Below are 72,089 nucleotides of genomic sequence, written 5' to 3'. Positions count from 1 at the left end.
GAACCAATAACTTTTACTGGGGTTCCTTACAGGAATATGGGTGAGGGGTTACTTATAGGAGCAGAAATGACTCAAAGACAGCTGTATGACCAAATAGACCCATTCTAGAACAAGTGACAGTTCATGAAAGCTGAGAGCCTGGAGCCCACTGCACAGCTCACTGGTAACTCAGGAGGTCAGAGAACATCTTTTCCAGGTAGCTCACTTGGTCTTAGCCTGGTCTGAGAGTGTCTCTCAGCACTCTTTACAGCTTAAGGTAATGTCTGTGAAGGTAGGAGAGACTTGGCCAGTGCTCTATTGCTGTGAAGAGACGCTATGACTATGGAAAACTCTTAAAAAGGAAAGCATTTAGCTGGGGCTTGCTTAAGTATCAGGAGGTCTGTCCATTATGAGTAAAAGGAGAAGCATTGCAGCATACCGGCAGACAAGGAGCTAAGAGTTCTACGTCAGGATCTGCAGGTGGCAGGGAGAGAGAAAGCCACTAGCCTGGCTTGGGCTTCTGAAACCCCAAAGCCCCCCCCCCACCCAGTGACACACTTCCTCCAACGAGGCCACACCCACTCCAACAAGGCCACACCACCTAATCCCTTTCAAGCAGTGCCACTCCCTAGTGTCCAAGCATTCAAATCTATGAGCCTATGAGGGCCATTCCTATTCAAAACACCACAAGTCAATTTCAGGGACTTTTTGAAAATCTTTGAGTTGTTCAGTGTTTTAACTAGCCCTGCAGGAGGGAATGTGTCATCTCCCCTTAGAATATACTGCTTTACCTTTTTTCTATCTTGTGTCCTTTAAAGAGCTTCCCTCCAAGTTGGGAGTATTTTAACTGAAGAAAACCATTAAACTACACTGGATGCCCTCTAGGATCAAATATTCAATATTTGTTAAGATAAACAGTTAAGAACAAGTGGTAGCCATTTAAATCATGGAGAGGTCCAACTTATGAGAAAACTGCACATTAAATAATGATTGTATTTACATTAACACATACCAGAATGTTCCAGAACCTACAAGGCTATAGAGAGATGGGCAGGCACAGACAGTGCTGGTATTCGATGCTTTTCTGTTGCTGTGATAAAACACTATGACCAAGGCAACTTATAGAAGACAGTTTATTTGGGCTTACAGTTCCAGAGGGTAAGGGTCCCCAGTGGTGAAGTAAAAGCAACAACCATGGCATCTGGAGCAGAAGCAGAGAGCTCCCACCTTGAACGGCAAGCACGAGGCAGAGAGGGCAACAGGTCAGAAACCCTCGGAGCATGCCTCTAGTTCCATACCTTCTCTGACTAGGTCACACCTCCTCAGCAAATGCCCAAGGACATGGGGACATCGTCAGTGTCTGGTTTGCATACTTATGCATGTGCACTGATACAGTTATTTGCTACAGCACTGTATTAACAAGGCCTGAAAGTAAACCTACCTTTAGGAACTCTAACTGGGAATCCACGGACCACGCCTGCCTAGGAGTCAGATAATCCATCTTCACTCTCCTTTCTGTTTCCCATTAGCAATTCTCCAGTCTCTGAGATGTAAGCCCACCTCTTACTCTCTGACTTCACTTCCTGCTGGGGACTTTGTCAAACCTTGTGGAAGAACCAGGTTTCCTTCCTGTAGACACTTCCAGAACCCCCTACTCTTCTAGCCCATGTCTATTCTTTAGCGCTAGTCCCCAATACCTAGAACACATTCTTCCTGGAACCCCCAGGGGCCACACCTGGCAGGGACAAAGAAGCACTGCCTACCAGGCAACCCACTGTCCCTGCAGTTTCCTCAGATTCAGAGAGGGCAACAGACACCAAGGAACAGAACAGCCACCCAACGATGACAAGACCAGATATCAGCACCTTTGATGACAATCATCACAAAACCAGAGATGCCTAAATGCCACTGCAAAAACATAGCCATCAGCACCAGGAATAATACGCCTCCACCAGAACCCAGCAACTCTCCCACAGTAAGCCCTGAGAAAAATAATATGGCTGGAACACAAGACAAGTACTTCAAAGTTGTTCTTACGGATATGCTCAGGGACCTCTAAGAGGATACAAATAAACCCCTTAATATGAGAACAACAGAAGGAAATAAATAAAACAGTTCAACATCTGGAAGTAGAAATCAAGTCACTAAAGAAAATCCAAATTGAGGAAAAACTGGAAAGAAAAAAAAATCGAGCAAAACCAACTCTCAGAGATAAGTCTTACGAACAGAGAACAAGACTTACAAGAAATAATCTCAGGCACTGAAAACAAGATAGAAGACAGGGATTTCCCTGCCAAAGAAAATGTTACAGCTAACAAAAAAAAAAAAAAATCAAGGCACAAAACATCCAGAAAATCCAAGACACTATGCAAAGACTAAATCTACGAATAATAGGAATAGAGGAAGAAGAAATCCAGGTCGAAGGAAGAGAAAATACTCCAACCAAATCATGGGAGAAAATTTGCCTGACCTAAAGGAGATGCCTATCACGGTATAAGAAGCATAATTAGCATCAAATAGATTAGACCAGAAAGAAATTCCCCACAATGCACGATCAAAGCACTAAATTCTCAGAACAAATTTTAAAAGCTGCAAGGGGAAAGACCAAATAGCATATAAAGGAAGACCCATTACAGTAACACCTAACTTCTCGGTGGAGACCCTAAGAGCCACAAGGGCCTCTGTGAATGTTCTGCAAGATCTAAAAGCTCAGAGATACCAGACCAGACTACTATACCTAGAAAAATTTTCAATCACAATAGATGGAGAGAGAAAACACTTCATAATCAAACCAAATTTAAGAAACATGTATTTACTAGCCCAGCTTTTCAGAAGACATCATTAAAAACAAAAAACAAAAAAACAAAAAACTTCAATCTGAAGAGATTAACCACACCCATGAAAACGCAGGGAATAAATAATCCCAGAACAGCAAATTAAAAGATGGGAAGAAAAACTCACCATAGCAACAAAATAACAGGAATCAACACTGGTCATTGATGACCTTCAGTACCAATAGTCCCAATTCCTGAATAAATACACAGATGAACAGATAGGATTATAAAACAGGATCCCTCCTTCTGCATCTAAGAAACATACCTTACCATTGAAGATGCATCAGGATAAAAAGAGTGTTTGTCTTAGGGTTTTAGTGCTGTGAACAGACACTAAAGGGCAGCATTTAATGGGGCTGGCGTACAGGTTCAGAGGTTCAGTCCATTGTCATCAAGGTGGGAGCAGGGCAGCATCCAGGCAGGCATGGTGCAGGAGGAGCTGAGAGTCCTACATCTTCATCTGAAGGCTGCTCATGGAAGACTGACTTCCAGGCAGCTAGGATGAGGGTCTTAAAGGCCCACGCCCACAGTGACACACCTAATAGTGCCACTCCCTGGGCACAGCATGTTTCTAACCAAATGGAACAGGAAGCAGGCAGACACACTCATTTTAATACCTGACAAGATAGACTTCAAGCCAACACTAATCAGAAGAGAGAAAAGGACATCGCATACTCGACAAAGGAAAAGTCCACCAAGAGGATATTGCAAGTCTAAACATATATTCACCAAAATACGGGCACCTGAGTTCATAAAGGAAACATTATTCTGGCTTAAATGACACAAGTGATAGTAGGAGACTCCAATCCCCACTCTCACTGATAGGTCATCCCCACAGAAACTAAACAGATAAATGTTAGAATTCAATGACATCATAAATGGGCTTAGCAGATATTTACAGGGTGTTTCATGCAGACACAAAATAATATACCTTCTTCTCAGCAACTCATAGAACTTTCTCCAAAATTGACCACATACTTAACACAAAGCAAGTCTCAATAGATACAAGAAAATTGAAATAACCCCCTGTATCCTATTTGGCCACCATAGATTAAAAATAGATATCAACAACAACAGAAACAACAAAAATCTTATAAACTCATGTTAATTGATTTATTCATTATTGAATGAAAAGTGAGTCAAGACAGAAAGAAAGGAAGGAATAAGGAAGGAAGGAAGAAAGAAAGAAAGAAAGGAAGGAAGGAAGGAAGAAAGAAAGAAAGAAAAAGAAAGAAAGAAAGAAAGAAAGAAAGAAAGAAAGAAAGAAAGAAAGAAAGAAAGAAAAGAGTTGACTTGGTCATAGTGTCTCTTCACAGCATAGAAAAGGAACTAAGACAGTCATAGTTACTAGCATATAGAAAATGTGCTAGACAGAAAATAGCAGCGAATTCCTCAAGCAGAAACCAGTCAAATACCATCTACCTACCACAGAGAAGCATGAAAATATAGAAAATTAATAAGAAAAACAAATGGATGTTTTTTACATCCATTGTGTTGATGGGTTTATAGATGCACATTAAACTCCAAACTTTTCAAGACATTAAATTCTTGCAAGTTGTTATGTCTTGACCATATCATAAAAAAGTGGTTTAAAACAGAAAGCAAAGTATTTGAAACTAATTTCCTCTCCCCAGTCAGGAATGAATGTGTCAATATTGAAGACCAAGGACTCAGACCTTTAGGAAATTGCAACGCCTTCCCCATATGGATCAGGCTCAGAAATGGCAAAACTTTCCTGTGGTCTGAGTGCAAATTTTGACCCTATGTACAAAGGACAAGCTTATGAACTATTAATCAATGTGCTAAACCCAGCAACTGTGGTCCCTTTCTCCCCGGTGCTTAAAGTCTGAGACTGCCAGCCTACAGCACCTCTGTCCTAGTTAGGGTTACTATTGTTATGAGGAAACACCATTACCAAAGCAACTTGAGGGAGAAAGCGTGTATATGACTTACACTTCCATATCATTGCTCATCATAGAAGGAAGTCAGGACAGGAGTTCAAGTAAGACTGGAGCCTGAAGGCAGGAGCTGATGCACAGGCCATGTATGGGTGCTGCTTACTGGCTTGCTCCCCTTAGTTTGCTCAGCCTCACTTCTTATAGAACCCAGGACCACCAGCCTCAGCCACAATAGGTTGGGTCCCTCCCACCCTTCCCATCCATCATTAATTTACACTATATGCTTTAGGCTTACCTACACAGCCTGATCTTATGGAGGCATTTTCTTAACTGAGGCTCCCTCCTCTTAGATACTTCAGCTTGTGGCAAGTTGACATACAACGATCTAATACAACCTTTAGAGAGACTAGCCAACCCCTCCCCTTGGAGTGTACCTAATAAACACAACCTGAGATTCTGTGTTCCTGTGCAGTTGGTTCATGGCCCACCTGAGCCCAGCTCTTCTGTATGCGTGTCTGTGTTTGTCCTTTCTTCATTCCATCACTGCCTCTATCTAGAGTTCCAGAACCCAAGCCACACACGATACAGTACCTCAGAGGAAATCAAAAGTGAATTTAAACTATTCAGGACTGAAAGCCGAGAGCAGCATTGGATGAGAAATCTCCATGATGGAATAATTCATTCGACTTCTAATGGCATCTCTGAGGTTTTCAACATTTTGACATCAGTTTTACACTTTGTAACCCATTCACCTCATGGATCTTTCTTCCTATTCTATGGCATTGCTTAGAACTTCAAATGCAACACTGTATACTAACCATTGTAGCAAACATTCCTGTCTCACCTGTCTTATTCGTGTCTTATTTCTAGTTCCAAGGAAATTGATTCTATTTCCCAAGTAAGATGCCCTCCTATTTTTTTTCTAGTAGATACTCTTCATCAAAGACATTTCTATTTCTGATCTGATAAGAGCTGTCTAAATTCAATCATCAGTTTCAAAATGAATGGGGGACAGCATACACATAATAATGGCAAATGTGTTCTTTCAAACAAGTTGGGGGGCAGGGTGGGGTGGGGTGGAGCGATGGCTTAGTGGTTAAGAGCAATGATTGCTCTTCCAGAGGTCCTGAGTTCAATTCCTAGCAACTACATGGTGGCTCACAACCATCTGTAATGGGATCTGGTACCCCCTACTGGTGTGTCTGAAGACAGTGACAGTATACTTATATATAAATTAGAGAGAGAGAGAGAGAGAGAGAGAGAGAGAGAGAGAGAAATAGACAGGCAGACACACATACACACACACACACACACACACACACACACACACAAGTTAGGGCTGGACGTAGTGCAGCAGCAAAATGCATGCCCAGCATCTGTGAGATCTTGAGTTACATCCTCAGAACCATGGAAATGAGGAAGAAGAATGGGAGGGAACTCTTGCATTGAAACATATAAAGCTTTGGCAACATAATAGAGAAGCCCTGGGAAACAGAACAAGGGACAGAATACAATGTATAAAAACAGGTTTATTTATACCAGAGTGTGATATCTCAGATCCACAGAGAAACCAATGATTAATTTATAAATGACATCAGGGCAGTTAGCTATCCCACAAAGGAAGAAAGTAAAATTTCTAACATTTTAAGGGCAAGGTCTAAGTTTATTAAAGAACAAAATGTACAAAGTAGGCATGAACTTGGTGGATTTAGGCTTAGCATGTCCAAGGACCTCCATTGAGTCCCAACAAGTACACAGCACCAAAAACAAAAGACAGAAGGGAAGCGTGCAATGTAGAACAGACTCCTTGAAATAGTAGAAAGAAATCTAGCATGGTTTTAGAAAACACAGCTTCGAAAGACACAAAATGTCAGGGGCTGTTTCTGACCACATCGCCTGCCTTTAGATCCCTTTCTCCTAATTGGGCTGCCTCATCTAGCCTTGACAGAAAAAGATATGCCTAGTCTTACTTCAACTTGATATGGCAAGGCTGGTTGACATCCATGGGAAGCCTCTCCTTTTCTGAGAAGTGGGGGCGGAGGGTGGATGCATGGGAGAGTGAGATGGTTTACATGTGCTTGGCCCAGGAAGTGGCACTATTAGGAGGTGTGGCCTTGTTGGAGGAAGTGTGTCACTGTGGGGGTGGGCTGTGAGACCCTCCTCCTAGCTGCCTGAGGCCCAGTTTGTTCCTGGCTTCCTTCAGATGAAGATGTAGAACTCTCAGCTCCTCCTGCACCATGCCTGCCTGGATGCTGCCCTGCTCCTGCCTTGATGATAATGGACTGAACCTCTGAACCTGTAAGCCAGCCCCAATGAAATGTTGTCATTTATAAGACTTGTCTTGGTCATGGTGTCTGTTCACAGCAGAAAAATCCTAACTAAGACAGAAGTTGGTATCTTCTGGGAAGTGTTAAGGCTGCGGCTGGACTTGGTAATGTGTAAGAGTCGCCCAGGTGGTACTGGTTTTGAAGGCATGGAGGGTTCAGGAAGAGCAGCTGAGGCTGGGCACTGTGAGAGGCCATGGAAGGCCGTTGGTGAAGGTGCAGCCTCAGTTGTAGTTGATGGCCCAGAACTGAAGGGGTCATGCAAAGGAGTTGAGGCTTGGCACCATGAAGAGTTACAGTGGAAGACAGCAGTGTTTTGAAGATGCCAGAACCATGGGATGACCACCAAGAACAGTAGCAGCAGCAGTGGAGTACAGGCATCTGAAGCCTAGAAGACAAGGTGTGTGCTACAAAGGGCAGAGCTGGAGAAGTGACCCAAGCCCTTGGAGGAGCCCAGAAGATTGTGGGTAGATCTCAGACATTAGACGATTAGAGTTTGAGTTTGCTTTTGATTGTGTCCGTGTCCTGATATTTTTCCCTCTTGAAAAAAAGTATTTTAGTGGCACCCACAATTAAGAGACTTTGAATTGAAAAAAGACTTTGAATTTTAAGAGAGATTGGATATTTTAAAAGAATGGAATTTTTTTCAAGAGAATTAAATCGTTTATTGAGTACACATGATAACAAATGATACACAAGCTTCATTCCCATCTGTTATTTTATCTGATACCGTTACTCAATTTTGTTATTGCATAGGGTGTTCCAACAACCACTTCATAACCAAATTGTGATCTTGCTTGGATGACCCTTTCAATGATGAAACTCATTAAGGTACAACAGTAACTGACAGTTTAGCAGCACCAAGGTTTTTGAAGACAATGGCTTCCTCACCCAAGCAACCATAAATAAATTCCAAATGGAATTTGGCACCACCCTGAAGGAATTCTAACTTCACACTGTTGAGGAAGTTTACCAAGATGGCTTCAGAGTAGACTAACTTTACACAGCACATTTAAAAAAAAGAAAAGACACATTTATTCAACGTCATGATCAGACTTTTACATTTAGCAATCAACAGCATGGGTGAGAAAGGTCTACAGTAAAACCCTTCATTGGAATGCTTTACACTTTCCACAGAACAGAAACTAAAATAACCTGTTATACAGTTAGTCACAGATACAGTCCTGGAGTTTTTGCCCACACACATGAGTACTGTCTAAAACATGTCTTCTTTGTAGCAGCTAGGCCCTGCCACCACTGTGCTTGGCTGAGTTCACAAATCTGTTGTAACCTGTAGCTTCCCTGTCACGTCTCTGGCTCTCCACTCCTGCTAAGCTTTGTTTCCTGGCTGTAATTAGAACTTCCTCTCACTGCCTTAGCTACTGCTGCTGCTGGAACCTCCATAGCCACCTTGGTTTCGTGGTTTAGCAAAGTCCTGGCCTCCGCCAACATAAGGGCCAGAGCCCCCGCCTCCGAAGTTTCCTCCTTTCATCGGTCCAAAATTTGAAGACTGGATGTTGTAATTGCCAAAATCATTGTAACTTCCACCACCTCCAAAATTGCTTCGGTCATTGCCAAATCCTTTATAGCCATCCCCACTGCCACCATATCAACCATCACCATGGCTGCCACCAAAACCACCTCCACGACCACATCAAAGTTTCTGGAACCACTTCGACCTCTCTGGCTGGACGAAGCACTGCCATCTCTTGTTTCGACAGAGTCTTTCTTACTTCACAGTTGTGGCCATTCACAGTAGAGTATTTCTGAATAACAATCTTATCCACAGATTGTTATCAAAGGTGACAAAAGCGAAGTCCCTCTTTTCCACTGCCTCTGTCAGTCGTAATTTCAGTCACTTCAGTTTTCCCATTCTGCTCAAGATAATCTCGTAGGCGATGTTCTTCAGTGTCTTCTTTAACACCGCCAACAAAGATCTTCTTCACAGTTAAGTGGGCACCTGATCTCTGAGAATCTTTCATGACCCAGCTCTCTTAGGTTCCACAGCTCTTCCACCCACCTTGTGTGGCCTTGCATTCATGGCAGCATCCACTTCCTCCACAGTGGCATATGTGACAAACCCAAAGCCCCTGGATCTCTTGGTGTTTGGATCTCTCATTACCACATGGTCGGTGAGTGTTCCCCATTGCTCAAAATGGCTCGTCAGACTCAGACTCTCGAGTGTTGCTTCGAAGCTCAGCCCTCCAACAAAGAGCTTCTGCAGCTGTTCCGGCTCCTTGGGAGACTCTGACTTAGACATGGTGGCAGGGTGATGAGAGCCTTCAGTGATGCTTCTTCAGCATCGTCAAAGAGCAGAAAGGAGGAATTGAAATTTTAATATGTAAGAATTTGTAAAGACTGTGGGGCTTTTAAAATTATTTCGATCTTGGGGATGAATAAGAAATTAAGGGTTGGGGCTTAATAGTGATGTGTCTGTGTATCAAGTTGACAAGGTTCAATTGTACTGGCTGGTTTTGTATTTCAACTTGACACAAGCTGGAGTCATCAGAGAGAAAGGAGCCTCCCTTGAGGAAATGCCTCCATGAGACCCAGTTGTAAGGCATTTTCTCAACTAGTGATCAAGCTGGGAGGGCCCAGCCCATTGTGGGTGATGCCTTCCCTGGGCTGGTGGTACTGGGTTCTATAAGAAAGCAAGCTGAGCAAGCCAGGGGAAGCAAGCCAGTAAGTAACATCCCTCCATGGCTTCTGCATCAGCTCCTGCTTCCTGACCTGCTTGAGCTCCAGTCCTGACTTCCTTTGGTGATGAACAGCAATGTGGAAGTGAAAGCTGAATAAACCCTTTCCTCCTCAACTTGCTTCTTGGTCATGATGTTTTATGCAGGAATAGAAACCCTGACTAAGACAAAGGGTAAGAGAATGGGCTGGGGAAAGAGGAGGGAGGGGAAGCTGTGATCGATTTGTCAAGGAGATAAATAAATAAAAAGAAAAAAGGATACAAAATGCAAAGTCCATAGTTTAAGACAAGGCATTGGTTGTGTCAAAATGAAACCTTCTGTATGACAAAAGACATAACAATCAAAATAGGCAAATTATTTACCTGAGAGAATATTTGCAATAACTTGCTTATGATTGAGACAGTCAACATGTACTAGCAAGAAGGAAAACATTCCTAATTTAAAAAGGTAACAGAAATTAAATAGAAAGTTGAAGGGAAATGTATAGGAAGCAAGCATGTGAAAAGATACTTAGCCACAAGTAATGGAAAGATGCGAATTAACACTATGAGAGACTGGGAAACAATGAAAAGCAACAGTAGCAACAGCGGGAAACGGTAACATTGAGGATCTGACAGTGTTTACTAATTTTTTCAGCGAGCGTGGCCTACAGTGCAGAACTCTACCTATCATACCTGTTATCAAGAAATAACGGCACAGATATATGCAGGATTCAAAAGATTTTACTCAGCACTGGTTGTGAAAGCAAAATGTGACCAGCGACACACTGCTAACAGCTGAACGAACCACCCATTCACAGGACAGTGTTCAGCAAATTGTACAAAACAAAAGAACAATACAAAAGAAGATTCTCTGCACCCACACCCGCGGATCCCGGCCCGCAGCAGCTCTCTGCTCCCAAACCCCGTGGGAGAGAGACCTCACCGCCTGGTCAGGTGGGCACTCCTGAGGCTGCAGAGCGGAGGAGACCACCAACACTGCCCACCCCTGCCCACATCCCTGGCCCAAGAGGCAACTGTATAAGGCCTCTGGGTTCCCGTGGGGGAGGGCCCAGGAGCGGCAGGACCCCTGCGCCTGAGACACCGCCGGAACCTGAAGGAAACAGAACGGATAAACAGTTCTCTGCACCCAAATCCCGTGGGAGGGAGAGCTGAACCTTCAGAGAGGCGGGCGCACCTGGGAGGCCAGAAGAGACTGCACTCTGCGCACGTCCAGACGCCAGAGGAAAACACCAAACGCCATCTGGAACCCTGGTGCACGGAGGCTCCCGGAAAGAGCGGCGCAGATCTTCCCGGTTGCTGCCGCTGCGGAGAGGACTTAGGCAGTACCCCACAGGTAGGACCAACTTTTCCCCTGCAAGAAACCTGCCTGGTGAACTCAAGACACAGGCCCACAGGAACAGCTGAAGACCTGTAGAGAGGAAAAACTACACGCCCGAAAGCAGAACACTCTGTCCCCATAACTGGCTGAAAGAAAACAGGAAAACAGGTCTACAGCACTCCTGACACACAGGCTTATAGGACAGTCTAGCCACTGTCAGAAATAGCAGAACAAAGTAACACTAGAGATAATCTGATGGCGAGAGGCAAGCGCAGGAACCCAAGCAACAGAAACCAAGACTACATGGCATCATCGGAGCCCAATTCTCCCACCAAAATAAACATGGAATATCCAAACACACCAGAAAAGAAAGATCTAGTTTCAAAATCGTATTTGATCATGATGCTGGAGGACTTCAAGAAAGACGTGGAGAACTCCCTTAGAGAACAAGTAGAAGCCTACAGAGAGGAATCGCAAAAATGCCTGAAAGAATTCCAGGAAAACATAAATAAACAAGTAGAAACCCATAGAGAGGAGACACAAAAATCCCTGAAAGAATTCCAGGAAAACACAATCAAACAGTTGAAGGAATTAAAAATGGAAATAGAAGCAATCAAGAAAGAACACATGGAAACAACCCTGGACATAGAAAATCAAAAGAAAAGACAAGGAGCTGTAGATACAAGCTTCACCAACAGAATACAAGAGATGGAAGAGAGAATCTCAGGAGCAGAAGATTCCATAGAAATCATTGACTCAACTGTCAAAGATAATGTAAAGCAGAACAAGCTACTGGTCCAAAACATACAGGAAATCCAGGACTCAATGAGAAGATCAAACCTAAGGATAATAGGTATAGAACAGAGTGAAGACTCCCAGCTCAAAGGACCAGTAAATATCTTCAACAAAATCATAGAAGAAAACTTCCATAACCTAAAAAAAGAGATACCCATAGGCATACAAGAAGCCTACAGAACTCCAAATAGATTGGACCAGAAAAGAAACACCTCCCATTACATAATAGTCAAAACACCAAACGCACAAAATAAAGAAAGAATATTAAAAGCAGTAAGGGAAAAAGGTCAAGTAACATATAAAAGCAGACCTATCAGAATCACACCAGACTTTTTGCCAGAAACTATGAAGGCCAGAAGATCCTGGACAGATGTCATACAGACCCTAAGAGAACACAAATGCCAGCCCAGGTTACTGTATCCTGCAAAACTCTCAATTAACATAGATGGAGAAACCAAGATATTCCATGACAAAACCAAATATACACAATATCTTTCTACAAATCCAGCACTACAAAGGATAATAAAGGGTAAAGCCCAACATAAGGAGGCAAGCTATACCCTAGAAGAAGCAAGAAACTAATCGTCTTGGCAACAAAACAAAGGGAAGAAAAGCACACAAACATAACCTCACATCCAAATATGAATATAACAGGAAGCAATAATCACTATTCCTTAATATCTCTCAACATCAATGGCCTCAACTCCCCAATAAAAAGACATAGATTAACAAACTGGATATGCAATGAGGACCCTGCATTCTGCTGCCTACAGGAAACACACCTTAGAGACAAAGACAGACACTACCTCAGAGTGAAAGGCTGGAAAACAACTTTCCAAGCAAAGGGTCAGAAGAAGCAAGCTGGAGTAGCCATTCTAATATCAAATAAAATCAATTTTCAACTAAAAGTCATCAAAAAAGATAAGGAAGGACACTTCATATTCATCAAAGGAAAAATCCACCAAGATGAACTCTCAATCCTCATCTTCGGTTGGTTTATATACAAGTGTGCAATTTCTAGGCTTGAAAGTAAAATGATGCTATCTGGTGCTGGATAGAGGAGCCTTATTTTTTATTATGGCAGCTTGCTATTTTTGTAACATGGTGATTTGGTTGAACACAATAAAGTACAGTAGTAACTGATCTCCCCTTCTTCCTGGATGAGTGAGGAGATGATTAAATGTTGATGTCAGCATCCTTGAGCATATTCAGATGAGCTTCTGCTTCTGTTGAAAAGGATGCTGTGTTTGATTGTGGTCCGAAGCTTTGAAGCACTACTTGGCATCTCCTTCCTTGGAGGTCTCACTGTTTAAACATAACAGATTTGCTAGCTTGTTGGTAAGGTGAGGTCCAGCTTGTCTCCACTAGGTCATCTTCATGTGAATCCGGTAGTTATACGGTTTTGTTTTAGGGATATTTCATTTTTTTAATAACGGTTTTAGCTGACATTCATGGAGAGAATGAATCCTTAGAACTGTGCCACTAGTGAAAGGAAATCCTGTCTAGAGTATGTTTCTTTACAAAGCTGTGTCACACCATCCTTTGGGCCCTCTGCTGGAAAAGTAGAATCAAGTCTCAAATAATGCCTTTTAAATTGTATCCTCTAGTATTATAGATGTAGGACAGTACTGTATCATACCTCTGTGGATGTAAAATAGCTTGTACCTGCTTTATGATACGTAGTAGTGACCGTGCTTTATCAGAGCTGTTTTTAATGATGTTGCTCAGAATGTTTTCTTTCCAGATGATGATTGAGAAGCTAATTTTAAAAAAAATGGTGCCAGGTACCACAAGAGTAACAGAACTGTGCTGTTTTCTCGGGTTTTGTTTTTTTACTTTTTTTTTTTTTAATGGAGTGTGCTGGATGTCTCTACAGTTTTGTTCAGATGACTGCAGAACCTGGAAAAGCTGTTGCTGCTGTTGATGCATAACACACTGCTATTATTGGTCTTTTTATATAAATATAAATATATATATACAGATATATAATTTGAATTTTTGGAAACTTTAGCTGTGCTGTCAACTTTGGAAAAAAGTATCCCCGTTTACTGTGTTGAGTTGGCACTGTACAGAAATTAACAGCCATATTGGTCTAGAAATGTTGAACTTAAGTTTTTTCCATTTGTACAGGGGTAACGCACTGTATTAAATATGTAAGGTCTTATCTACGTGGGTTTGATTACAAAAACTAATAAAGTATTCTCTAAATTTAAAAAAAAAAAAGAAAAATAATGCCAACCAACCAGAGCTTCCAGGGACTAAACCACTACGGAAAGACTATACATGGACTGACCCAGGGCTCCAACTGCATATGTAACAGAGAATAGCCTTGTTGGGGCACCAGTGTAAGGGGAAGCCCTTGGTCCTGCCAAAGTTGGACCCCCAGTGCAGGGAGATATGGGGGGGGGCAGTAAGGTGGATGTATGGGGGAATAACCGTATGGGGGAGAGGGAGGGGAAGGGATGGGGAAGGGGAATAACATTTTAAATGTAAGTAAAGAAATATATCTAATAAAAAAATTTTAAAAAGAAAAAAAAAAAGAAGATTCTCTGTGACAGACTGTGAGGTGAACAGAGGACGAGGTAGGAGAATGGGCTGAATCTCATTAGTGACACAAAAGGACGCCTATAAGTGAGAAAGCCTCCCTTCCATCCCGCACATGGGCTTAAACGCATGCGCATGCGTAGATATAGAAGCATGCACTTCGTCAATGGTAGCTGGCGCGTCGGGATCAGCGCTGGGACGGAGCAGATGTGTGGTAGAAATGTTTGCTCCACGCAAGTTATTGCTTTTGTTCTTCACGGAAACAAATCTTCATCATTTTTTTCACTTTTTTTTTCTTTTTTCGGAGCTGGGGACCGAACCCAGGGCCTTGTGATTGCTAGGCAAGCGCTCTACCACTGAGCTAAATCCCCAACCTTCATCATTTTTTTCAATTGGGAAAAGTCAACCAGAGAACCAACCAACAGCTACTGGGGCTCGACGTGCCCCTCAGAGTTCAGCTTCTTTCCTCTTAAGATTTTCCCGTGAGGGGCTGGGGATTTAGCTCAGTGGTAGAGCGCTTACCTAGGAAGCGCAAGGCCCTGGGTTCGGTCCCCAGCTCCGAAAAAAAGAACCAAAAAAAAAAAAAAGATTTTCCTGTGAGTCCTGGTCCCCAGGCCACTTGCCATGTGGCTGTACTTTTCCTGTCTTCTCCCTGCACCCTAAGAAATTTTGGGATGGTGCACACCCTGAGATCACTGGTAAGCCACTGCTAGAACTAAATCTCCCTGAATTAAGCAAAAATGTAATGATGATTTTTCTAAAGTAAGAATGAGGGGGGAGGGTCTATGAACATGTTTGAATAAAAATATTCAGTATTTCCTCTGACTCTTACTTCTCTAGGGCCTCTTTGGTCACACGGAGATCACTGTCATGGGGTGTTTGACACGATCCAGATCCAGGAGAAAGGAGATCTCTTGGCAGTTGGAAGAGGAAAACACATTGCTGCTTATTGGCTCAGCTCATGCGCATAGAACTTCAAAGACGCCGGCATCCACAGCTGAGCTATGGGTTACCGAGACAAGCACGGAATGACAGACCCGGGTAGCTGCTCATTAACCGTTGCTGTCAGTTGCAGCTTGTTTTGTGTGGTGACCTCTCATTTTTCTTTTGTGTGCATGAGTGTTGCCGCATGTATGTCTGGGTAACCTATGTGTGCCTGGTGCTCTTGGAGGTCAGAAGGACCATACTCTGTGGAATTGGAGTTACGGGTGATTGTTGAGTTCATGGTATGAGTGCCGGGAACTGGACTGGGGTCCTCTGCAAGAGCAACAAGCATTATTAACTGTTGAGTCACCTCTCCAGTGCCCCCCACCCCGATTTGGTGGCAATAGTGAGGATTGAACCTAGGACCTTGTACCTGTTAGGCAGACACTACCACTGAGCAATAGCCCTAGGCATCCGCACCCTAGCTCTTAATAGTCGTGTGCGAAGTAACAAAATTCTCAGTACCTATACATATACTAAATTCTCCGTCTAGGTACAGAATGGAATGCACTCCTGAACTGACATCATGGGCCATTCCAAGGCCTGGTTATCATATGCCATAGGACATCTGCTATGACACACAATGTGCTATTCTTGACTTCCTCTATGACATTATGCCTCCTACCGTATTGGAACTGTTACTGATTCCAACCAGAAATTTGCTGAATGTGTGTTGTTGTTTGTGTGTGTGCATGCGTATATGTACATATGTATACGGAGGCCCAAGATCAATGCTGGGTGTTTCCCTCAGTTTCTGTCCACCTTAATTTTTTGTTGTTGTTTTTTTTTAATTTATTAACATTTCAAATGTTGTCCTCCCCTTCCCAATCTCCCCTCCACAAACCCCCATGCCTTCTCCCCTTCCCTTCTACCTACTATTTTTTGAGGCAGAGTCTCTCATCAAACTTGGAGCTCACAGATTTGACTAGGCTGGCTCTCCAGCCTCCTCTGATGATCCTCTTGTTTCCACATCCCTATCGCCCAGATTAGAGACGTGCAACACCACAGTCAGCTTCTGAAGTGGGCATTGTAGATCAGAAATCAGGTCCTCCTACTTGTGTGGCAGGCACTTTACTGTCTGTCTCAGTTACTTCCCTATTGTTCTGACAAAACACCAAGACCAACTTCAAAAAAGACCACATTTAATAGGGCCTATTGTCCCAGAGGGTTAGAGTCAATGCCATAACAAAGGCACAGCAGGAGCAGCAGCTAAGAATTCACATCTTGATCTGCAAGCCGGAACCAGAGAGCATACTGGGAATGGCTTGATCTTTTGAAACCTCTAAGCCTGCCCCAGTGATACCTTCCCCAACAAGGCCACACCTCCTAATCCTTCCTATACAGTTCCACCGACTAGAATCCAAGTATTCAAACATAGGAGTTTGGGAACTGTTTTCTTTTCTATCAATAACATGCATAGGCATAGGAAATATTTGAGAAATTTTATGGTGAACAAAACTGTTTAACTTGTGCTAGCCCCAAAGAGCAGACCAAGTAGAGCATCCATTTCTCCTTTTTATCCAGTCCAGGATCCCAGGTGGTGAAGTGGTGCCGGTCACATTTCTGATGGTTCTTCCTACCTCAGCTAACCTATTAAAGATACTCCTTCTCTGCTATACCTGTAAGTTTGTACCCTAAATGATCCCACTTTGTGAGTATTCAGACTGTGCCCATGCCTCTTCCTAAGTTGTTAATGAAGTCCGGGTTTGTTCTGAATGGTTTTTCTGACTGCATGCATGCGGCATTATTCTTTCCCTTGTATTTTATAAAGTGGAGGTTAGACCTAGAGACTCATCTGATTTGCGTTGGGTTTGTTTCTCCCGACTTCTGATTGGCGTGGAACACGTATGTCAGAAACGGTACATCTGCAATCTGGTAGTTTTTCGTATTGGCTACCGGTCATTACCAGATCCATGAATCCATCACAGGTTACAGAATGCCGATGTTCTAGTTCTATTAATTTTGCACTTGTCATTACAGAAAAACCTTCTGGCAGTTTGGTGGCCTTTCTGTCTCTGAGCGAATGCTTCTTAAACATTTTGATTGTCTAGAGCCTGTCATTGCAATGGATTTTTCAGAAACAATAACCTCTTGTTCCTGGTTACTTGTGAATTTGTTCACAGTGTTTCAGTTTGACAGTCAGTTTGGTTAGATGTAAAATTCATGACTCGCATGTTCTGTCTTGAATATTTAAAATATATTACTCCATTGTCTTCTGGTATGTGGTCTTACTATTGAAAATCTGATGCAACCTAATATGTTTTAACTTGTAAATGACTTTATTTATAGGGATATATAGATGCCCAAACAATTCTTTTTTTTAAAGAAACTTTTATTAGTGTATATTAGTGATAGATTTCTTTTTAGAGAAGAATTTTTTTTTTCGGTTCTTTTTTTCGGAGCTGGGGACCAAACCCAGGGCCTTGCACTTCCTAGGTAAGTGCTCTACCACTGAGCTAAATCCCCAGCCCCTAGAGAAGAATTTTTATATTGCTTAAAATCCTGTAGTCTTAAGGCTGAGGAGAGCATTGTTGGTAAAGTATGAACTTCACAAGCACAGAGAACTAAGTTCAGTTTCCTAGGACACGTAAAAAAGCAGGGCATGGTGGCACATGTATGTAAAAAGCAGGACATGGTAGAACACATATGTAAAAAAGCAGGGCATGGTGGCACACATATGTAAAAAAGCAGGACATTGTGGCACATGTCTGTAAAAAGCAGGGCATGGTGGCACATGTCTGTAAAAAGCAGGACATGGTGGCACATGTATGTAAAAAGCAGGACATGGTGACATGTGCCTGTCATCCTAGCACTGGAGAGTTAGAGACATAGGACCTCTTAGGCTCACTGGCCAACCTAGTTGGTAAGCCCAAGGCCAAAGAGAATTCTATGTCAAAATTCAACATGCATAGCACCTGTGGAATCATACAGGAGGTTGACCTCTGGTCTCTATATACATGTGCACACATACATGTGCACACACACACACACACATACACACACACACACACATACACACACACACACATACACACACAACACACACAAATTTTTATACTTCAACAACCTTATCTCTATATTGATCATTCTGGATGAATTTTTTTGGCTATAGAAAAGTTTCTTGGGCTGGAGAGGTGACTCAGTGGTTAAGAGCACTGACTGCTCTTCCAGAGGTCCTGAGTTCAAATCCCAGCAACCACATGGTGGCTCACAACCATCTGTAATGGGATCTGATGCCCTCTTCTGGTGAGTCTGAAGATAGCTACAGTGTACTTAAAATATAATAAATAAATTTAAAAAAAAAAAGAAAGAAAGAAAAGAAAAGTTTCTTTTAATGTAATCTTTTTTCTCTTCATTCTTAAACATTCCTACTACAGCGTCCTCTCCCCACTCCTCCCAGTTGTCCCCACCTCCCCTGTCCCCCAGATCCACTGCTCCTCTCATTCCCTTCAGATCAACTGAATAAGGCATAACAAGACGCACTAAGACCAGGCACAAACCCTCATATCAAGGCTGGATGACACAACCCGGGAGGGGGACAAGGGCCCCAACAAGCAGGTAAAAGAGCCAGAGACATGGAGCACCTGGCATCTCAGAAGTTTCCTGTTGTGGCGGATTCCAGGACTTGCAGTGTTCTATCGTGTGTGTGGTTTCTTCTTTAAAGTAAGATGATACATTTCAGCAGGTTAAATGAAACGATAAGATAATGTGCACCCAAACTTACAGTCCTGTCGGGAATCCCGCAGGACCTATGGGCCTCTGAGTGTATGTGTCTGCATTTGCATGAGAAATTGACTCCCTTTATTTAACTCTTAATGTTTTTATCATTTAAATATTTTTAATTTTAAAAATATTTAATATAGGGGCTGGGGATTTAGCTCAGTGGTAGAGCGCTTACCTAGGAAGCGCAAGGCCCTGGGTTCGGTCCCCAGCTCCGAAAAAAAGAACCAAAAAAAAAAAAAAATTTAATATATATACACACGCATACACACACGTACACACACATACACACACATACACACACACATACACACACATACATACACACACACATACACACACATATACATACACACACATACACACACATACATATACACACACATACATACACACACACACATACATAAACATACACACACACACACACACACACACAGAAGGATCGTTAAATCTTCAGTGAGCAGCTCAACAAGTTTGGGTAAAATCTATTTAGTTGAACAGTCGACATTTCCTATGAAGATACAGAATCTATGGCCATGGCCCCAGACCTGGTAAGAAATCCCGCCCCTGTCCTGCCTCCCTCCAACCCCTACCATGGAACTTGTTGTTCTGTCTGTTCTATGTGGACCTGTGAAGACTGGGAAGAGGCTTCCAACCCCACATTAGTTCCCTGTTCCCTCAGCCTCTAGGTCCATTCACGCCAACTGTTCCATAGCATTACCGTAGCCTTAGACTGGATCTGGTAAGAGAATCTGCCCCAACCTCAGGCTCCACCCATCCCTCCTGCCCCTGGACTCTCGCTGTCCAGAGACTCCATGTGATGGCTCTAACTGCTTCGTGAATGGTTGCAGCCTTGGACCCAATAAGAGACAGAAGCCCCTCAGTGCTGCCTCCTGGAAGGCTGTCTAGCTTGCTGCCTTACCTTTGCACTCTGTCCAGATGGGTTAAATATATGAGCTAAAGAACCATAACTCCAGATGCCCAAGTCCCATCACAAAAAACACAGTTGAAAAAAACAAGAGGACAGTACATCTCACCCCTAAATCACCAATACTGTAGCCACAGTCCCCACAAAGAAACGACTTAAATAAAATGCAGTATACAGAATTAAAAGAGCAAGTATAAATGTATTCAGTGAGTTCAAAGAACTCTAAGGGGGCTAAACACCTGACTGGCAGGGAAGACAGGAATAAACTGACTCAAGTCCAGGAAGACACAAATGACTAACTAAAATGATAAAGACAATTCAAGACGTGAATTAAATTCAATGAAGAGATAGAAACACCAAAGAAAATCAAAACCGAATGAGAGGGGAAATGGAAAGACTAGGAAATGGGAAGCCTAGACAACAGTCTGGGCTATGGAACAAATAGAACTGGATCACTGATCACATAAAATTATAAATGTTCTAACACTGATTGCCCTGGCTAGTTTTATGTCAACTCAATACAAGCTCAAGTCCTCAGAGAGGATGAGGCTCAATTGAGAAAATACTTCAATAACATTGGGCTATAGGAAAGACTGCAGGGCATTTTCTTAATCTGTGATTGATGTGGGAGGGTCCACCTCACGGTGGGTGGGGCCAACCCTGGGCTGGTGATTCTGGGTTCCACAAGAAAGCAGACTGAGCAAGCCACAGGGAGCAAGCCAATAAGCAGCACCCCTCCATGGCCTCTGCATCAGCTCCTGCCTCCAGGTTCCAGCCTTGCTTGAGTTCCTGTCCTGACTTCCTCAATGGTGAACAGTTATGATGGAGTATACACCAAATAAACACTTTTCTCCTCATCAATAGTAACTGTAACTAGGACAAAGATTGGTACCGGAGAGTCAGGTATTGCTGTGAAAGACCTGGCCATATTATTTTGAGGAGGGTTGTGGAAGGACTTTGGGACTTTGGGCTAGAAAAGCCATTGAGTGTTGAGAGTCCAGTGAGCTGTTGAGAGCTTGGAAGATAATGAAGGTCTTGGTGCAGATGGTGGAAGCCTGGCTTGTGAAGTTTCAGAGGGAGTTTAAAGACCCTGGCAAGGCTGTTTGCTATTTTGAATTAGGATTCTGTCATTCTGGTCAGCTGGAGATGAAGAGTCAGCCGTAATTAACAAGAGACCAGCACCATTGAAGTGAACTGTTTGTGAAGTGAACTGTTTGCATTACTGGGACAATGGAAGCTGGTTAGGTGGAGCTGGACGTTATCAGTGATTGAGAAGAAGCCAGCATCACTGAGGTGAAATCCTCTGTGAAACGTTGCCTCAGAGTCAGCACACAGAAACTGTGTTCCAAAGGTAGTCACGGTTGTACCTCATGCTGACAGCTGTACTTGGTAGTGTAAGAGACACCTAGGCGGAACTTGTTTTGAAGGCATGAAGGGGCCATGGAGAGCAGCTGAGGCTTGGCACTGTGAGAGGCCATGAGAGGCTGTTGGTGAAGGTGCAGCCTCAGTGGCAGTTAAAGACCCGGGACTAAAGGAGTCATGCCAAGGAGTTGAGGAAGCGAGCCTATGAGGGGCTACCAGTAAAAGTGCAGCCTGGCTGCAGTAGAAGTTCCCAGCATTTTGGGAGACAGGTAACATGGGGTGACCACCAAGAACAGTAGCAGTTGAGTGCAGCCTGCCCGAGTTTAGAAGACAAGCTGTGTGCGCTCCAGAAAATTAACCCAGGCCCCTCGAAGAAGCACAGAATATCCACGAGTGAATCCCAGATATCGGACATTGAGTTATTTACGCTGTTGGAGTTTGGTTTTGCTTTGTTCAGATTGTAACTGCCCTGGTTCTCCCTCTTGAAGTAAGGAAGTATTTAATTTAATTTTTTATTTTATAGGAGCCCACAGTTGCGAGACTAAATTTTGAGAGAGAGAGAGAGAGAGAGAGAGAGAGAGAGAGAGAGAGAGAGAGAGATTGATTTTGGAGTTTTACAAAGACTGGGTTTTAAGAGGCTGGATATTTTAAAGAGACAACTTTTTAAAGTGTTTGAATATTTAAGGTTATGTGACTTTTTAAGTTTGTAAAATGTTCTATGCTGTTATTTATTAATGTGCGCAATCTTGGGAATGAACAGGGAAAGGTTCTGGGATGAACTAGAAACCTAGTACTAGTACAAGGGAAACTCCCAGAAACCTGTGAGGGTGACCCTAGCTAAGACCCATAGCAGCAGGATATATGGAGCCTGGAATGGCCCCCTCCTGTAACCAGGCAAGATTTCCAGTGGAGGAATGGGGACACCAATCCAGCCATAAGACTCAAGACCCACAATTTGTCCTGCCTACGAGACTTGCAGGAATAAAAAATGGAGCAGAAATTGAAGAAACGGCCAGACAATGACTGGCCGGACTCAAGACCCATGCCATGAAAGACAGCCCACCCCTGACACTATTGAAGACACTCTGCCGTACATGCAGACAGGAGCCCAGCATAACTGTCTCCTCAGAGGCTTCGCCCAGCAGCTGACAGAAACGGATGCAGAGCCCCACAGCCAAACATTAGGAGGAGCTCAGGGAATCTAATCAACGGTTGAGGGGAGGATTGGAGGACCCAGAGAGGTCAAGGACACCACAAGAAAACATTGAGAATGGACTAGTCTGGGCCAGTGGAGGCTGGCAGAGACTGAACCACCAACTACAGAGCATGCGTGTAACAGACCTAGGCTCCCTACACAGATGTGCCTTGGTCTTCAGGCAGGAGCCCTAACAACTGGAGCAGGGGCTGTCTCTGACCCTGTTGCCTGTCTTTGGACCTTTTCCCCCTAACTGGGCTGCCTTGCTAGGCTCAATAGGAGAAGATGCGTCTAGTCCTACTGCAACTTGATATGCCAAAGCGGATCAATATCCACAGGAGGTCCCCTCTTCTCTGAGGAGAAAGGGAAGGGACATGGGGGAAGGGGAAGGAGGTGAGGGAATGGGCCTGGGATGAGAGGAAGGAGAAGAGGCTATAATCAGGATGTAAGGTAAATGAGTAAATACATTTTTAAAAATAGAAAGGAAAGGTTACGGCTTAATACTGAGTAGCTTGTGTTTCGAGTTAACAAAGGGTCAGTTGTCCTGGCTTCCTATACCAAGGTGACATGACTACAGTCATCAGAGAGGAGGGGGTCTCACTTGATTCCTTGTTGATATGGGAGGGCCCCGCCCACTGTGGGTGATGTCATCCCTGGGCTGGTGGACCCGGGTTCTATAAGAGAGCAGACTGAGCAAGCCATGGGGAGCAAGCCAGTAAGCAGCATCCCTCCATGGCCTCTGCATCAGCTCCTGCCTCCAGGTTCCTGCTCTGTGTGTGTGTCTGGCTGACTTCCTTCAGTGATGAACAGTGATACAGAAGTGTAAGCCGAATAAATGCTTCCCTCCCCAAGTTGCTTCGGTCATGATTTTTCATTGTATCAATTGAAACCCTGACTAGAACACCAATGCATGGAATATTCAGAAAATTCAAGACACCTGAAGAGACAAGGTATTTTAATTCTATTCAAAGAATATGAAGTAGTCTAAGCCAAAGGCATAGCAAATACTTTCAATAAAATTGTTGAAGGAAAATTCTCAGATCTAGACAGAGATGCCCATAGTACATATTTTCCAATACAGAATGAAAGCACAATAGAGAGCCTGAAAAGAAATGCCTCATGAAATAGTATAGCTAAAACACTAAAAACTCAAACAAAAGAAAGATGAAAATATGAAAGAGAGAAAAGCCATGCCATATAATAGAGGTAGGTCAAGAAGAGTATCAGATGATAGTTTGATGGAAACTTTTAAAGGTCTTGGGAAAATGTATTCCAAGTTCTGAAAGACCTCAACTGTCCACCCAAGTTATCCTACCTGGAAAGAGTACCTATTAAAATTGAGGAATAAATAAAAACTGCCCATAATAATAGCATACTAAGGGAATCAAACTAAAGGATCAACAGCCAGCAATACAGAGAATTCCAGAAGAAATGCTTTAGAGTAAAGAGAAGGTAACATGCCCAAGAGGCCACAGGGGGGAAATAAACAATACCAGAACAGTTGACAAGAAGAGGTCTAAGAAAACACACACAGACGCACACAAATCAACAAAACAACAGGAATTAATAAACAATTTTTAGTAATAAGTCTCGGGATATTTATGGTCCTAATTCCCCAATAGAAAGAGATTCAGTTGTGGTGCTACCAGATTCAGTTAGAAAACAGGATCCAGATTTCTTCCTGTCTCTAGGAAAGATAACTCCCCATCCAAGAGAGGTACCAACTAAGTGATAGGAAAGATATCCCAAGCTAACAGAAGTAGAAAAAAAAAGTAGGCCTAACCACTTTTTCTAACCACTTTTTTCCAATACCTGAGAAAATAAACAAAATAAAACCTACCTAGAAGACATAGAAAAGATTGCATCAAAGTCATTAAAGGGCCAACCCATGAGGAGAGGGTTAAAGTTATAGACATCCAGCAAGCACACTGCATCACCCAATTCATAAAACAAATGCTTCTTTTTAACTGATTGATTAATTAATTTTATATCCACAGTTTCCCCCCCTTTCTCTCCTCCCAGTGATCCCCCCCACCTCCACCCCAGTCATCCACTCCTCCGCTTCAGAAAAGGGCAGTTCTCCCATAGATGTCAACCAGCCATGGTATACCAAATGGCAGTAAGACTACTCACGCCCTCTCCTATTAAGGCTAGACAAGGCAACCCAGTAGGAGGAAAGGGTCCTAAAGACAGGCAACAGGGTCAGTGATAGCCCCCGCTTCCGCTGTTAAGAGTCCCACAAGAGGACCAAGCTACACAACTGTATAGCATGTGGAGGGCCTAGGTCAGTCCTATGCCTGTTATCCCATTTCCAGGGAGAGACCTTGGTTGGTGGTTCAGTCTCTGTGAGCCCCTATAAGCCCAGGTTAGTTTATTCCGGGGATTTTCTTGTGGTGTCCTTGACCCCTCTGGCTCCTATAAGCCTCCCTCCCCTTCTTCCATGGAATTCCTTAAGCTCTGCCTAATGTTTGACAGCATTTGTTCCCATCAGCTGCTGATGAAGCTTCTCTGATGACAACTGGGTTACACCCAACTGTCTATGAGCATAGCAGAATATCGCTGGGAATCATCTCATTGACTTTTTTCTGCCATTCATATTTGGTTCTATTCTAGGTCTCTGGGCCATCCAGCCTCTGGTTCCTGGCACTCCAGGCAGGGTCAGGGGTGGGCTCCCTCTCTTACATGGCATCTGTCTCAAGATGGACCAGTCATTGGTTGGCCACTCCCGAAACCTCTTCACCACCTTTACTCCAACACATCTTGTAGGCAGAACAAAATGTAGGCCAAAAGTTTTGTGGCTGGTTTGGTGTTCCAATCCCTCCATTGGAAGTCTTGCCTGGCTACAGGAGGTGACTGATTTAGGTTCTGTGTGCCCCATTCCTAGGAGTCTTAGCTAGGATCCCCGTCTTAGATTCCTGGGAGTTTCCATTGCACTAGGTTTCTGGTGGAGAGCATGGGAAAGGGGTGGGTATCTAGATGGGGGAGTGAGGATGGAAACAGGAGGGATCGGGTGCAAGGAGGACAGGAAGAGAGAGAGAGAGAGAGAGAGAGAGAGAGAGAGAGAGAGAGAGAACTAGGAGCGACAATTCGAATAGGAAGGTAACTCTGGAAGAGCTAGAAACAATACTTCATGTGAAACCACAGATTAATCCCAATATGGCAGGTGGCTTCAGTACCCTATTCTCACCAAGAGACAGGTCATCCAGAGAAACATCAGAGTTAAATGACACCACAAATCAAAGGCATTTGCTGGGAAGCTTGACCACCTGAGCTCAGTCTCTGAGATCCACATGATGGAATGAGAGAAACAATGCCTACAATGTGTTCTGACCTCCCTCCATGTGCAGCGAAATGCACATACCCACACATACACATGTAGACATCGAATCAATAAATACGATTAAAATGTTCTTTATGACACCAGAGTCAACTGGATTAAATAGACATCTGTAGAATACACACTCTGCTCAACAACCCATGGAATGAATTTTTTCCCAAAATATACCACAGAGCAACTCTCAATAAATATAGGGAAAATTAAAGAATTTTCTGTATTCTATCTGACCTCCATTGAATAGGGGTAGATGTCAACAGAAAGGAAACCTCAGAAAGCGCAAATCCATGGGAATTAAACAACTATTGAACAATAAGTGGGTTGCTGAAGAAATTAAAAGGAAAATTTAAAAATCTTGGAGGATTCACTGCAGAATTGAATGAAAATGAATTAAAATGAAGCACAGCCTACCAAAATCCACGTGGTGCTGTGAAGACCAGGCGGTGCTAAGAGGAAATATTAAATCACCACTGTGACCAGGAAGCTTCTAAAATAACACAGGTTCTCACCATTGCTCTTAGCTATGCACCGTAACTAGGTAGCAAGATCTATTGCTGAGGAAACCACCCACTGTGGGTGTACGACATAGAAAAATCACAAACCGACCAAGAAACTTCCTGCTGGCTAGATCTTAGAGTGCCAGAAGGTGATAGGCTGGCATCTGGCAGAGACAAGACATAAGTGTTCCCTGCATGCGACAATAATTGCCAGGCAAGACGTGGGCACTGATACAATAGTGTCATGACCGTTACATGGTAACTAATTTCTAAATGGATTTGAGGGCCACTCCAAAAGAGACTTTCATGTCTGGTGCTACAATCTTGGTCAAAAGTCCATGGCTGGGGGTGGGAGGGTCATAGGCCATAGAGTAGAAGATACTACTATTATTTTGCCAAATCGTCATGTTGTCAAACTGCCTTCTAAATATATGCATATTCATTCAAAGACCTGGGCTGATCTCAGGCTTCATCAGAGAAGTTTCTTTGGGGCAGCAGGCAGCAGTCAGCACAGAGAGATACAACTAACCAGGCTCTGAGGACACGAGACTTGTGCGTGCTCATCCCTAAAGGAAACATCTTTCCCAGCTGTCTGAAACTCAGTAAACATTGAGAAAGATGGAGTAGAAGGAATATAAGAGCTGAACGCTGGTTTAAAGTGCTCTTACACTCAAACAGCTACGGGAGTGCACAGGACTGTGTGAAATTATGCCCTCCAAAATTCTAGCATAGATGTAGAAGGTGCCCTCCAGTCCCTGTCCCACACCAACAATAGGTATACTGGCGGCTGGTTGTTGCAGGGGCAGGAAGAATTCTTTCTTCTGTGAGGGTGTGGCCAGCGGATCACACACACACACACACACACACACACACACACACACACACAGAGAGAGAGAGAGAGAGAGAGAGAGAGAGAGAGAGAGAGAGTTGGGAGAGAACACACTAGAGAGTTATAAAAAGATTGGAGCTGAGAAAGAAAGCGGGAGGATATGGCGATGTTACATTGTATACATGTATGAAATTCTCAAAGAATAAAAAGAAAAACAAAGAAACAAAAAGAGAACTCTCAGAGATTCCAGGGCATTTTGTCAGTGAGCAAGTCCCCCGGGGAGTCTAGGAGTGTACTAAAGTAACTGGGCTCCTGAACTCCAGCCAAATTAAGACGCCCTCCAAGAGCAGAGCATTTGTCAGTTAGGGTCAGCTTCCCATTGGTGACCGGTGAGAAGCTGCTCCTTCCTCCTTCGTGCTGAAAGCCCATTGGCTGCCCTACTACCTAACCACCGCCCCCTGTGTGTATGTGTGCGTGCGTGTGCGTGTGTGTGTGTGTGTGTGTGTGTGTGTGTGTGAGAGAGAGAGAGAGAGAGAGAGAGAGAGAGAGAGAGAGAGATTACTACAGTTCACGATCTATAAATGTCCAATGGATTTGCAGCGTAAGTCATTGCACCTTTGCTCCAATGTAAAGATCGACAGAACCAATGACTTCACCTGTGTCTCAGCTCACAGAAAAGGTTAGTGACTTCTCTTCCAAACAAAAGCTGACCCCGCCATCTCTGGGGTATCCTGGAGGCTAGTCCTTCCTAATCCCTTATTCAGATCATACCTGCACCACAGAGAGGTGACAGATCTTGACTCCAAAATCCCCACCCTTGCTGTTTGTCCTGGAGATGTCTGGTTCTGTCTCTGCCATCCCAGCTCTGTCTGATTAGATGCTTCTCCCTTTGTGTCTCTTCTTTGTGTTACCATCTGGAACTCTCTCTACCCACCTGCCCTGGCTCTGGTAAGAGGAAGATGGCTTGTGTGTCACTGTCAGGATGAATCTCCGTTTGACTTGACCTGTGTGCTTAGAAAGAACACAAAAAACCCCCAGTGTTCTCAGAGCCAGAGAGCTGGGGTGGAATCATTCCAAACATCTGCTTTAGGAAGTCGCCTGTGCACCAACGATCAGAAAGTCCCGTTACACTTCTGCGGATGTCTTTGTCTTCTGTTTGACTATTCATCAAGTCCTCTATTTCTAGGACTCTGGCTTTCTGCCTACACCCATTATCACTTTCGTTTTTCACCATTTTCTTATCTTTCCAAAGCAGTAGCCAAAAGGGTATTGCCCTACTTCTGTCTCTATCCCATTAAATAACTTATTATTAAGTGGCTCAAGGGGAGAGAGATTTGAGGATCCTCAAGAGTTAGTTTTGCTTCCTCTGCCCCGCAGCACATTTATGCATTTCTGGGGTTGCCTTCCCCATCCATAAGTCAGATGCAAGAAACCTTTTGCACTACGCCCTGTGCCTTGCTCACAAGCCACACACATAGAAGTGGATGCAAACTGCAGAGTCCTGCAGAAACTGTTGTTGAAGAAACTGTTGTGACGAGGGTTATGTCTCCTCAATCTACTCTTGTTTCCTCTTTTCCTAATGTTCGCGCCCATTTCTGGATTCAATTTCTTGTCTGCCTCCCCTCCCTTTTATTTTTTGCCTCCTAACTGATCCCTCCCCCTCTTTCCAGGATAATGCTTTCTTCTCACTCTTTTCTCCAAGTGAATAGATCTTCTGTTTGTCTATGCATTTTCCTTTCTGTCTCCTTTGAGAAAAAAAATTAGTGCTTCCTGCAGAGGTTTATAAATATGTTACATTACATAACACAAGGATCCGTGCTCTCTAAGAGCCACAGAAGAAATGAAATTGCAAAAGAAACAGAACAGGGGTTAAGGATATGACAGGAGTTTTTTAAATTAAATTTGCTTAAATTAAAATGCAATCCATCACTCCTCCCCTTCTGTCCCTTCCTCTAACATCTCCCATGTGCCCTCTTCACTCTCACCAGACATCCTCCCTAACTACAAGCAACGGGACAGCTCTCTGAGAACCTTCTGACCTAGAAGTGTGGTCTTTAAACAAACCATTGAGATCAAAATCTTCAAAGATCTCTTCCAACATGAGCAGTGCAAGGAGAAAAAGAAAAATAGTGACGAGAAATAGGAGGGCACATGTGGACAACCACTGGTCACCGCTTGCACTGACTTTAGCATTTCTGTTATCCGTTGATCTTACACCAACCCACACAAGAAAATGGTCTTAGCAAAAGGGCTCTGCACTGGAGACAGAACGGAGGTGTAAGCAGGTTTTGAGCACTCACAGTCTGAACGCACATGGTACAAAAGGCTAAAAGTCCAAACCTGTTGAGGGTCAATATCAACCACTTCATGGAACTAGTCATCAAGACACGGGTACGGGTCACACATTGATGCAGTGTCCCCAGGGAGAAAGAAGACCCTTCCTGCCCGTTTCCACCTGGATATGCCTTCTCACAGACACTGTCATGGGTGCCCGAGATAGTCAGCCCTTTGCTTTACTTCTAGTGGCTCAAAGTGCACAAAATCATTTAAAACGCTATCTTAAATTACTTTCAGACTATGCGCATAAGGACTATATGAAATATAAGTGAATTTTGCTTTTGGATTTGGGGGGTCCTCCTCGAGCTATCTCATTATATACAATATGAAACATCTGAAAGCTAAGAGCCTCTGGTGTTGAGCATTTCAGCTAAGAGATCCTTGATTTGATTTAGTTTATCTAAGTTCAGCCTTGATCTCTGGGTATTTATCTACCCTGCCCATATATGGTTTTCACGTGTAAATATTGGGTCTGAAATAAATGTACATTTCCCTCCCTAATTCTGTCCCTGTCACTGAGCAACTAACTGCTTAGTTCTCTCAAGGGCTTTCCGAGGTGATTAGATGTCATCTCGTCCTGTGTCGGTTATTTCTACAATCAGTATATGCTTTTAAATGGGCTTAAACAGCCCTCCTACAGCCCTCACAAGCACGGCCGTGCTGGGGTCGCTGAGAATAACCAGTCTAGCGCTCACTCCTGCTGTTATCAGAGTCGACAACTGACTTACAGCCCCTTACAAACCTCTTCCGTGTGAACAACCAAACCCTCTACATCTAGAGGCTAATTCTGTGTGTGCGCTAACTGGACACATTCTCAACCGATGTTTCTCCATTCCTCTGAGGGTTTTGTGAGCTTGGGTACATTTTAGAAAATAGAGGCTTCCCTTCATGTTGTTCTTCCACATTAAACAGCCTTGCAGAGAGAACTCTCAGAAGGGTCTTACGGTCGGGTTTATTGGATCGTTGTAATTTACAGACCGTTTTGGCTGGCTTGGCCTTGTCCAGGCAATCATAGCCCCTCTAAGGTCACATGTGTGACAGTGCTGCCGTGTCCTGGAAACACTGTTTTGTAGCAAGTGCCCACTACATCTGACTTTAACTATGATTCCTGGGTTTTGGGAGGGAGGGGTGTGATAAAACTGTCCCAGGTAGAGCTGAGCATGTCAGAGTCTCTCGTGTGCTGCAGATAATCAGTGGTGAGGCTCTGCCCAGATCACCATCTACTGCAAAAGCACTTCTTCGCTGTGGGTGGAGAGATGTATTGGTCTTTGGGAATAAGGGTAAGGACTCAGGAGGATGTCTATACTATGTCCAATTAGCAGAATAACATTACTGGGTTTCCCCCAAGACCCTTTATAACCTAGCCCCAAAACCAGGGTGTGTCCCAGTTAAAAATTATAATATTTAAAAAACTTGTTAAATTTATCTAAGCCATAATAAAGAAAGGCTTAGACATAAATCTCATTCTTGCTGAGGCCGGGACAAAACTAATTCCACCAGAAGACTGGTAGCGGGGACTTAGTCATGAATCCAGCACCAGTGTCTCTTAATTCCAGGAGCCATCCTAACAATTATTTAAGTTGATTCCAAGGTGGCTTAAAGGGAACACACAGAGTATGAAACAGCCAGCCCAACTGTGGGTCCACTGATTCATTTTCCTAATGACAGGTCACCTAGAATTCCTACGTATCACATTCATAATGGTTTTTTTTTAAAGATTTATTTATTCATTACAGATCCCATTACAGATGGTTGTGAGCCACCCTGTGGTTGCTGGGATTTGAACTCAGGACCTCTGGAAGAGCAGACAGTGCTCTTAACCACTGAGCCATCTCTCCAGCACCCCATAATGTTTATCATACGATGATATACAGTGCTTCAACTCTCAGAGTTTTCTGATTTTTTTGCAACTGTCTAGTTCAGCAAGACAAACAAAAAATGAAATAAACAATTAACCTTCTCAGAGCCCCATCATTTATAAGCAATATTTTGAGGCGAAAGAAATTTGCTTCTAAGTAATATGCCTATGAATATTCCAAACACAATGGTGTACTTCTTGCTTTCTTGTTTCACTTCAATTATAACGTTATCATGAGTTCATAAATATAATTTTATTACCTACGAGAAACTTTATTTATTTCTCTAAGTAACAACAACCCCCATATGATCATTCCTAATCTTTTCCATATAAATCACACTTGAATGTACGATTTTGTGTGTAAAGATTCTTAATTGGTAATCTATTAGATGAAAAATTTTAAGTGGATATGTCTACTTATTTAGCAAGCCTCTGTAACATCATTTTGTGGCAAAGCACTTTCTCAAGAATCTTATAAGAATTTTTTTTTATTTCTTCCTCAGGTTAACCCAATAATATCAGAGCCTTTGCTACTTTTTGTTTTGGAGGTGAGGAAACTAAAACCTGGTAACTTAAGTCAGTTCCGGTTGCGCCGTTGGCAAAGTGGAAGGGCCAGGGTTTAAATTCAGGTCCTTGAACTTCCTGCGGGGTAAACGGTCTCTACACTAAGGGAATGGATATGTGTCGGTTAATTCTCCTAGGATCTCATACCATAGATTTTGATCGTATTCTCCCCCAGCTCCAAGAGCCACCCACATTCCAAACCCCTCTACTTGCTGCACTTTCTGCCCTTTGTTTAAAAAGTTAATAACCCATCAGCCTGAATTTGTGATGTCTGTATACTCAGGGTGAGGCCAGCCTCAGGAACCATATCCTTAGGGAAAACTAGCGCTCTCTCTCTCTCTCTCTCTCTCTCTCTCTCTCTCTCTCTCTCTCTCCCCCCCCCCCAAACCATCACCTGCCGTTCAATAAACCTTCGTTCAGGGTTCATCACCCTACTCCCTCCCTGCTAGGATGTCCACACACTTGACCTTGTGCAGGTTTCATGCAGGCGAGCTCAGCCATTGTGACTCCTTGCCTGTAGCAGTCCAGCCTTGTCTGGGAAACACTGCTTTTCGCAGTCTTCCTAGACCTCTGGCTCTTACTGTCTTTAAGCTCCCTCTTTGAAGATGATCCCCGAGCCTTTCTGCAGGGGTGAGACATAGATGTCCCGTTTGTGTCTGAGTGCCCATGGACATTGATTCTCTGTGCTTTGACCAGTTGGAGGAATCTCTAGGTTAACCACCAAGTCCACGAAGAAATGTCTCTGATGAGGTCTGAGAGCCTTACACTCACCTCTGAGTAGAGAGATGAGTTTAGAAGATATGTTGATACTATGTCTATTTGACAAAGGAGTTAGGTTGCCCTGGCTACTTTAATGTCAACTTCACACAAGCTAGGGTTGTTTCGGAAGAGGGAGCCACAATTAAGAAGATGCCCTTCCAGATTGGCCCCTGTTAACAAGCCATTTTATTCCAGAGTGGATCCAACATCAGGCGCTCTCCCTGGGGTAGCATCATGAGGTCTCTTCTCTTACCTGCTGCAGTGATTCCGTGACTCACCATTTTAGTCACGGCAACACAATGAGGTAAGAAAGGCATGAATCCTTCCAAGAGTCCCATTCCGCATATGCGCCGTCACACAGGGAACCACTGTCCATGGACAGTGTCCCTGGTCATTAGTAACAAATAATTTGACTAACAACTAAATGAATTATACTTAAAAACGAACATAGTGGGGCTGGGGATTTAGCTCAGTGGTAGAGCACTTACCTAGGAAGCGCAAGGCCCTGGGTTCGGTCCCCAGCTCCGAAAAAAAGAACCAAAAAAAAAAAAAAAAAACGAATATAGTAAATACTCAAAAGCCATCGCTCACTGATTTGGTCACCACATTTTACTGTTATCTATGCTTTCAGTTTGTGTGCATGATGTGTGTGCATGTCTCTCTCTCTCTCTCTCTCTCTCTCTCTCTCTCTCTCTCTCTCTCTGTGTGTGTGTGTGTATGTGTGTATATGTGTGTGTCTGTCTGTATGTATGTATGTATGTGGTGCGTGTTTACATGTGTATATAATATAGGTATATGTGAGGAGGCATGCACATGCCACGGCACATTAGTGGAAGCGAGAATTTGGTCCTCGTCTTCCACCTAGTTTGGAGCAGGGTCTCTCTTCGCACTGTCTGCAGATTCTCTGCATATGCAGCCTAGCGGGCTCAGAAGCTTCCACGGATCCACCTGTCTGGCTTTCACAGAGTACTACAAGAGCCGTGGGATTAGAGTCACACCCAACTTCACATGGTTTCTGGAGATTCAAATCTCAGGTCCTTCCTCATACTCCTGCAAGCACTCCACCAGCTGAACTACCCCCTGAGCCCATAAGTAGTGCAATGGTTCATTGGCAAAGAAACTTCTAGAATCAGAGTCTCGGAGTTCGAATTTGAGCTTCACTACTTACTGTCTGATCTTGGGAAAGGTATTGATCCTTCATAGACATCAAAGATGGCAGAAAGGCTATCTACCACATAGGATAATCTCGAACCTTAAAAGAGTTACGATGTGCGTGTAGAACACAGAATATGTAATACCATTTGTCTTACAATTATCTTGATGTAGAATCACATAATGTCATGGAAACCTCTTTCTAGTTGCATTTTACTAAGAATTGTTTAAGCAGGTAGTTGCTAATGTATAATTTTATCAAATGTTTCTGGACATCAATGTAATTTACTAGAAGATTTAACTTTTTATATATTAGTGTAGTGAGTTATGTAGCAGCAGTCCTACTAGAAGACACTTAGAACCCACCAATGAACACCACTTGGCCTGGTCCTCTGTAAATGCCATGCTGAATTCTGTTCAGTAATGATTGGTTTTGTCCATGTCAGCATCATTAGCACATTCTCTTGTTATAGATATCTTTCATGTGCTTTCAATGGTTTTGTTCTTGATAGCTCCATTTCTTTATGAAGATATTAAAGATCTTCTCGTTTTTATTTTCACAAACCTCCCTAGCCTTGGGAAACATGAAACTGGCTACAGGATAGAAGGGACTTGCCTTGTGGGTAATCAGAAGCTGGGGCTATTAGGCTCTTAGTGGGATTTTTATCTTTATCATTTTCATCTATTTTCTCAGGCTTGACTGTGCATTAGAATCACCTGCAGGACTTCTAAAATTACTCGTGGGGCAGGGGACAGGCTATGGATATGTTATTATTTTGATTCATCCCATAACATAAACATATTTCAAAACATCATGTTGTAGTGCACACACACGACTATCCATCCATCCATCCATCTACCCATCCATCCATCGATCTATCAGTCTGCCATCTGTAAATCTATCATCTATCTATATATTACTATCCATCAACTCTGTGTGTTGTGTGTGTGTGTCCACCACCAGTCTGTCCGTCCATTCATCTGTCAGTTCATCCATTTGTCTGTCTGTGATTATTATTTGTCAATTCATATTTTAACACATCGATGCCTAGATACCTCCCATTACCTTCTGTTTTAATGGTCTGGTGAACAACCCCGGGCTCAGGGTGTTTTAAAATTCTCCAAGAGACCATAACATGGAGAGAGCATTCAGAACCGCTTACTACATTCTATAATGAGGTACTTCAGTCAGAATATTACTCTAACTTCATCTTTTCTTCCAGTGAATTTTAGTGAGTTATGTTAATCTAGAAAAATGCCCATTTCCACCCTGCTTTTAAACTGATCATAGAGTTTTGCGAAGCAAAAGGCGCGGTTGTGTGGTTGTTTTTGCTGTTTTGGAGTCCAGCGTACTCACTGAGGTTGCATAGGAAAGGGAAGCTCTCTCTTCTTGGTGGGAAACCTATTCACGCTTACAGAGAGCTCTCAGATTCTGCCTGTGTCTTCAGTTCAACGTTCCCTTCAATGGTCTGTTTGTGATTCTAGATCCTGTGCCATCCTGTTTGTCTCTAGACACAATCCCACCCATTCAAGACCACTTGGACAGTCCAGAAAAGTATGGAAATATCAGTCAGATGGTGAGGTGGGCTGGGGGAGTATACAGACAGCTAGAAGATTAGGATTGAGTAAAACTAGACTCGATATTTTAGTGCCCAAGTTTTTACTATTTTTCCAAATGCCCAGAAAATATAGAGCCAAAAACAGGAGTTAACTGGAATGTAAGCTATTAATGTTGGTGCCTCGGGGGTGTCAATGTAGTCTCAACACTTACCAGATGCTCTGCTATGAGATATTGAGGGTGGGGATGGGAGAGCTGTGTATAATAATGTGGGGGTTGAAGGTAATTCTTAATCTCTCTTCAATTCTTGCTGTGAATCTTTTTTTTTCTTTTTTTTTTTTTTTTCCGGAGCTGGGGACCGAACCCAGGGCCTTGCGCTCGCTAGGCAAGCACTCTACCGCTGAGCTAAATTCCCAACCCCCTTGCTGTGAATCTTAAACCAATCTCTCTCTCTCTCTCTCTCTCTCTCTCTCTCTCTCTCTGTGTGTGTGTGTGTGTGTGTGTGTGTGTGTGTGTGTGTTTGTGCATGACAGAAAGAGACAGACAGAGAGAGAGAGAGAGACCGAAGATGGTATTTCAGGTCCAACCTAATAGACACAATATCCTATAAGCAATCCATGGTTAATGCTCACACAACTGCAGCCTACAATAGCATCTTCTGTGCCTTCAATAGAATTTAGAGTAACTATAATTTGTTAGCTTACTTCGTTTTTTTTTACTTTGTTGTTTATTCACCCCGAGTCTATGCTTATGGAAGCAGGTGATCCAAACAGCTCCTTATGCTGGTTAGTCTTCGTCAGCCTGACACAAACCTAAGCATACCAGGGAAGAAGGAATCCCACTTGAGGAACTTGCTTCCACAAGATTGCCCTGCAGGCACACCTGTGGGCCATTGCTCTGTCAGTCAATGCAGGGCAGCCCAGCCCACTGTGGACAGTGGCATATTGGGGTGGGTGTGCTTAGATACTGTAAAAACACATAGCTGAGCAAAGCTGAGGGAAGAAAGCCAGTAGGCAGTGTTCCTTCACAGTCCCTGCCTTGAGCTCCTGTCTATAAGCTCAAAAAAAAAAAACAAAAAAAAACAAAAAAAAAAAACAAAAAAAAAACCCTGTCGCCTCCCCCAAGTTGCTTTTAGTTAGCATTTTACCACAGAAACAGAGGAGCAAAGTAAAGCACCCCTATACACTGTCCATTCACCTGTCCTTCCTTCTTGAAGCAGACCCCCAAAGGGAGACCCGAGGAACGGCAGCACAGTGACTGAGTTCATCCTCGTGGGCTTTGAGCACAGCTCCCCTTCCACCCGGGCACTGCTCTTCACCCTCTTCCTGGCTCTCTACAGCCTTGCCATGGCCATGAACGGCCTCATCATCCTCATCACATGGACTGACCCCAGGCTCAACAGCCCCATGTACTTCTTCCTCGGACACCTGTCTTTCCTGGACATCTGCTTCATCACCACCACCATCCCACAGATGTTGGTCCACCTGGTGACCAAGAACCACACGGTCTCCTTTGTCTCTTGCATGACCCAGATGTATCTGGTTTTTGGTGTGGGTGTGGCCGAGTGCATCCTCTTGGCTTTCATGGCCTATGATCGTTATGTTGCCATCTGCCACCCTCTGAATTACGCTCAGATCATAAGTCGTCAGGTGTGTATCAGGCTGGTGGTGATTTCCTGGGTCTTTGGGATGATCAATGGCATCCTTCTTGATTACATGACATTCCGAGGTCCATTCTGCAGAGAAAATCACATAGAAAACTTCTTCTGTGAGGCTCCCATAGTGATCGCCCTCTCCTGTGGGGACCCGGAGTTCAGTCTGAAGGTGATCTTTGTTGATGCCATTGCGGTGTTGCTCAGTCCCATGGTGCTCATCGTCACCTCCTATGCCCGAATCCTGGCCTCCATCCTCCGCAGGGCCTCCTCCTCCTCAGGTAGGGGGAAGACATTCTCCACTTGTGCCTCCCACCTGACCGTGGTTGTCTTTTTCTACACCTCAGCTATGTTCTCTTACATGAATCCCCGCAGTACACATGGACCTGACAAAGACAAGCCTTTCTCCCTCCTCTACACCATCATCACCCCCATGTGCAACCCAGTCATCTACAGCTTCCGCAACAAGGAAATGAAGGGGGCCATGGGGAGGGCTCTTGGGAGAGCCAACCTGGCTCAGGCAGAGTCCTTTTAGCCTGAAATTACTTGAATGAATTCAGCCTACTGAAAATAGAAGCTTATCCCCTTCCTAGTCTTTGTTCCCAATGCTGGAGGGCTCCAAGAAAGACGTTCATGTCTTCCTTGGCAGCAGACTCAGATCTTGAAGTAATTTCTCCTGACGTCTTGAGTTGGCTCCCAGCATAAACTGAGTCTCTGATTTCTATTGGTAATCTGTTTTCGGGGTTGGAGGGACAAATGCGATGTTACAGGGCTTATGTCACTAACTGAGAAGAGACAGGCTTGCTTTACAAGATAAAGCAATTAGCATAATCTTAGTTAGGGTTTTATTGCACGACCACAGTAACTCTTACAAAGAAAAATACTTAACTCGGGCTGGGTTACGGTTCAGAGGTTTAGTCTATTATTGTCATAACAGGAAGCATCACAACATGCTGGCAGACATGATGCTGGAGAAGGATCAGTGTCCTACATCCGGATCGGCAGGAAGCAGGAAGAGAATCAGCTTGAGCATCTAGAGCTCAAAGCCCCACCCCCAGTGACGCACTTCCTCCAACAAAGCCACACCCACTCTAACAAGACCACACCTCCTAATAGTGTTGCTCCCTACAGGCCTGTGGAGGCCATTTTTATTCAAATCACCGCAAGCATAAAAACCAAAATAATTTGGAGAGCTTTTGCTTAGGGAACAGAATAGTTTGAAAGTCAAGATGTGGAGGCAGTGGGTTGGAGGAATATTGTGCGAGGGACGCAGCATCCCATCCCTGTGTGGTGGTCCACAAATTCTTTAAGTTCACAGGAAAAAAGGGGGATTAATGAGAGTGGACTTCTATGACTTTCCAAACCCAGTAAGAGGAGGCACAAGATTTTAAATTAACGCCAAGGAGGGAGAATGGAACTAGAGCCAAAGGCTCAAGGCAGCAGCCTGTGCAGCTTGTGATTGTGATTTCTGTACCACAGAAGGCCCTACAGCCAGGAACTCTTGGAGGGACTCCTACCACTCAACAGTGTAGAGCGGGGCTACTTTAAAACGTTTGCACATTCTTTGCTGGTTTCATCCTCCTGCCCCAGCTTCGGAAATAGTGAAAATGCATTCACAAGCTACCACGCCTGACTCCACTTGAAGTTTTTAATCACTGACCTGGTTGCAACATTTAATGCCTTTATTTCCCTCTTAGGCTGGGTCCTGCTAGCTGAATCTTTATTAATGGCTACAGTGAGCTTCCTTGTCATTTAGAGTCTTGTCATTGCGTTAACTTAAGGAACATTGCTGGCAGAACACAAGACAGAGAGACGGTGTTTAGGTACACTTATTTTTTCTGGCTCCTTTGATCGCCCAGGTTCTGCAGCCTTGATCTCAGGGTCATAGATATCTCTGTTCCCTTTCCTTTCCCCTGAAGGTGATATATGGTTGAATTAGAAACAGATCATCAACATGCATGGATTTAAATCTGCAGTTCAAATATCCCTGCAAATATAGAGGCAGACAGACAGACAGTTTGATGTTACTAAACAATCAAGAAGAAAAGTCTGCCTTTGAACATTGCTATAGCCGGGATCTTGGAAGACCATAAAGGCCCATATGGTAAGGCTTTGCTATGTTCTCCATCTGGAATGTTCCTCAACAAGCTCCTGCTTTGAAGACTTGGTCCCCGGCTTGTGGTACTGTGATGTCAGAAATTTGGAGCAGAGACTGAAGGAAAGGTCATCCAGAGAGTGCTCCACCTTGGGATCCATCCCATATACAGTCAGCAAAGCCAGACACTATTGCGGATGCCAAGGAGTGCATGCAGGAGGGAGCCTGATATGGATGTCTCCTGAGAGACTCGGCCAGAGCCTGACAAATACAGAATCGGCAGCTCACAGCCAACCATTGGACTGAGAACAGGATCCCAAGTGGAGGAGTTAGAGAAAGGACTGAAGGAGCTGAAGGGGTTTGCACCTCCATAGGAAGAACAACAATATCAACCAACCAGAAACTAAACCACCAACCAGAGTCCACATGGAGGGACCCATGGCTCCAGCTGCATATGTAGCAGAGGATGATCTTGTCAGGCATCAAAGGGAAGAGAGTCCCTTTGTCCTGGGAAGGCCCAATGCCCCTGTATAGGGGAATGCCAGGGCAGGGAGGAGGGAGGGAGGGAGTGGGTGGGTGGATTGGGAACCACCCTCATAGAAGAAGGGTGAGGGGGATGAGATGGGGGTTGCCAGAGGGGAAACCAGGAAAAGGGATAACATTTGAAATGTAAATAAAGACAATATCCAATAAAAGACCATGATGTCGGGTACCAAGCTTCTAAAGGTGATGCTCAGTCTGCCTTGCATCTTGGGCTCTGTTAGTCTACACTGTGTGGACAGCTACTGTCTCTTGCTCGAGATGCCGTGGGTGGAGTCACTCCCATCACTGTATTTTCTTCTACTTTGGAGAACTGGAATCTCTCTGAAACCAGGAGCCAAAGTAAGGGGAGATGGGGGAGAGGGGCTGGAGAGATGGCTCAGTGGTTAAAAGCACTGACTCCTCCTCCAGAGGTTCAATTCCCAGCAACCACATGGTGGCTCACAATCATCAGTAATGGGATCCGATGCCCTCTCTCTCTTCTGGTGTGTCTGAGGACAGCTACAGAGTACTCATATATATAAAGTAAATAATTTTTTAATGAGGAGATTGTGGTCTCACAACCTCATTGAAAGGCACGACTGGGCTGGAGAGATGGCTCAGCCGTTAAACTTGTGGCTAGGCTCACAACCAAAAAAAAAAAAAAAAAGAAAGGCACGACCTCCATGGCACTGAGGCTCTCAATGGTCCCCACTCTTCATCTTTCTGTGGCAGTGCCCTGGGGACCAAGTCCACATTAGTCGTTCTTAAGTCACTGTGATCAAATACCTGCCATCAACAACATAAGGAATGATTGACTTTGGCTTCATGGTGACAAAATAAAGAGACTTTTCTACCCCTGAGCACGTGTCTTGCCTCAGCACATGCGTCTGTCTCAGCTGACATCACTCTGCCAATTAGCCCAAGTCTGAGGAAGCAGCAAGAAATTGCAGCACATCACCAGAATGTGATGCGTTCCTTTCTATGCAATTCTCTCTATGCAAATGGAGCTCAACTATGCAACGCAAGACGGACCAGTACATGTGTGCTATTAGCAAAGAATCCTTCATCACGAGTCCTTTCGAGTGCTTGCTTTAGCAGAACATCCTCTCTCCTGTGTCTGCTTCAGCTAAACGTTCCTCCACAAGTCAGCCTTAGTCTTTCACCTGTGTCCACTTCAGGAAAACACTCTTTCATGTGTTTGTCCCAGCAAAACACCATCCACTGACTCTCCAAAGAACCCTTGAGTTTCCACTTCAAGGCATGGTGGTGCACACCTTCGATCCCAAGACTCAGGAGGCAGAGACAGAGGCAGGTAGACTTCTGAGTTTGAGACCAGCCTGGTCTACAGAGTGAGTTCCATGACAGCCAGGGAAACCCTGCCTTGAAAAATTAAAACAAATCAACAAGAAGTATTAAAGAAACTCTACAGCTTTCGATCTGTTCTTGTTTTTCCAAAGCTCTGAGGTCCATCCTCATTACTTACTTGAATCTATCTGCTGTTGCTTTTTTAATGTAGGTTATACTGTGTAAGTGTAGCTATAAATATCCCTCTTTGGGCTGCTTCTGTATCCCGTTGGTTTTGATATGATACAATTTCACTGTCATTCATTTCTAGGATTATATAAATTTCTTTCTTGATCTCTCTGATGATTCCTTCATCATTCAGTAGTGTGGTTTTCTCTCTTTTTCTTAATTTTTATTGATTCTTTGTGAATTTCATATCATGCACCCCAATTCACTCATCTCGCCATCTCTCCATATCTGCCCTCTGCCCTTGAGGGCAAAGGGAAAAAGGAAACAAAGAAGAAAAATAAAAGAATAGGGGCTGGAGAGATGGCTCAACGGTTAAGAGCGCTGACTGCTCTTCCAGAGAATCTGAGTTCAAATCCCAGCAACCACATGGTGGCTCACAACCATCTGTAATGGGATTTGATGCCCTCTTCTGGTGTACCTAAAAGAGCAATAATGTGCTCACATAAAATTAAATATAAAAAAATAAACATCTTGCTGTGGAAGCTGTAGTGTGTCACAATGTGTCACACAGTACACTTTGTCCAAATAGCTTTACTTGCAAACTCTCCGTGTGGTAAGTCATTGGTCTGGTTCGAGGCCTCTGACTTCTGATGCACTACCAATACTGGATCCTCACCAGGACTCCTCTTGGATATGCTGTGATTGACCTGTGTCATGGAGATCCTGCAGCTTTGGTTCTGCAGGGCCGACCCCTTCACGTGCCCAAGCATTTCATAGAGATTGTAGACAGTGGAATAGGTCAACTCAAAGCCCTTGGTGGTGGCTGTGTGTTCAGCCTGCTAGTTCTCCTGCACCCACACCACCTGGGCCTGTTCTCCAGCCTGCTGAAGGCTGAAGAGGTGGAAGGTGAAGGATCCCTCCTTGTCCAGCCCACCCTGCTGTTGCCAGGGGTTGGTGCCAGCTCTCCCACATATGCCACCAAGGCCAACTGTACTGTGCTGCCCAGGCAAGGTGCAGGGCTGGAGTGCTGCAGCCAGCAAGCGGTGGGGCCAGCTCACTCATTCCCATGTCCTTGGCCAGTTCTCCCATGCTGCCAAGGTGAGGAACAAGGCCAGCTCTCCCACTAGCCGAAGGTCGTGAGGGGCCAGGGGTCGGGAAAAACTCTCCTGTGATCACACCCCTGCACAGCCGGCAAGGCACGGGGTCAGCTCTCTGAAATGCCAATGACACCGAGGGATGGTGCCAACTTTGAGCAGCCCTTGAACATCAAGATGGCCCCAGAATGCATCCCAGACAGGGATATCCAAATAGCCTTTGGTTGTAACATGGGCCATGGACATTGACACAGACCCCTGCTGTTTCAAAGCAGACATGGATCCAGACATGGCCCTTGGTGGCAGCATGAGTCAGGACTTGACCAGGGCCTTAAGTGGCGAGTCAGGCTGGTCACATCAAGCTGCTCCTCACCCACCCTTGCATTTCCAGATCCTCCTCTCTTCTCAGTGCCCAAACCATCTGCTTCTCTTCCTCTCCCATCTCTCCACCACAATCTTGCACATCATAGTGGTGCCTCCCTGTAGCAGTAGCAGCAGTGGGTGTGCCTCTGGGTGTCTCTCCCCTGTGTACCTGCCGCTGTGCGGAGTCTTGTGTCCATTGGCGTGATTTTAATCTCCATTACTTTGTGTATATTTTTTTACCCTGTCCGGCTGCTGGTATTCAGCCGTGGTCGGACAGAATGCAGGAAGTTATTTCGATTTTCTTATGTTTGTTAAGATTTGTTTGGTGTTCTAACATGTGGCCTATTTTTTTTTTCGGAGCTGGGGACCAAACCCAGGGCCTTGCACTTGCTAGGCAAGCGCTCTACCACTGAGCTAAATCCCCAACCCCGTGGCCTATTTTTTTAAGATGTCCCGTGGGCTTCTGACAAGAATGTGTGTTCTGTCACCCTTGGATGGACAGTTCTGGATATGTCTGTTGGGTCTCTTTCATTTATAATGTTACCTCCAGTGTTCACTGAATTTTTGCCCAGGTGACCTGTCTATGTATGAAGGTAGCATATGGCGAGTCATGGACTGACATGGTAAAAATAGATGTTGCAGTTAAGAGGAATGTTACGATTGAAACCAGATAAAAGATAAAACACGGAGTGTGGCAAATAAACGCTGGGTACGAGCTAGCCACACTGATGAGGTAATAGGGTGGATACAGATAGGATATGCTAATTAATGTGTGACTATAACCCCAGGTACCTCAGACTCTGGCCAGTACAAGACTGGCTTTGCTCCTGGTGGCAGGGACAGAGATGGACTGTGATTTACCTACATTTCCTGCTTAGGGACTGTCTTAGTTAGGGTTACTGGGATGAAACACCATGACCAAAACACCTTGGTGAGGAAAGGGTTATTTTGGTTTACACGCTTCCATATCTTTGTTCTTATTCGAAGGATGTTGCAGGATATTTGATCCTGGGGGTGGTGTTGTTTGCTGAAAACAGCTGTTTCTAGTTGTGGTGTAGCTCAGCCTTCCCATACGCCTTTAACCCCAGTGAAGGGAAAGTTAGTCTGTAGAAGGAAGCACCTATGCTTGAAAGTGATGTCTAATTGAGTAGCAGACAAAGTGACAAGTCAGAGAAAGATTTGACAGAATAGGATCTGCCCGGCTCTGATGAGGAGAGAGAGGAAAGGGAAGCTACGTAAGGAGCAGGGCAGAAGGAGAAGAAGGGGGCAGTTTTAGAGAGACAGGTGAGAAGACAGAACAGGCTAGACCCACATGAAGACCAAGCTGCACAGCTGCTACATGTGAACAGGGAGGCCTAGGTCCAACCCGCATATGCTCTTTGGTTGGTGACTTAGTCTCTGAGAGCCGTAAGAGTCCAGGTTAGTTGACACTGTTGGTCTTCCCATGGAGTTCCTATCCCCTCCAGGTCCCTCAATATTTCCCCCAACTCTTCCATAAGAGTCCCTGATCTCTGTCCAATGTTTGACTCTGGGGCTCAGCATGTGTTTCAGTCAGCTGCTAGGTGTGAGCCTCTCAGAGGACAGTCATGCTAGGCTCCTGTCTGCAAGCATAACAGAGGATTATGAATAGTGTCAGGGACTGGTGCTTGCCCATGGGATGGGTCTCAAGTTGGACCGGTGATTGGTTGGCCAATCCTCAGTCTCCCCTCCACCTTTGCTGCTGGTTTTCTTGTAGACAGGACAAATTTGGGTTCAAAAGTTTTGTGGGTGGGCTGGGGTCCTAAATGTTTTGCATTTCCCTGAAGACTAAGGATGTTGATGATTTCTTTCAGTGCTTCTCGACCATTCAAGACTCTTCTGTTGAGAATTCCCAGCACCCACATGGCAGCTCACAGCTGTCTGTAATTCCAGTTCCAGGGAATCTGACACCCGCACACAAGATACATTTGCAGGCAAAACACCAATGCACGTGAAAATAAATAAAATCTTAAATAGAAACTAACATACTTTAAAGTGTCAGGGGAGAAAGACAAAAAACAAAGACTAATATAGCTAAGTTATACATACAAGCAAGTAAACAAACCCATGCTTCCATCCCCACCAACCCATCCACACATATAACAAGTGCTAACCCAGGGTGGGGATGATGTTTTAAAGCTATTCTCGCAGTAGGGTCTTCTTGCTTCTGCTCCCGGGGTTGTCCTTGGTGGCATTCACACAAGTAGAGCTGAAGGCTGGTAGGCTCAGTGGTCATGTCGAGTCACGCCTGTGTGTTCTCCATGTACTAGCAGAGCGGCAACTACCACACCCCGTGAGCCCCTGCATCTTGACATCTCTCTGCCATTCCATGGTGAGGCTCCTTACACAGTGTGCCCTCTCCTGGCTTACCTACAGTCTGCCTCCACCAGCATGCAGTAAAGTGCTGTGTCTCTGTCCACCTTGCCTCACAAGGGGCTTTGTGTTTCAAAGCTGACCTTGTTCATGGGCTTTGTAGACCAGGCCAGCCTGCCTCTGTCTCCCAAGTGCTGAGATTAAAGATGTGTGCCACCACCACCCAGATCGTTGTATACAAAATTAACACACACACACACACACACACACACACACACACACACGTAATATCATCCTATCACTACAAAAAAGTAAAAATATTAAACTTTAAGTTAAAATTTTTTTGAGACAGTCCCATTATGTAACCCTGAGTAGCCTAGAACTCATAGAAATCTGCCTACAATGGTCTCCCAAGTGCTGGGGTTAAAGGTGTGTACCACACTAACTGACCTATTTTATTATTTTTGATTAATGGTAACTATATGTATTTATGGAGTACTGGGTGATGGTTTGATACATGAAAACATTATATAATGATGAAGTCATGGTAATTACCACATCATCCCCATGCAATCCTGTCACTTCTGATGGTGAAATCATCCTAAAATGTCTCATTCAGCTAGATCGGAATATACAATACAATATGCTGCTTTGCTCATCCTGCCTTGGACTGGGATGTTAACATTTATCCCTCCTAGTTATATGCCTTTGAACTCATTGATCAAACTCCCCCATTGATCAGCTTCTCCCCATTGATCAACCTCTCCCCATTGATCAACCTCCCCCATTGATCAACCTCCCCCATTGATCAACCTCTCCCCATTGATCAACCTCCCCTGTTGATCAACCTCTCCCCATTGATCAACCTCTCCCCATTGATCAACCTCTCCCCATTGATCAACCTCTCCCCATTGATCAACCTCTCCCCATTGATCAACCTCTCCCCATTGATCAACCTCTCCCCATTGATCAACCTCTCCCCATTGATCAACCTCCCCCATTGATCAACCTCTCCCCATTGATCAACCTCTCCCCATTGATCAACCTCTCCCCATTGATCAACCTCTCCCCATTGATCAACCTCTCCCCATTGATCAACCTCCCCCATTGATCAACCTCCCCCATTGATCAACCTCTCCCCATTGATCAACCTCTCCCCATTGATCAACCTCTCCGCATTGATCAACCTCCCCCATTGATCAACCTCTCCCCATTGATCAACCTCCCCCATTGATCAACCTCCCCCAGCTCTTCCCCTTTTTCTCTCTCTGGTCTCTGGCAGCTGTTTTTCCATTCTCCCTTTCCACTGCTCAGCTTTTGCTGGTTCTGAATATGAAAGAGATAACATTTTAAATGTATAAAAAATGTAAAGCATGTTAGAATAATTTTAGTAAAAATGGAAACTCTTCATAGAAAAAAAAACTGCATACAAAATAATTAAATGGCACTAGCCATAAAATCTAAATGAATGGAACTATGTAGGATATATATGTATATATATATATAAAACCCCAGCTTGGGAGCTGGGGTTAGGGCTCAGCTGATACAGTGCCTGTCTAGTATGTATAAGGCATGGGTTCAACACCTGGTACAGCATAAACCTGGTGGTCCATGCCTATAATCTCAACACGTGGTGAGTAAAGGCAGGAGGATCCAGACATCAAGTCATCCATCCCTGGTTATACAGCAAGTGTGTGACCAGGCTGGCTCCATGAAGCCCTGTCTCAAAAACCACATACACACACACACACACACACACACACACACACACACACACATACACACACATATACACATACATACATACACACATACATATATACATACACATAGATACACACGTACATACACACACATACATACATACATGCACACACATACATACATGATTGATAGACAGACAAACATAGATAGATGAGAGATGAAGAAAGGAAGTGACATTTCAATACTGCAACGTTTAGACAAGACCACAACTTACTTGAGACAATGCTTCGTAGGAAAGGAACAGCAGAAAGAGCAGTTAGAACCCTGCAGTGTGTTTGGGTTGGAGATCCTGTGAGTAAAATGTTGCAGAAGTTACAGAAACCTGAGCAATGAGCTCCTTGCTTCATACATCCGTGCATCTTTCAGCTCAAATTGTTCTCAAACATCTTAAGGAGCTTTGAAGAGTTGCCCTCTGAGATTCTGAGTGCCTCTATATGTTGGCTCACTTCCTGCTGCTGTAACAAAACATCATAACCAAAAGCACCTGGGGGAGGAGCAGGTTTATAGGTCACATTCATCCCCAGGAGAAGCCGGGACAGGAACCTGAAAGCAGGAACTGAACAAAGGCTATGGAGGGTGCTGAACACTGCCTTGTTCCCCATGACTTGCTCAGTCTGCTTTCCCATACACCCAGGACCACCTTCCCAGGGGTGGCACTGTCCAGAGGGCTGGACCCTCTCACGTCAATTACCAAAAAACAAAATCATGCAGTCTTGCCTTCAGGCATTCTGATGCAGACATTTTTTCAACTGAGGTTCTTCTTCCCAAATAATCCTAGATTATTACATCAAGTTGATTACAGAAATCAAAAAGCCAACCAGGACACTATATGAAGAAGCATCAGACATCTACTTAAATGTCTACTTCTTCATGTTTCGAGTTTGTGCCTTATTATATACAAATTGAGATAAGTTGCCAAGATATCTGAAGTATATTAGATCAAATGAAAACCCAAACTGGGAGAGGACGGTAGAAGGAATTCTGGGAGTAGACAGCCCTCCACATTCAGAATAAGTTAGAATACAAGCATCACAGATTCGCACTCTGTCTTAGGGTTTTACTGCTGTGAACAGACACCATGACCAATGCAAGTCTTACAAAGAACAACATTTAATTGGAGCTGATTTACAGGTTCAGAGGTTCAGTCCATTATCATCAAGACGGGAATATGGCAGCATCCAGACAGGCATGGTGCAGGCGGAGCTGAGAGTTCTACATCTTCATTCAAAGGAAGCCAGGAGCAGACTGAGATCAGGGAGGTAGAAGACTGACTGTTCTGCACTGGGTGGGCTTCAAAGCCCATCTCCACAGTAACGCACTTCCTTCAACAAGGCCACACCTACTCCAACAAGGCCACACCTACTCCAACAAGGCCACACCTACTCCAACAAGGCCACACCTCCTAGTAGTGCCACTCCCTAGGCCAAACATATTCAAACCGCCACATTCAATAGACTCAAGGTTGAGAAGAAAAGCATAGGAGTAGAAGAGCTTCTGGGAATCTGTGGAAGTGGTCTAGACCATGAAGAATTAAAGGGCAGCTAAGTCAGAAAACATCAAGGTTTGAAAAGAATGGTGAGTATATTGAATTGGAGGGTAAATCTACCTTTTTAAGAAGAGAATTGTGATAGCAGAGAAGGCAAAAGGATGACGGATCTGAGGAAATCAACCTCAAGGCACACTTGCTCCATCGGGGAAATCTTCTGTGGGTGCTTAACCACCTTATTATGGTGCTGACAGGGCATTGGTACCAAGCTGTCTGGTGGGTGACACTGACTTGTCAGTGGTAACGCTGACTGCTGGATTGAACACAGGACGATGGCTTGACAAGACGATTGGTGACAGCATAAGAGATGGCAATTAGGCCAGCAGAAACCCAACAAGAAAATCAATTCAAAGTTCAGCTGGGAACTAAGTGGACAAGGGTTAAAGGACTCTCTGGTCTGAAGTTACAACAATCATATTTGCTAGGTCCTCTTCTACAGTAGAGCATAACTTTCTCAAGAAAACCTAGGAGTGTGTGTTGGGCCCTCTAGGCCACTTGCCATGAGCATGGCCTCACAAGGGAGCCTTGAACAGGACCAAGTAAAACCATTCCCTCCCCAAGGACAAACTTGGAATGGTCAGACCTCAAGAACAAATTCTTGGCCTTAATTCAGTTGGCTGCCATAGTAACCAACTGGAAGCTCCCATCGGCCTGAGGAAGGGAGAAGGGCTCACGTGCTCAGTCAAGCACAGCTGAGAGATAGGAAGGAGAGCAGGGAGGAGAGGAACCCAAGTCCACAGCCCTATAAATGTATGGCTAGTCTGCAACAAACACCCTGCACCCTCACTCTGAACTGCTGGATCCCTCTTCTGCATCCAAGACCAACACAATGCCCTCCTCAGCGTGTCCTAAACCCCATGGTCAAGGTCAGTGAATGAACTCTCTTTTACTATGAAGCTGATGTTGTCTCTGACCTTGTCACCAGAGCCAAGCAAACTCTGGGTTTCTCAGAGACTCTCGGCATTCATACCGCACAGCGGCTGTGAGAGAGAAGGGTCACAGCTTTGATTCTCTTAACCTTTCCCTTGCTCGCTTTCTCCCTCTCTGGAGTCTACCAGAGTCTCTGCTGTCCTGGATCTTTAACCAGTCCCTTCTTCCTCTGTGTCTTCTTCTTTCTATAATTCCAACATGGTTTCCATCCTGGCTGGGGCTGAAGGCCAATAGTTTGGATGTAACTGGCATATAGAGTCCAGTTTCCAAGACCAGGCAGAAAGAGACAGCTCATCTTCTTCCTAGAGCTTGAAGTGGTACCCAACTCCTCAGTTCTGCTTCCACATGACTAGCAAGCATGCCAGCCTCCCTGGCTCCTTCCAGAAGGGGTTTCTTACCTCATTTCTTTGTCCCCATCTGTAAATGGAGGCTTTTGTTATCTGCATCTCCTGGTGTGCCTCTCTGTATTAACCTCTTTATTTTCAGATTTCCCTTCTTTGGCATTTGTATTATTAGTTCATTGGGAATTTTGTTAGGCTTTGATCACATTCTTTCTCCCAGCTCCTCTCAGATCCACCACCTCTATTCATCCAACTTTGTGCACTTTTTTAATTAACTCATCAAGTATAGCTTGTTCTGTCTACACTCCTAAGTGTACTGGCCTTCTGCAAGAACACGGACACCATGCCAGGGACCACACCCTTAAAGAAAGCTGACTCCCTCTCCCGATCTCCCGGCATCTATCACTTGCTTCCTTGGCTAGGAGTGGAACTTCATTCCCACCTCCCCTCTGCATGCTGAGGATTTGTCTGGCTCAGCTACAGTCTTGTGCATGCTGCCATGACTGTTGTAAGTTCGTATGCAGAGCGGCCCTCGTGTGCCTGGAAAGCCCGGTTTCCTTCCAGTCATCCACCACCTTGGGCTCTTAGACTCTTTCTGCCCACTCCTGCACAATGAGCCCTGAACGTTGAGAGGAAGGGGTTTGATAAAAATGTTGATTTAGGGCTAAGCATTCCTTGATCTCTCATCTCTGCACCTTGACCGATTCTAAGTCTCTGTATGATTTGCCATTTCCTGCAAAAAGAAACTTCTCTGGCGAGGGTTAAGAGGTACACTGTCTATGGTATAACAGTACGTCATTAGGAGTCTGTTTAGTTTTATGCCCATTTAACAAGGTATGAGGTTCTTATATGGGCTTTTTGAGCTGGCTAGCCACAAGTTCTTGACCTCAGTAACAGTTTCAGGTAAGGCTTTCAACTTGTGAAGTAGGCCTTATCCAAGCAGAAAGTGGTCGGTTACTCTTATGAAATTAATGCCACTATTTTACCCGTGGACATGTCATGCCAGGTCAATCATTGTAGCTCCCAGAGTTTACAGCTGGATACAACAGACCATGATGTTTGTGCACACATTACACCTCCTAGCACTATGAAAGCTGGCCAGAAGGAAAGAAGCATTCAGGTTCGATATACACTTGAATCAATTTCTCATTGTGTTTCAATTTAATTAAACAATTCCCTTTCTCTTCCCCTTGTCTTTCTATATTCTTTAGTGCAGTGGTTCTCAACCTGTAGGTTGTGACCATGAGAAAAGACACATTTCTCATAGTCTTAGGAACCCCCAACCATAACCTGGTTTTCCTTGCTACGTCCTAAGTGTAATTTTGCTATGGAGCGGTGTCTCGGCTCCTAAGACCATTGGAACTATGTGTTTTCCGATGATCATGAGCCACAGGTAGAGAGACCCTTCTCCCTCTCTCTGATTACTTTGTCTCGCCCTTTCTCTCTCTTTATGTTTGTGTCTGTTTTTCCATCTGGCTTTTTTTTTCCTTTCCCTTGGAAAAAGAGGTTGAGAAGTAACTCATTGTCAGACCTCTTACAGCTTGTGGTAGAGACCATGTGTCCCACATGTTGTTGTTGTTGTTGTTGTGTGGTTTGGGGAAATGGAGAGAGGTTGTTTCTTGGAGCCAAGTAGAGAGAAAGGATCCTTAAATATTTGAGTAAAAGAGCAAGTGAGGCATGTGCATCTGGAATGATAAGCCACAGGGCACGGGTAAGACATTTGCCAGACGGATATCCATATAAACATTTTAATAAAGAATAGACAGTATAGACAGAAACAATTTAAAAATTCCCAGAGAAGGAGGGAGAGAGGAGGGGGAGAAGAGAGATAGAAGTGGGGATAGAGATGGGAGGAAATCAGCTGTACTGAGGAGAAAAGGAAATCCCTTTAAAGCACTTTAGAGAAGTCACCTGGTGTTTCGATCTATCTGTGTCTAGTTGGACAGGTAACTGGTGGTCATCTATGTCACTAGCTTATTAGAAAGCACATTTAACAGCATCATTGGCCCTTCCTGTGACTGTCCATTGGAGTAAAGTGCCATTGGTCACTAGGTTTTTGTTCTAGGGCGTCAGTTCTCTGGGTCACACTCCAAGCTGCTACGGACTGAGTGTTGGCGAGGAAGGGTTTAGCTTATCCTTTCAGCCCTTCCAGATTTATTGTCTCCACCTTTATCCCCTGACAAACCAACAAGAGTGAGTCACTGACAAGGGACACTTCTCTTTGCCTCTGGCTCTGCTTCAGAGAGGAGAAGGGACCGTAGCATCCTTGGTGTGGTATGGGGTAATATGACCATGAGTCATAAAATACTTGAGCCATGCTGTGGAGAGAAGAGGGTTCAACCTCAGGAGGTTGAAGGCTGGACTGTGGCGTGGCTTAGAGGTCAAGAAGTCCTTGGTGACTGGAGACAGGTTTTGATATAGGGGATAATGATTAATAACCCTGGGACAATATCAGCTGGAGTTTAATAGCCTGTAATGTGGATGGTACCAATCATACAGGAAGATTAAACAAGCAGGGGCCAAAGAAACAGAGCAGAATTCAAACAAAAACGAAGGGTCTAGGCTCAGGAGTGCAGAAAATGTAACAAAAGTCATCGTGGTTTAAAAGGACTCTGTGGGAAGATCTGGGGAAGACAGGTAAATATGAGAACAGTGTTTGTGGGGATGGGAAGCCCAGTGGCCAGCACAGGGGCCCAGTGACCCTGCTGTACGGGAGTTCAGCCAACGGGACTTACCATTGGGACCTGAGGTGTTTAAGGATGGATTTCGCTTGCACCTTGCCAGAAAAGGAGACAAGGATCTCTAAGAGGCTGACAGGAAGAGACCATTTGAGCTTCTGGGAGTAGAGCTACCTTGACTCTGGACAGACAGACACACGCCGGGACAGACTTTGTAACCTGACTGCAGTTAGGAATACATCAGGACTTGACAGGGTCTGGGAGACCTTTTATCTTGTGGAAAGGTTTGAGGGTAGACCTAATCTCCGGATTGATGTAAAGAGACAATCCCTCCACCACCACCACAAAAAGGGCAGAGCCTGGTTTGGGCTATACTTAACCTGGTACCCAGGAACAGCCTTGTTTGTCCATCTATCCTAAGGATGTCACATGGAAACGGAGAGTGGGTCTCTGGGTCTAGTAAGCCATGTGTCTGGAGGAAATCTCTGCCATCAAGGACTTCAAAGGGATGCAGGTGCCTTGTGGACCTGGGAGTCGTGTGGGGCCGTAAAGACACGACTGAGGGGAGAATGAGAATGGGAAGGTGTGAGTAAAGTGAAAACCCTCTTATGAGTTAAACTTCACCTTCCCAGAGGACCGTGGATGCCAAGCTGTGGAGAGGTTACAATTCCAGCAGCCTCTCGTACTCTCTGAGTAACGTTGGAAATTAAAACCATGCTAATATCAAACTAAGGACAGGAGGTCTGTTTTAGTGGGGAAAGCCTCTATCCATCCATCCCTGTAAGGGGGCGTGTGGGTAAAATGTAGATGTCAATCTTATCCTGACATAGCTCCCCTGTGCCGGACGGTCTGTGAAGGGGTCTGAACGCTCCTTCAGGACCGGCCTGACGACAGGTGTGACAAGCTCCAGAGATGAGCTACAAGGTCTATAGAAATCCCATGACGGTGGAGAGACTCAATCGGGCTTTAAAAGACTTCCCCCCCCTGCCCTGCCCAGATTTTGTAACAATTGCTAAGGGTCTTCTATTAAGAGGACCGGGCAGAAGCACCTTGTTTTCTGAGTTCTACCTTCACCAATGCCTCAGAGTGACCTCAAAGCCCTGGTTTAAAACCTGTTTATTTCCTGAGGGTGGACTTAGAAACTAAGGCAGCCTGGACTAGAGCTGCCTGTTGATGCCCTCTCTTGTCAGACAGAGAACCCTCCTTGTAGGATTCACAATGTACAGTGGCTACCTGAGTCAGACGCTACATGGCCTCCGGTTGAGCCAAAGTCTCGGGGCCATGTTTACTAGGAGGACTATGGGTAGTGGAGAGAATTTTCTAGAAGGCTGCATGGGTGTGGGTCATACAGAATACGTAGGCCAAATCTGTATAAATATTAGGTCTCACCTCTGCACTCAGATGCAGAGCCCTAAGTGAGATTGTTTCAGGTTTGGGGGCTGAAGTGGAACTGGCTCAGGATGGGGCCCAAAACAAATGACTACTGCAGAAGCCTATGCCTTGCCCATAAAAAATTACCTCCATCTCTAAGCCACTTGGGATGTTGGGATTTAGAATTTGTCAAAGTTTTACGGTAAGTTCTGGAGCTTGTAAGGGAAGCGTCTAGTTCTTGCTGATTCTATTCTCTGATGAAAGACCTTCGAGTTGAGAGCTTTAAGGACCTGGTAAGGTTTTTAAATCTGATAAAGTTGGTCTTTTTAGGGCTTCTAAATCATCAGGTCACGAGCTGGATTTGCCTGGAAGGAACTGTGGCCCATCCTGTTAGAGATGTTAAGAGAATGTACCTGTTGGCATGGAGTCCTATTAGAGTAGAGATCAGTGGTCATTTCCTTGTTGATAGTAAAATTCTTAGCACCACGTGTCTTTCCCAAGTCTGGCTGTTAGGAGTGAGGTGGCAGGAATCATTGGGAATTAGGTTGTAATTTGAGAGGCTAGAAGGAGGGCAGCATCCTCTCTCTCCACTACAGAGTAGATGGGCTATGAGTAGGGACTAAGTCATGGTAGCATTCCTTCTATATGAAGAAAAAACCATAGGGAGATGAGGAAAAACTCAATTGAAACTAATGTATACCACCTCATACGACTTAGATGAATTCATCTTCATTTTGTAGGAGAAAAAACTTGAGGTTCAGCTGGCCAACACTTCTCTAGAATTGAATTTCAGGTGCTCCTGGGCCAACCCAAAGTCCCTCTGCCTATACACACAGAATTTCACTGTTTCCAGGAAAGGGCTGTGGTTTGGGAGGAGGGCGTGCATGAGCGTCTACATATTTTGTTACTAAATAAACGCATTACCCTTGAAGATCGTGTCTCAATGACTCTGTCTGAAGAAAATGGGTTTTATATTCAAGAGGAATAATGGCATTGCAAGCTACCCAGCGAGGGATGACAGAGACATTTCATTATAAGATTTAAGGTCCCAGTTTGTGCCCTGAGAAGCCAGGTTTGATTACCCATCCTTGATAATCCAATTCAAACAGCTAGACTGGGGTTAGAGAGTCTTGGTAGTTAAGGGCACTTGCTGCTCTTACAGGGGATCTGAGTTCTATTCCCAGCTCCTCTAGCAGACAGCTCAGAACCCGATATAACTCAAGCTCCAAGGGATCCAGCATTCTCTTCTTGTCTCTGTGGTCACCCATACATCATTCCTGTCATCCATTCACACACACATTCACACACACATACATACACCACATACACACACACATACATACACACATACACACATATACCACACACACAAACATACACACACACATACACACACAGACATATGCACACACACATACATACACACTCACACATGCGCACACACACATACACACACATACACGTACAGACATATGCACACATGCACACACACATACATACACACACATGCACACACATACATACATACACACACATGCACACACCCATATACACCCACACATACACACACATACATACACACACACACATACACACACATACAGACATGTGCACACACATACATACACACATACACATGCACACACACATGCACACACACATACACACACATACAGACATATGCACACATATGCACACATACATACACACACACATGTACACACACACAAAGTAACAATGATAATAATCTTTTTAGTAAAGAAAAATAGCCAAATAAATAATAAAAAGCAGAGTAAGGAAACTTATCCAATGTGGCCCCACTGGGGAGGGAACAAACAGGTCCAGGCATCCCCCACGTTCATCTTTGGGTCCTGAAGTGAGGTTTAGGTTTTAATAGACAGACAGAGATAAGCACACTAAGTGGTCCTAGGTGAGGTCGCACATATAAAGTAACCTAGCAACTATCAAATCTCTTTCCCTTCTGGCTGGCCCAGGCTTCAGGCTTTCAGGGGTGAATTCTAGGCTCTTGGGGCCCATTGTTTCAATGGTCTGATAGCCAAAAGAAGGGACACAAGTGGCCCTTCAAAGCAGTGTCATCCCTGCCAGGCCAGTTACAATTTTGTTTTGTGATTCTGATTCAAGTTCAAAGCAAGACTGAGGTTTTTTTATTAATAAATAAACAGCATACATTTTTGATGTATAACATGCTATCTCATTGCCTGTTTGCTGTCAGACGTTCTGGAGATTAAAAACAAAAAACAAAAACAAAAACAGAAAACAGAAAACAGAAAAGCAAGCACCCTCAACACCCCAGTTAAGCATATCAGTCACGGGGTTGAGAATGATCACTTTCTTAGGAAAGTGAGGCCACCCCTCAGTAAATTTGGGGTGCCCGCTTACCCAGGAAAGTGGATCCCCTTAGGCAAAACTGAAGAGATAAGAGGAATAACCAACCCTGTCTGTGAGAGGAAACTAAAAACTCTCCTTTTAAAGGGAATTAGGAGTAATTTACTCTGGGACCATTTTGAGTGACCATGGCCTGGGTTACCCCAAATTCCATGTCCCAATGTGAGAGTAGTTTCTTGAAGTTTTGGCGTTTACAGAACAAATAAGGTATGCCGGCTAGTTTTACATCAACCTGACACAGGCTATAGTCATCGGAGAAGAGGGAGAGTTAAACCCACGGGGTGGATATAAAACCATGGCCACAATTTGGGGGCCAAATTTGAAGCAAGCTCTATTTTTTTCATTGCATCAGAAAACTGGCCGACTGCCTCCTGATTCGGGTTAGAGAGAGCGCGTGCTGGATCTGCTAAGTCTGCACCTCAGGCCCTTTTAAGGAGTAAAGTCACGAGCAGTTGCAAAGCAGGTTTACAGAAGGGGGACACCAGAACAGTTAGGAAGTACAGAAAAATCTCCAGAAGAGAAGAAAGGCACCTTCCGGTGGTCACCATCACCAATTAGGGAGGGTTAGGGTGTTCCAGTTCACTGCTCCTCCTCCCAGCCCCCCTCCCACAATCCTCCTTTCCCCCATCTCCTGGATATCACACACACACACACACACACACACACACACACACACACACACACACACACACACACACACACACACACACACACACACTGGCACTTCAAGTCTCTGCAGAGCTAGGCGCTTCTTCTCCCACTGAGGCCATTCGAGGCGGCCGGCAAGTAGAACATTTCCCACGTACAGGCAACTGCTTTTGGGATAGCCTCCTGCTTGAGTTGTTCAGGACCTACATGGGAAACTTGTTTTTAACAATACTCAAATGGCTCACACCTTCAAAATGGAGTCAGGAAGCTTCCTCAGGAGCCTCAGTGGAGGAAATCCAACCGTAGACTTCGCTGTAGGCCAGACTGTAGGGCATTTTCTTAATTAATGATTGATGGGGAAGGTCCCGCCCATTGTGGGTGGAGTCCACCCCTGGGCTGGAGGTCCTGGGTTCTACAAGAAAACAGGATGAACAATAAGCAAGCCAGTAAGCAGCACCCTCCATGGACTGTGTGAGTTCCTGTCCTGACTTCCTTTGATTATGACCTGTGATGTGGAAGCCAAATAAACCCTTTCCTGAGAGTTGCTTTGGTCATGGCGGTCCTTCAAGCAACAAGACCAGCTTAAAATGCATTGGTGGTTACAGCAGAGAGGTGATCGTCCCAGATGGAGAGGCTGTCCCAGAGGTGCAGGATGCTACCTGGTGTCATTCTTAGAGTTCGGTTTGCTGGAAAACTAGTAACCTGCTAAGTCAGCAGATTCCAAAAGGTTTTTTATCTATTCGTCACAGGATGCTAGTTCTGACAGAGGTAGACAAGGAATAGTAGTTCCGGGTGCTAAAGCTAGACCTACATAAGGTAAAGGTAATCAGCCTTCAGATCCGGAATTCAGCCTCTCCACAACACTGCAGCTCTAATCTGAAAACCAGTCTCTGCTAACACAGCTTCTTCTTTCGTATTCTCCGCCCTTTAAGGAAACAGTTTACATTTCTTTTCCACTGCCTGCCGCAGTCACCATGGAGCCCACCAGGAGCCTGTCAGGTCTGCCCACCCTTCTTGAGTCCTGACTCAGAAAAACATAGCGTTTTTTGGTCTCCAGCCAGAGTCTACGTATGTTACCTCAGGTAGTGTGGGCTTTCTCTTTCTCTGAAGCCCCCTCCCCACCATGAGCTTGTCCATCTGCCCTGCGGCTGCCGGTCCACCGTGCAGCTGCCCCGCTGCCTTGCCGCTGCCTACAAATGACCCAATTTCCTCTTTTTCTCTTCATTTCCCTCCTCTGGGCAGCCGCCAAGATTTTGGAAAAAAAATTTTAAATGCTAATAAACGTGCTCTTGACCTTTCTTCAGAGTCTGTTCTTAAATTCTTTTATTAACAAGACTCAAAAAACCCAAGAGGGTCCCCTGATTTCCCCGGTAACGACCGAGGTAGATCTTCCCCAAAATTTCCATTAGCAATGAGATTTTTGCTTTCGCGTCCCAGCTGCTATAAACAGTGCCGCAGTGAAGACAGAAGTAAAGAGCTTCTTTGGCATGCTCGCCATGCTGGTTCAGACTCCTCCAAACTTGACACTGCTGTGTCAGACGGTAAAACTATTCCAAACTCGTTTAGGAAACGCTATGTTTAATATAACAGCTGGGCTCGTATTCCCGCCGGCCATGAGGGAAAAGGACCCCTTTTCTCCACCTCCTCACCGACACTTGGCTTCCATTTTTGAGGGCAGCTCGTCTATCACGTTCCTAGCTTCTGCGGGGTAGTTTGCATTTTCCCGATAATTGGCTGTTGAACGTTTTCTTCATACATCTATTGGCTCTTTATCTTATTTTGAGGAATGTCTACTCAAGTCCTTTGCCCTTTTCCAGTATTACTAGAATAATAATCTATTCTAATAGAATAAATGATAATCTATTATTATCTCTTTTTGCTAAGGAGTTGCTTTAAAATATCTAACTTGCTCGAGCGTGTAACATTGCACAACTGAAAATTAGCTATATTTTAGTCAAGGACTCTCGGTGTCTTGAGTTTTTCTATTACACGTAAGGCCTGAAGGGTCACCTTGATGGTGACTAAAAAAAGCAATGCCGTTTTCTGATTGTTACAAGCCTGCTGCTGAATTTATTCACTCCGTCCCTGCTCGGTTCCTGATGTCCTTAGGTCATTTCTCCTTTTAGCCATGAAGGCGAAATTAGAAGACAGGCCTATGGATGGGGGAGTAGTCTAAAGTGTTCTAGCTACTTTTAGCAGGAGGTAATTAAGAGCTCATCACGCTGCAGGGCATCTCCCCCATAATAGCTGAGAGCCAAATAAATGACTTCCCTAGACCTCTCTGTGGAAGTCTTCCTCACGAGAGACCTGGTAGTAGGATTAGATGTTCAATCCTGTGGGGGTCTCTGCAACCACCAAGGCCATTTGAGGAGAGAAGAAAATTCAGTTCAACAGGTCTCAGTGCCCCGTGTTGGTTGGAACTTCTAGAATTACACACCAGGTAGTTTAGACATATCGAAGCACAGCGCTATTTTGAAAACACAGTTTCCTGGTGATAATCAACTCGATCCTGTGCACGCAACAAAGCTTATGGTGCAGCTACATTAAAACTTGTTCCAAAGTCTGCATTGCCTCTTCCATAAGGATGGATTCTATTGACTGAGAAGCAGTGCTCAAGGGTCCAGGGAGGATGACTGAGATAAACATCAGAGTCTGGGGAAGTCGGATGTGGCCCGGCCCTACAGAGAGCATAGAACTCACCAGGCTGATAACCACATCCATTCCCAGCCTTCTGGGTAGAAAACAGATGATACACCTCTTTCTTTGAAGAGACAACGCTGTGTGTTTAGCGTTCCAGGTTTCCCTAGTGCTTATCTGTGAGCACAAGGAACTCTGTGCCCTGAATGCCATCCGATCCGAACCATGCTTCATAAGAAAATTCCTGAGGAAATAATCCAGCAATTAAGAGAGTGCTTTTCAATCAAAAGGAGATAAGTATATGGAACTTAAAAATAAACAAATAACAACAACAAAAAAACCCACTCTCTAAAATAGTCAACTTTTCCTACAGTGTTTCAGGGTTGGACTTACAGTGTAAAAGATAGTTGTCAATGTTGTTTTTAACAAAATCTCAATCATTGATTTGACCAAGGAAGACTCAGGAGCCATTCCCTCTTATCTGACCTCTCCCATGTTATCTCGAAAAACCCTCCTTCAAACTCAACATCCCTCCCTTCTACTTCCTGTTACTTCTATCCCTCTTGCTCTCTCTGTTTTCCTCATAATAATTCTATGTTCACTTCCTGTCAACTGGCTGCTTGCTTCGCCTCTCGACCTCTGGTTGACTTTACTTAATCCTGTTTACAATATTCAAGCAGAAAGCTCTTGGATTGTGAAAAGTTCTCAGGGAGAACTTTCTCTCGGGATGGAGACCCTCCAACTCAATGACCAGACCGAGACCACAGGATGCAATCAGCAAGAGGATTTGGTTTATTGTCAGGATACACAGGCACCTGTGGGCGCTTCAGTCACTCGGGGGACTGGCGCGCGCCACGGAACCAAGGATGGGCTTTTTATAGGATTCTGGGGAGCAGAAGCAAGCATACAGAAGCAGATGCATGGTTACAGGGATATAATTGGTGGATTCTAATGTGGCAAGGGTTCAGCCCGGGGGCAAGTTTCCTAGCTACTTTCCTGGAACATAACGGCTGACTCGGCCCCCCACCAGGGTGTGGGACCTCTCCCGGGGCTTTTCTCATTGTCAGGTGCTCAACCGCAGTCGTCCTGTTGCCAGGCCTTCAACCATACACATCCTGTTTGGCAGCCGCTGTGTACTCAGTGTTCTAACCTTTCCCTGAACCAGTCATCTTAAGTACAGCCTTGCAAAATGGCGTTACTGCTGCTAAGCTGGGGTCTTTCATTCTCCCATTTTTTTGTTAACTTTGAGTGAAATCTTTCACTCGACTTGGTCAAGAAATTTCTGTCTCTTGTTATCTCAGCCTATGGTACTGCTGCGTCAGTACGAGGGTCTGAATGACTGAAAGTCTATCCCTCATGAACTGTACCAGCCTATTAAGGATGCAGGGTCCAAAAAGAAGAATTAGGAGAAGAATAAGTAGGGGTCCCATCAGGGTAGACAGGAGGGTAGCAAACCAAGGGGATCGGTTAAACCACCCCTCGAACCATCCCTGTTGGGAATCAAACAGTTTTTGTCTTTGGGACAGGCGTTCTCGAAGCTTAGCCATATTATCTCTTACTATTCTAGTATGGTCTGCATAGAAACAGCACTCTTCTTTTAGAGCAGCACATAATCTACCCTCACGGAGGAACAACATATCTAGCCCTCGTCTATTTTGGAGGACCACTTCAGACAATGATGTTAAGGACTTTTCTAATGTACTCACAGACTCTTCTATAGCTTTAAGATCTGCATTCATGGCTGCTTGTAACTGACGGAAATGGCCAGTTTCAATGAGTGTAGTGGTCTCGGTCCCTATACCCGCGGCCACTCCCCCCAAGGTGATTCCTCCTAGGAGTAAAGCTAAAGTCAGGGTGGCAGGCTCTCGTCGGAAACGAGTCTGTCTCTCAAAAAATGAGTATATATACTCGGATTCATGGTAGGTGACTTTGGGCCAAATTTCTACTAATACACAATAGTCAGAGGATTGGTTGAGGACTGTGGCTGAGATGTAGGGTGTTAGTCCGGTATTGCAGGCCCAGTATGTGCCTTTTGGGGTTGCCAGGAAGTAGTTCCCGATGGGAATCTTCTGAGTGGTGTTGTAGAGGGTCTGGTGTGTGTGGGGTACATTCCCCAAGCAGAACCCTCGTCCCGAGACCTCGGGCAGAGTTAGTTTGTGGCTGGGGGTATTGGCACAACTATCTGGGGCAGCAGTCAGGTTGGTATAATTTCCAATGACTGCCACCCCTTCATAATAGGGCGGACCGGAAACGAGGCACAACCAGCACTCCTGAGTCCTAAAAGGGTCTGAATAGTTGAGAGCCAGATATGCACCAGCCACCAAATTGAATAATCGATCCCCGGTGCCTGGCGACGGGGAGATCAAAATGGTGGAGCCCCCCGTTGTGGAGAAGGGGCTTGTAGGGGTACTACCAGGGGCCTGGGTGACCTTAGGCAATGACGGGGGTTGGGCTTGTGCTGGGAGCAAGGGAGGCTTCTGATCTGGTAGAACTAGGTTGGGTCCAATGGGTCGAGTGGCCAGGGGAGAGACTTGTCTATTTAGAGAGAACAGACCCACCGGATCAGTCCCTGTGACGTATAAGCGCAGGCCCCAAGATTTGGGCCCGTCCCAGGTCGCTCTTCTACCTGAGTCGGTGAAGTGGAGGACGAGGGGATTGCATTTCGCGCCCCGTTTACACAAGGTGTAAGGAAGCCGACCGTCTCGTTTCAGAGTTATCAGGTCCCAAGATGAGGATGGCTTCCAATACGCATCCCCAGTAGTCTCACATCCCCACTGGGCACAGTACCCACTCCCCGGCCCTCCGCACTGCCGGCTCACTCTGTGTCCAGGGCAAACGTAGATCTCTTTGCTGTGGGAAGCCGGACTGCAACCATAGTAGGTGGTTGAGGGATGCCAATTATGGGTAGTGTCAGGCTCCCACTTGTAGTCTATCACATCACAAAGGTCAAAGTATAAGGGAGGGAAGGCATCGGCCAGTGTCCCCCTTACGGAGGTAGCATTAGCCAGCCTTCCTGTCATGAGATTAGTGACTATCCAGGTAATGTTATAAATGTGGTGGGGGGCTTATTCCCCCACTGACTCTAGGCCACAAAAGGACTAGGAGTTTTAACTTTAAGGGGTTTGGAGTGCGCTGAACTCTCCATGTCTGGGGTGTAGTGTTGTGATTAGTCAATTCCTCAGACCGGACTGCCTTGACATGTGATGCGTGGATCCAAGCCGCGACTCCGTCTACCTTTAGGGCGGTCGGGGTAGTCAGGAGAACGGTGTAGGGTCCTTTCCACCGTGGCTCGAGATTCTTGGTCTGGTGTCTGCGCACCCACACGGTGTCTCCAATCTGGAACGGGTGTGGCACCACCGGATGCTCAAGCTTGTCCTGGTAAGCAGCGGCCAAAGGTCTCCAGACGTCTCTCTGCACAATCTGTAGGGCCTGTAAATGGGCCCTCAGAGAAGGGCTGTCAGCAAAATCAGCAATGTTTGAATCAAAGAAATGGACAAACGGGGGTGGTGCTCCATACATTATTTCAAAAGGAGTTAGACCATGGGGGCCCGGGGTATTCTGGGCCCAATATAGAACTAGGGGAAGGAGGGCCACCCAATCCTTTGAGCCAGTTGCAAGCGTAAGTTTGGATAAAGGACACCCGCGGATCCCGGCCCGCAGCAGCTCTCTGCTCCCAAACCCCGTGGGAGAGAGACCTCACCGCCTGATCAGGTGGGCACTCCTGAGGCTGCAGAGCGGAGGAGACCACCAACACTGCCCACCCCTGCCCACATCCCTGGCCCAGAGGAAACTGTATAAGGCCTCTGGGTTCCCGTAGGGGAGGGCCCAGGAGCAGCAGGACCCCTGCGCCTGAGACACCGCCGGAACCTGAAGGAAACAGACCGGATAAACAGTTCTCTGCACCCAAATCCTGTGGGAGGGAGAGCTAAACCTACAGAGAGGCAGACACGCCTGGGAAACCAGAATAGACTGCACTCTGTGCACATCCAGACGCCAGAGGAAAACACCAAACGTCATCTGGAACCCTGGTGCACGGAGGCTCCCGGAAAGAGCGGCGCAGATCTTCCCGGTTGCTGCCGCCTCGGAGAGGACTTAGGCAGTACCCCACGAGCAAACTTGAGCCTTGGAACCACAGGTAGGACCAACTTTTCCCCTGCAAGAAACCTGCCTGGTGAACTCAAGACACAGGCCCACAGGAACAGCTGAAGACCTGTAGAGAGGAAAAACTACACGCCCGAAAGCAGAACACTCTGTCCCCATAACTGGCTGAAAGAAAACAGGAAAACAGGTCTACAGCACTCCTGACACACAGGCTTATAGGACAGTCTAGCCACTGTCAGAAATAGCAGAACAAAGTAACACTAGAGATAATCTGATGGCGAGAGGCAAGCGCAGGAACCCAAGCAACAGAAACCAAGACTACATGGCATCATCGGAGCCCAATTCTCCCACCAAAGCAAACACGGAATGTCCAAACACACCAGAAAAGCAAGATCTAGTTTCAAAATCGTATTTGATCATGATGCTGGAGGACTTCAAGAAAGACATAAAGAACTCCCTTAGAGAACAAGTAGAAGCCTACAGAGAGGAATCGCAAAAATCCCTGAAAGAATTCCAGGAAAACACAATCAAACAGTTGAAGGAATTAAAAATGGAAATAGAAGCAATCAAGAAAGAACACATGGAAACAACCCTGGACATAGAAAATCAAAAGAAAAGACAAGGAGCTGTAGATACAAGCTTCACCAACAGAATACAAGAGATGGAAGAGAGAATCTCGGGAGCAGAAGATTCCATAGAAATCATTGACTCAACTGTCAAAGATAATGTAAAGCGGAAAAAGCTACTGGTCCAAAACATACAGGAAATCCAGGACTCAATGAGAAGATCAAACCTAAGGATAATAGGTATAGAACAGAGTGAAGACTCCCAGCTCAAAGGACCAGTAAATATCTTCAACAAAATCATAGAAGAAAACTTCCCTAACCTAAAAAAAGAGATACCCATAGGCATACAAGAAGCCTACAGAACTCCAAATAGATTGGACCAGAAAAGAAACACCTCCCGTCACATAATTGTCAAAACACCAAATGCACAAAATAAAGAAAGAATATTAAAAGCAGTAAGGGAAAAAGGTCAAGTAACATATAAAGGCAGACCTATCAGAATCACACTAGACTTTTCGCCAGAAACTATGAAGGCCAGAAGATCCTGGACAGATGTCATACAGACCCTGGGAGAACACAAATTCCAGCCCAGGTTACTGTATCCTGCAAAACTCTCAATTAACATAGATGGAGAAACCAAGATATTCCATGACAAAACCAAATTTACACAATATCTTTCTACAAATCCAGCACTACAAAGGATAATAAAGGGTAAAGCCCAACATAAGGAGGCAAGCTATACCCTAGAAGAAACAAGAAACTAATCGTCTTGGCAACAAAACAAAGAGAATGAAAGCACACAAACATAACCTCACATCCAAATATGAATATAACAGGAAGCAATAATCACTATTCCTTAATATCTCTCAACATCAATGGCCTCAACTCCCCAATAAAAAGACATAGATTAACAAACTGGATACGCAATGAGGACCCTGCATTCTGCTGCCTACAGGAAACACACCTCAGAGACAAAGACAGACACTACCTCAGAGTGAAGGGCTGGAAAACAACTTTCCAAGCAAATGGTCAGAAGAAGCAAGCTGGAGTAGCCATTCTAATATCAAATAAAATCAATTTTCAATTAAAAGTCATCAAAAAAGATAAGGAAGGACACTTCATATTCATCAAAGGAAAAATCCACCAAGATGAACTCTCAATCCTCATCTTCGATTGGTTTATATACAAGTGTGCAATTTCTAGGCTTGAAAGTAAAATGATGCTATCTGGTGCTGGATAGAGGAGCCTTATTTTTTATTATGGCAGCTTGCTATTTTTGTAACATGGTGATTTGGTTGAACACAATAAAGTACAGTAGTAACTGATCTCCCCCTCTTCCTGGATGAGTGAGGAGATGATTAAATGTTGATGTCAGCATCCATGAGCATATTCAGATGAGCTTCTGCTTCTGTTGAAAAGGATGCTGTGTTTGATTGTGGTCCGAAGCTTTGAAGCACTACTTGGCATCTCCTTCCTTGGAGGTCTCGCTGTTTAAACATAACAGATTTGATAGCTTGTTGGTAAGGTAAGGTCCAGCTTGTCTCCACTAGGTCATCTTCATGTGAATCCGGTGGTTATACGGTTTTGTTCTAGGGATATTTCATTTTTTTAATAACGGTTTTAGCTGACATTCATGGAGAGAATGAATCCTTAGAACTTTGCCACTAGTGAAAGGAAATCCTGTCTAGAGTATGTTTCTTTACAAAGCTGTGTCACACCATCCTTTGGGCCCTCTGCTGGAAAAGTAGAATCAAGTCTCAAATAATGCCTTTTAAATTGTATCCTCTAGTATTATAGATGTAGGACAGTACTGTATCATACCTCTGTGGATGTAAAATAGCTTGTACATGCTTTATGATACGTAGTAGTGACCGTGCTTTATCAGAGCTGTTTTTAATGATGTTGCTCAGAATGTTTTCTTTCCAGATGATGATTGAGAAGCTAATTTAAAAAAAATGGTACCAGGTACCACAAGAGTAACAGAACTGTGCTGTTTTCTCGGGTTTTGTTTTTTTACTTTTTTTTTTTTAATGGAGTGTGCTGGATGTCTCTACAGTTTTGTTCAGATGACTGCAGAACCTGGAAAAGCTGTTGCTGCTGTTGATGCATAACACACTGCTATTATTGGTCTTTTTATATAAATATAAATATATATATACAGATATATAATTTGAATTTTTTGAAACTTTACCTGTGCTGTCAACTTTCGAAAAAAATATCCCCGTTTACTGTGTTGAGTTGGCACTGTACAGAAATTAACAGCCATATTGGTCTAGAAATGTTGAACTTAAGTTTTTTCCATTTGTACAGGGGTAACACACTGTATTAAATATGTAAGGTCTTATATACGTGGGTTTGATTACAAAAACTAATAAAGTATTCTCTAAATTAAAAAAAAAAGTTTGGATAAAGTCTCCTTAATTGTTCTATTAGTAGGGCATCGTATAGCCCCTCGGAGACCCGCTAGGAGCAACTGGCGATAAAGGCGTAGGTGTCCCTTACCTTCAGCTGTATTAAAATCCCAGTTTGGTCTCTTAAGTGGGAATGCAGCATCAATTTCCTCAGGCAGCTGGGTGGGATGCCCATCATCTCCCAGAACATGCTTTCTGGCCTCTAGGAACACTCTTTGTTTTTTTTCTGAGGTTAAGAGGACCTGTAAGAGCTGTTGGCAGTCATCCCAAGTAGGCTGGTGGGTAAGTAAAACAGATTCTATTAGGTCGGTGAGTGCCACCGGATCTTTGGAGAAAGAAGGGTTGTGTTGTTTCCAATTGTAAATGTCAGCTGCTGAAAACGGCCAGTATTGGGTCTGGCCACCGGTTCCCTGTCTAAGTGGGAAAGCCTGGGAGGTTGTATCTGGCATCACCTCGCACTTATTGTGCAATCTCCCTGCGACAGGGGAGAAACCCTTATCAGACTGTGGCCCGGCAACCGATCTGGCCGGCGGCTCTGCCTCCTCCGTTTCAGCCGGGCCTGTAGGTAAACGATATGGGGGAGGAGGATCTTCAGAGAGAAGATCTATGAGAGGGGAGTTTGGGTCTGCCGGGAGGACAGGTTTCAAGAGTGAGACTTAGGGGCGTTGTTAGAGACTGTCCCATGTTAGTTCTAAGGAAGATTAGGACACAGAGAAAACAAACAACACCAACAGTCAAACAAACAACAGACAGGCGTGCTGCACGGCTTTGGTACCAAACTGAAAGCAAAAAGTCAGATGGAGGTGGCAAAGGTCCGGGGCCCTCTGAAAGCCAAAACTACAGACAGAGGTGCCGTATGTCCGGATCCTCCTCCTCTAACCAGAGTCCCAGATTGAGCCCCGAAAAGTCGGGCCCCTAACACCCTTGGAACGTCTTCCAGGGCTGCGGGGCGAGAAGTCCGAGCTCGTCAGCTCCTTCTTCGTCCCGCCCAAATTCCAAACAACCTGGCTGAGCTCTCACAGAACAGACAGAATAGGGCAGAACGAGACAGAATCAGACAGAGGCCGGCCGGCTTACCTCCCAGTGGGTGGTCGGTGGTCCCTGGGTGGAGGATCTCCCTTCCTGGCCAACGCACCAAATTGAAAAGTTCTCAGGGAGAACTTTCCCTCGGGATGGAGACCCTCCAACTCAATGACCAGACCGAGACCACAGGATGCAATCAGCAAGAGGATTTGGTTTATTGTCTTTCAGATTGAAAGGTGTGTGCTAAGACTGAGCCACATCCCAGCTAAAACCAGTTTTTTCCAGTAAATAACACAATCCCAGGGCCACAGTGTGATCAAATATCCTGCGACATACCAATTCATGGAGGTTCTTGAGCCTCAAGTTTGAGCTACCATATGGGCTTTCTGTCCAGAAAACGATGATTTTCTATACCATGAAGTGAAGGGTTTGATCGGAAGAATAACAGTCCTAAATAGACATTAAAAATAGGGTTAGATGATAATAAACATGACTATGAGAGGCACACACTACTTGAAAAATAGCAGACTGAGGCTTTAGAAGACATAATAGATATAATTTAAACAAGGCCAACGAGGCCATGTGAGTGAGGCTCAGATGAACTGACCTCATTCTAAAACAGGTTACTTGACTATTAAACGATGAGCTAATAATAAGATGCTTTATTTCCCTTGTTTCCTGTGTTCAGAGCATGATGGGAGAACAACAGAAAGACTTGTCTTTGTAAATATGACAAGAATCCAAGCATCCCATTGCAATGAGACATTTCCCCCACAGGTCTGGTTTGCAACATCACACTTCATTCTTTGAGCTCATGGTCCTATATGGAGACCTCCCCTAAACTCAAGAGCCCTGAGACTTTGTAATCCAGAATATGGAAGAGTGGGGATCCTCTCTACAAGAGCCACTCAAAAGAGTAGTGATTTGTTCAGTGAATGGAGCACAGCAGTCTTGACTACTGCCCCTTTGGTTAACCATAAGCTTAATGGGTAGGAAAATGAAAATTTAAACACTGTTAAGAGACTCCGGTGCTTCCTGGCATGGTGTGTATGAGCGACTTTGAAAATTGTTGCTAATTTAACTGAGATCACAGATCTACTTGGTGTCTCTGCCTGGAAACCTGGAGTTAAGTAGCCTTGTTCTCTAGTCATTGGAAGCTCTAGACAGCAACAAAGCCTCCCAAATAGGGCCACGGAATGCCCTAAAGCAGTGAGTGGGTCTCAACCTTCCTAGTGCTGCGACCTTTGACGCAGTTCCTCATGTTGTGGTGACCTCCAACCAAAAAGTGACTTTTGTTGCTACCTCATAACTGCCATTTTCCCGCCGTTACGAATTGTAATGTAAATACCTGTGTTTTCTGGTTGTCTTAGGCCACCCTGTGAAAGGGTGGTTGAACCCCCAAAAGGATCGTGACACCACAGGTTGAGAACCACTGTCCTAGAGAAAGCCATGCCCCAGGAGAATCAGAATAAAACAGTGGACAAGTGGTGAGTTTCCCTTTCTACAAACACCGGTTAGGTAGATTTGTCCTGTCTCCCGAGATGGTGTAGCGGAAGGACAGGCACAGAACAGGAGTAACACATTGTGACAATGCCCTTCACCTGGCAAACAGTATCAGGACCTTTGTGGTGGCTGTTATTGGTTGTAAGCTTGACTACATGTGGAATTAACTAATGACCCAAGCAGCCTTGCGCATGGGTGAGGGAGTTTTCTTAATCCAGATCATGTGAGTTCTGAAAACCCACCTTAAAAGTCCAGATCATTTGAAGTAAGAAGGTCTTTAATCTAGGTCACACCCTCTCATAGCAGTCATCATAAAGGACATGAAAGGAAGAAACTTTTGCTATCTGCCTCCTTCCTCTCATTCTCCACGGCAAGTTTATCTATCCTGTGGCTGAGACATTCCTTCACTGATAATAGCGCCTAGGTTTTCAGGACTCTGTCATAGACAAAAGACCAGCTGACTCCGTGAGACATCCAGCCTCACGGATGAACAGCTATTTGATTGTTGGACTTGCTGTTGGGAAACAGCTATTGGACTAGCTGGATGGGAGCCTGTACCATACTCTAATAAATCATAATATATTGATGTTGATAATATATCTAATAAATCATAATATATATTGATCATTCTATCTATTCTGTTCCTCTAGATACTCCTAAGACAACATCTAGTGGTGTTTAGATTTTTACTTTCCTATCCATTAAGCCTACGGCTAACCGAAGGGACAGTAGTAACCAAGGTGACCATGCTACATTCTCATGTAACTGATCTGCCAGTACAAATAGCTACTCTTTAAAGAAGCTCTTGAACCTTTGGGAAGTTTGTATTTTGCTTGCAGATGGTTCTGAAATGTTATCAAAACCATGGGTCAGTTAAATCAATGATGACCACCCAAGATTTACAGAAAATTCATTCTCTGTCCTTCTCTACTGAAAGCTGTGTGACTCCATTGTGAAAACTGAATTACCTACGACTGTTCAATAAGATTGAATTACCTCATTAAGGTAATAAAATAGAGGCTCAAACATCGTGATATGCATAAACTATTTTGAAAATTGTTGCTAATTTAACTGAGACCAAAGACCCTCTGACTTTAAGTGGGAGTCAGTAGAGTTGAGGATGGTGCCTTTTCTCTCTATGATCGGCAGAGGGCAATTATGATGTTCTTCTAGCTTACCAGAGAAACCACAAGTATGTATGACAGTGTTTACATGCGTATCCTTCGGGAAAAAATGACATCAATTTAAATATCATCATTTATGTTAAGACAAACAACTCTGATTACATTTCAGATGTTAAAATAAGTTGAAGAGATGGTGGAAGGTGGTGTCACACACCTTTGATCCCAGCACTCAGGAGGCAGAGGCAGGAGGATCTTTGTGAGTTTGAGGCCAACCTTGTCTACAGAGAGAGTTTCAGGACAACTAGTGCTACACAGAGAAACCCTGTCTCAAAACACACCACACACACACACACACACACACACACACATACACAGAGAGAGAGAGAGAGAGAGAGAGAGAGAGATTATTTTAAGAAGATGTAACTGAAACTTCTACAGTTTATTGTCAGAAGTGATTTGTTTTAGTGAGGCTATTTCTATCTGGTTTGTTTGCTTTGTTCTTGCAAGAGAATAGTGTGGATTCATCTGAAACTGAAGGAGAATTAATATCTTCATTTTCTTTGTATTTCTTAAATGAAAAAAAGAGCATGGGTTTTTTTTGCAGTATAATTTACTTTATATTATACTTCAAAATAGACAAAACAATACAATTTTGAAAAACACAATGAAATAAAATTAAAAAGAAAATGCAAAAAACAGTCTTAAATATTTTATGTCTTATTTCTTTCTTTCTTTTTTCATCTTTATTAACTTGAGTATTTCTTATTTACATTTCGATTGTTATTCCCCTTCCCGGTTTCCAGGCCAACATCCCTCTCCCCTTCTATATGGGTGTTCCCCTCCCCAGCCTCCCCCCATTACCGCCCTCCCCCAACACTCCCGTTCACTGGGGGTTCCAGTCTTGGCAGGACCCAGGGCTTCCCCTTCCACTGGTGCTCTTACTAGGCTATTCATTGCTACCTATGAGGTCAGAGTCCAGGGTCAGTCCATGTATAGTCTTTGGGTGGTGACTTAGTCTCTGGAAGCTCTGGTTGTTTGGCATTGTTGTTCATATGGGGTCTCGAGCCCCTTCAAGCTCTTCCAGTCCTTTCTAAGATTCCTTCAGAGCATGGGGTTTTTAAGTCAGGCATGGACCCAAAAAAACTGTAAAAGGGCAAAAAGTTCAAAATACACAGCCCGAAAGGCAGGTAGCAAAGGCAGGTAGAGAAAATGTATACGTCGGCAAATGGCAGCAGGAGGCAGACAGCTCTCGCCTACACCAGAAGCTGCCCTGCACACGCACTGTGGTGACGTGCTTAAGATGGCTTCCCTCTGTGGCATCACAGATGCCAAAGAACTGGACAGCTCACCAGGTACCACTGTCTTCCAGACTGGCCCACCAGCTCAGACCACCCTCCCTGGAGCAGCTCTTCCTCAAACAGCATGCCACCTCTGTTTCTGGGGACAGCGATTCAGTGACAGCAAGAGCAGCAGAGCCACGAGATGAGGTAGGCATGGTTCGAGTCACAAAATCCCGTGAGTGGACACAGGTGCCTGACTGGCCAGCCCTAAGGTACCTAACAAGGCACAAGATGCTGGCAGGCACAGATTATTTCTACTCAGTGAACTCCGGGCAAGCATTGACCTTTAGTGGGGCTAAGTGAGTCCTTGAGTTAAATTCCAGCTTCTTCTAGGCCAAGTCCGAGAACTCTGTGGATTGTGGCTCACTGATGACATACATCATTGTCCAATCATTACCTTAGTGTCAACATGTCTGCCAAGTGAAGGATTGTGGGCCCGTATTAAACTATGTCCTCTACCTTCCCTTGGTTCCCCTCCCCTCCCTTTGTCTCCCCTTCCCTTTCCTTCTTTTTCCAGACCACAAGAGTATCCCTAGATGACAGAACTCTCCCATGGGGAGATGACAGGAACAGGTCCTGCTGATGCCTTGGTCAACCAAAAAAATCCCACGTGGAGGGAATCTAGTCCCGTAAGGGGTGACCATAACAGGGCAGGTAGCCTCCATGAGGCAAGAAGGGAGTATGAGACCTTGGAAGGTTAG

General features: G+C 44.6%; 2 protein-coding genes and 1 pseudogene across 11 annotated transcripts in view; 2 read left to right on the top strand and 1 right to left on the bottom strand.

Annotated features, from left to right (window-relative positions):
- The first annotated feature begins 27,710 nt into the window (after positions 1–27,710).
- Positions 27,711–39,933, top strand: Olr1877 (olfactory receptor 1877). Of its 8 annotated transcripts, XM_087558771.1 has the most exons (5): positions 27,729–27,921; positions 31,941–31,985; positions 32,956–33,064; positions 36,687–37,402; positions 38,059–38,451. In XM_087558771.1, exons 3-5 carry the CDS (start codon positions 33,060–33,062, stop codon positions 38,085–38,087), a joined length of 750 nt encoding a protein of 249 aa, XP_087414897.1. In that variant the 5' UTR covers positions 27,729–27,921; positions 31,941–31,985; positions 32,956–33,059; the 3' UTR covers positions 38,088–38,451.
- A 20,156-nt stretch (positions 39,934–60,089) lies between these two features.
- On the bottom strand, positions 60,090–67,567 carry LOC148004974 (MLV-related proviral Env polyprotein pseudogene; annotated as a pseudogene). Of its 2 annotated transcripts, XR_015626000.1 has the most exons (3): positions 67,476–67,567; positions 66,490–66,673; positions 60,090–62,774 (listed from the first exon to the last, which is right to left on the bottom strand). The product of XR_015626000.1 is annotated as an MLV-related proviral Env polyprotein pseudogene, transcript variant X1 (transcript). The 2 variants fall into 2 exon arrangements; XR_015626001.1 differs by lacking the exons at positions 60,090–62,774; positions 67,476–67,567 and adding an exon at positions 65,225–65,474 and having other exon boundaries at positions 66,490–67,358.
- Positions 67,568–71,417: 3,850 nt separating this feature from the next.
- Positions 71,418–72,089, top strand: part of Olr1102 (olfactory receptor 1102) — a 3,148-nt gene continuing 2,476 nt past the window's right edge. The window contains exon 1 of the mRNA XM_087559870.1: positions 71,418–71,535. Coding sequence (XP_087415996.1) covers positions 71,531–71,535 — 5 coding nt within the window. The 5' untranslated portion in view covers positions 71,418–71,530. The remainder of the gene's footprint in view (positions 71,536–72,089) is intronic.

This window comes from Rattus norvegicus, chromosome 7 (assembly GCF_021556685.1).
Source record: "Rattus norvegicus strain SHRSP/BbbUtx chromosome 7, alternate assembly SHRSP_T2T, whole genome shotgun sequence".
Taxonomy (NCBI): domain Eukaryota; kingdom Metazoa; phylum Chordata; class Mammalia; order Rodentia; family Muridae; genus Rattus; species Rattus norvegicus.
This window is presented reverse-complemented; position numbering and strand designations above follow the sequence as displayed.